Here is a 72,089-nt window from a genome sequence, read left to right as displayed (position 1 = left end):
TGCGGCTTGATTTTAGAAGCCAGGGAAAATTTATTTCGGGATTTTTGGAGTCCATTTAGTATTCCTTTTATTTGTTTTTCTGTGCGGAATAAAAAAAACGCGACCGACCTACGTGCCGTGTCCGACCCGGACACTAGGCCCGGCCAGGCTTTATAAGCCGGGGAGCCCAGCCCGGGGCCTCCAAACCCTAGCGCCCCGACCGCCGCCGCCCCAGCATCGCCGCCGCCGCCGCTGCCCCCGACCCCCGCGCCGCCGCCGACCGCCGCCGCCGGAGTTGCCTGGGTAGTTTTTTTTAGTCGCCGGTTTTTTCCCGAAAAACCGTTCGGTTTTCCGACGGTTTTGTTTGTTTTTTTTGTTTCGGTTTTTTTAAATAGATCGGTTTTTCCGATTTATTTAAATAGCGAGCGTTCGTTTGTTCGTTCTAGCGAACGTTCGTCGTTTTTCTTTTCTCGGATTAAATCCGCGATTTTTCTAATCGCGATTCCTGATCCGATTTTTGTTTTAGTATAACTTTTCTCTCGTTTATCAGAATCAGGCGATTCAAGAGCCTGGAGTTTCGTCTTGAAACCCTCTATCCATTTAACCAACTTAAACAAGTTTTTGCCACTGTAAAAATTGCCCTAGATCCAGAATAGTAAACGAAGCCTATTTCTTTTGTCGTTTGACTTACGTTGCTTCGTTTGATTTGATTCTTTTTGCAAACCGGAGTTCTTAAGTTGAACTTTCTGGTTAGATCTCTTATTTGAGTTTTACCTATGCATTAGATGAATATTATTGTATGCTTGTTTGTTTGTCTCCGATAGAATACCCGGAGTGCGCCGCCTGTTACTTCGAATCTCTAGGTTTCGCGGATCATCAGCAAGGCAAGTAACACTTTGATCATACCTCCTACTACCCAGTTTTATTACATTAGATCAATCCTCAAACATTGCATGATTAGGATCTAATTAAATTGTGGGATGGGAAGTAGTTGAGGTAGTACCTATTACCTGTTGTATTATCAAACCTTTGGGAGTTACTTCTACGTTTTCCTATTATGCCATGCTATGCTAGTAGACGTGGATTGGGTGAGTGATATCCATGACAGATGTGAGTTTGTTAATTAATGGTTTATCTAAGGTGGCAACTTAAACACACATCTGGGTGGATTGAGGTACCTGGGTATTCCAGGATTGCCTGTTTTTCTTTATGGACCGCCACCCAGGCCCAAAGGGATCATGAGATTTTTCATACTAGAAACTTCCATGTGCAGCCACAAGCTATTATGGGCTCTAGCATAGTTGATTAAGTCGTGCGAACTCTTACAGGGTAGACTAGCAGATGTAGGGGAAAGTAGGTGTAACGGTCTATCCATCGTAAGGTGCTAGCGCTTCTGAAAGACTATGTCTTGGTCATCCGTTTCTCAAACACCGTGTAGTGCGAGAAACCAAACGGAGGCAATCGAGTCTTGTGGGGAAAAGTGTGCAAACCTCTGCAGAGTGTATAAACTAATCATGGTTAGCCGTGTCCCCGGTTATGGACATCTTGATTATCTAGTACTTGGATTATCATGTGAATCTCAACATGTTACTCTAAAATTTAATTTTGATGGGTTTTGTTTAATGATGATGCTTAATTGGGATTGACAATGCTGTCAACCATTCTCAATGTTTAACAACTACCATGATAGTTAAATAAAATTTATTCCTTTGTAGTAGGGAAAAATTAGCTTTACGCAAAACTGTAACCATAGAGCTTTCCACCAGCCAAATATGCATATAGTATAGCTGTTTCATTCCATTACTCTGTATGTGTTACTTTGCCAGCATATTTCTTCTTATCCGCCAAATACTTGGGGCAGTTCCGCTTCCAGTGACCAGTCTGCTTGCAGTAGAAGCACTCAGTTTCAGGCTTAGGTCCAGGTTTGGGTTTCTTCTCTTGAGTAGCAACTTGCTTGCTGTTCTTTTTGAAGTTCCCCTTCTTCTTCCCTTTGCCCTTTTTCTTGAAACAACTGGTCTTGTTGACCATCAACACTTGATGCTCCTTCTTGATTTCTACCTCCGCAGCTTTCAGCATTGCGAAGAGCTCGGGAATAGTCTTATTCATCGCTTGCATATTATAGTTCATCACGAAGCTCTTGTAGCTTGGTGGCAGTGATTGGAGAATTCTGTCAATGACGCAATCATCTAGAAGATTAACTCCCAATTGAATCAAGTGATTATTATACCCAGACATTTTGAGTATATGCTCACTGATAGAACTGTTCTCCTCCATCTTGCAGCTATAGAACTTATTGGACACTTCATATCTCTCAATCCGGGCATTTGCTTGAAATATTAACTTCAACTCCTGGAAGATCTCATATGCTCCATGACGTTCAAAACGTCATTGAAGTCCCGATTCTAAGTCGTAAAGCATGGCACACTGAACTATCGAGTGGTCATCAGCTTTGCTCTGCCAGACGTTCATAACATCTGGTGTTGCTCCAGCAGCAGGCCTGGCACCCAGCGGTGCTTCCAGGACGTAATTCTTCTGTGCAGCAATGAGGATAATCCTCAAGTTACGGACCCAGTCCGTGTAATTGCTACCATCATCTTTCAACTTTGCTTTCTCAAGGAACGCATTAAAATTCAACGGAACAACAGCACGGGCCATCTATCTACAATCAAGCATAAACAAGCAAGATACTATCAGGTACTAAGTTTCATGATAAATTTAGGTTCAATTAATCATATTACTTAAAGAACTCCCACTTAGATAGATATCCCTCTAATCCTCTAAGTGATTACGTGATCCAAATCAACTAAACCATGTCCGATCATCACGTGAGATGGAGTAGTTTCATTGGTGAACATCACTATGTTGATCATATCTACTATATGATTCACGCTCGACCTTTCGGTCTCCGTGTTCTGAGGCCATATCTGTATATGCTTGGCTTGTCAAGTATAACCTGAGTATTTCGCGTGTGCAACTGTTTTGTAGCCGTTGTATTTGAACGTAGAGCCTATCACACCCGATCATCACGTGGTGTCTCAGCACGAAGAACTTTCGCAACGGTGCATACTCAGGGAGAATACTTCTTGATAATTAGTGAGAGATCATCTTATAATGCTACCGTCAATCAAAGCAAGATAAGATGCATAAAAGATAAACATCACATGCAATCAATATAAGTGATATGATATGGCCATCATCATCTTGTGCTTGTGATCTCCATCTTCGAAGCACCGTCGTGATCACCATCGTCACCGGCGCGACACCTTGATCTCCACCGTAGCATCGTTGTCGTCTCGCCAATCTTATGCTTCCACGACTATCGCTACCGCTTAGTGATAAAGTAAAGCATTACAGCGCGATTGCATTGCATACAATAAAGCGACAACCATATGGCTCCTGCCAGTTGCCGATAACTCGGTTACAAAACATGATCATCTCATACAATAAAATTTAGCATCATGTCTTGACCATATCACATCACAACATGCCCTGCAAAAACAAGTTAGACGTCCTCTACTTTGTTGTTGCAAGTTTTACGTGGCTGCTACGGGCTTAAGCAAGAACCAATCTTACCTACGCATCAAAACCACAATGATAGTTTGTCAAGTTGGTGTTGTTTTAACCTTCGCAAGGACCGGGCGTAGCCACACTCGGTTCAACTAAAGTTGGAGAAACTGTCAGCCTGTAGGATCGAAAGTATGTCTAGAGGGGGGGTGATTAGACTACTTGACCAAATAAAAACTTAACCTTTTCCCAATTTTAGTTCTTGGCAGATTTTAGCTAATTTAGGACAAGTCAAGCAATCATCACATAATTCAAGCAAGCATGCAAAGAGTATATAGGCAGCGGAAAGTAAAGCATGCAACTTGCAAGAATGTAAAGGGAGAGGTTTGGAGAATTCAAACGCAATTGGAGACACGGATGTTTTTCCCATGGTTCAGATAGGTGGTGCTATCCTACATCCACGTTGATGGAGACTTCAACCCACGAAGGGTAACGGTTGCGCGAGTCCACACAGGGCTCCACCCAAGGGTAACGGTTGCGCGAGTCCACACAGGGCTCCACCCACGAAGGGTCCACGAAGAAGCAACCACCCACAAAGGGTCCACGAAGAAGCAACCTTGTCTATCCCACCATGGCCATCGCCCACACAGGACTTGCCTCACTAGCGGTAGATCTTCACGAAGTAGGCGATCTCCTTGCCCTTACAAACTCCTTGGTTCACTCCACAATCTTGTCGGAGGCTCCCAAGTGACACCTAGCCAATCTAGGAGACACCACTCTCCAAGAAGTAACAAATGGTGTGTAGGTAATGAACTCCTTGCTCTTGTGCTTCAAATGATAGTCTCCCCAACACTCAACTCTCTCACATAGGATTTGGATTTAGTGGAAAGAAGATTTGAGTGGAAAGCAACTTGGGAAGGCTAGAGATCAAGATTCATATGGTAGGAATGGAATATCTTGGTCTCAACACATGAGTAGGTGGTTCTCTCTCAGAACATATGAGTTGGAATGGTGTGTGTGTTCTGATGGCTCTCTCTATGAATGAAGAGGAGGTGGAGGGGTATATATAGCCTCCACACAAAATCCAACCGTTACACATAGTTTTCCAATCTCGGTGAGACCGAATCAATAAACTCGGTCGGACCGAAAATGTAAACCTAGTGACCGTTAGAGATTTTCGGTGGGAGTGACATGCAACTCGGTAGGACCGATATGGTTAGGGTTTGGTCATAACGTAATCTCGGTGAGACCGATTACACAAACTCGGTGAGACCGAATTTGGTAATTAGCTAACCAGAGAGTTGGTCAGGAAAACTCGGTGAGACCGATTTGCTCTTTCGTTGAGACCGAGTGGAACTCGGTGAGACCGAAAAGTTACAAAGGGGAAACACTGAGTTTACATTGCAATCTCGGTGGGACCGATTCGCTCTTTCGATGAGACCGAAAAGTTACGAAAGGGAAACAGAGAGTTTGCAATCCCATCTCGGTGAGACCGAGATCCTTATCGGTAGAACCGAATTGCTAGGGTTTGGCAGTGGCTAATGACAAGTGAAACTCGGTGGCGCCGGATAGGAAGAATCGGTAGGACCGAGTTTGGCTTAGGTTTTAGGTCATATGTGGATATGGGAAAGTAGTTGAGGGTTTTGGAGCATATCACTAAGCACATGAAGCAAGAGGCTCATTAAGCAACACCTCATCCCTCCTTGATAGTATTGGCTTTTCCTAAAGACTCAATGTGATCTTGGATCACTAAAATATAAAATGAAGAGTCTTGAGCTTTTGAGCTTGAGCCAATCCTTTTTCCTTAGCATTTTGAGGGTTCCACTTTCACATCCATGCCATGCCAATCATTGAGCTTTCCTGAAATAATCATCTTGGAATAGCATTAGATCAATGAGCTATATGTTGTTATGAATTACCAAAACCACCTAGGGATAGTTGCACTTCAATCTCCCCCTTTTTGGTAATTGATGACAACATATAGATCAAAGCTTCGACAAATGATAATAAGCATGAAATATATCGTCGCTTTAGAAGTATGTGATAAGTAAGAGCTCCCCCTAAATTTGTGCATATTTAAAATTTGCTTTGGACTGCAAATGCACAAGGAGTTAGAGTCATGGGTTACTCTTTCATGTCACATACATCTTGGTGGAGCGCTTAAAATGATAAGAATGAAATACATGCACTCATCACCAAGAAGTGAATGATCACATAAGATAGATAGGATAATAGCATTAAGCAAGCATTAAGTGTAGCTTATGATCAAACACATGATCATCAATGTCTCACAAAAAATGACGTAGTATCTCAAGCACTCAAAAGCAAACAAGTTTGAAAAACCACCAAATAAAGCAAGAGAGAAAAGCAACACTCTCTCTCTCTCTCGAATCCTATGATCTATACATCTTCTCCCCCTTTGGCAACAAGTTACCAAAAAGTTCCTAGAAAATGCATAGCACTAGATCGACGCTCAGGCTTGATCTTCAAGTGGTGGTGGAGTCCAGATCACTCCAAGGACGAAGGCTTCGGTAGATGCTGAAGTAGACGCTGGAGTTGGAGCTGAAGTAGATGCTGGAGCTGGTGGAACTGAGGCTGTGGCTAGTGCTGAAGTGGTGGCTCTGGTGTCAGCAACTGGCACGGCAGATGACCTCGGGCCTCGTGACACTCTGGCAAAGACATGAGTGGTAGTCCTGCCTCTCCTCTCCTGCATATCCTCCTGGAGCTGCTCCACTGCAGACTGAACTTCCGTTACTTTGACATCCAAGTCATAGAACTTTTGTTCCATGATTCTCTCTAGGCTCTGCTGATTCTGAGTGAGGGTGGCCAGACTTTGCTCAATCCTCAGCGTGGATACAATCAAGTAACCAAGCTGCTCTTGTTTAGTCTTCAAGAAGTATTCAGATGCCTCCTCTTGAGTTGGCATCTTGGCAGCTTTCTCCTTTCTTGCCTTCTCCTTCTTTGCGAATGCTTGGGTAGATGATGGCTCGTTCTCAGTCATGACAACTTGATTGTCCTCGAAATCTGGACGGATGGGCAGGTGTTCCTTGTCCAATAGATATATGCCCGTGCCCATCTTGGAGTTAATGAGCTCCTGAATCTGAGGGGCATATCCGCATCTCCTCTTCTGATCTGCTGCAGTCCTTTTGATAGTTTCCACTATGAGGCTCATCACTTTGAACTTCTGAGGCACATCAAACACATGTAGCAAGTTGATAGCATGGCCTCTTATCATCTTGTGATCTCCAGACTTGGGCAAGAGAGTGTGCCTCAATATCCAATTGATTGTTGGCAATCCTGACAGAAGATAGTGTACTGAGCCAAACTTGAAGGTATCAAGTGCTTCATTTGGGATCTCCTTGTACATATTTGACATTGAGTTGTGGTCCATCTTCTTCTTGGCATATATGTCCAAGTCATCATCATGCTCCTCTGGGGCATTAATCAACTTTGCCCATTCCTCAACAGTGGATTGGTACCTCGTACCCTCAGACATCCATGTGATCCTCCCATCTGGATAAAAGTGTGTCGTGGAGTAGAACTGCATGATAAGCTCCTCGTTCCACTTTGTGAGATTCTGCCCAACAAAGTCAGCTACTCCACAAGCTATGAAGTTGTCTTGCACTCCAGGATAGTGCTCCTCATTGTCCTTAATGTATTGCCAATCAACCCATCGCATATCACAGACAATGGGCTTCTTATCTAGCAGCACTGTCTCATAAAAATCCTGCTGCTCCTTGGTGTGAAATCTGTAGTCAACTGCTGTCCTTCTCCTTGAAGCATACGGGTCTGCTTCTCTCCATTTCCTCAGCCCTGAATCTCTCCTGAGCTTCATGTCCTCAGCCACAGGATGAGCATCGTTGTGGTCTGGGATCTTGGGCTTTAGCTTTCTCAGAATTTGCTCTTCATCCTCTTCTTCAGCAATAGTCTCACGCACTGGGGCCTTGTTCTTCTCAGCTGCAGGAATGCTTCTTGTGTTCCTCTTTGGCTTTGGCTTTGGAGCTGGCTTGGCCTTGGAAGCAGCTCCCCCTGATTTTATGGCATCTCCCATTAGCTTGGGTGCCTTGGGTGCTGGTGCAGCTACCTCTTCTTCTTCTTCCTCTTCCATGATGGAAGCTTTGCCAAGCACTCTAGCCACAGTCTTCTTCACCCTTTCCTTTCTTTTCTTGCCCTCAGCTGCAACTGGCTCTATGGGCTTCTCAGTTGACATTCTGGCCTTTGACATTGGCTGCCTGCCTGCTGGCCTTTTGATTTTCAAGCCTGGCTTAGTGCCTTGAGCTGGCTCAACTCTCTTGGAAGTGGCCTCTTCCTTTGCCACATAATCTTCATCTTCGGAATCAGAAGTCCTCTTCTTCCTCTGTCCCGTGGCAGCTTTTGGCAAGTTGCTAGGAGTGCTCCTGCTGCCTTCATCAGAAGAACTGGAGGGACTAGTGCCCTCACTCATCACCACTTGCTGCTCTGACAAGTTCTGGCTGTCACTCTGATCATACATGCTGCAAACTCTGACTGCTGACCCTGTGAACAGATTATAGATGAGGTAGAAAGGATGAGCATCACAAAATGCAGAGATTTTTGCAAAAAAATGATCCAAAAACTTAGTTTTAGTTTCCCACTGAAATTATCTCGGATCTACCGATTTTCAAACTCGGTGATACCGAAGCAGTTTTGGAACCTAAACTAGTGAACTCGGTAGGACCGAGTCACAGTTCGGTGGCACCGAGACTGCTAGGGTTTCACAGAGTTCCAAAATCGGTCACACCGATAAGTAATTCTCAGTCAGACCGAGTCTCACTTGTGCAATGGCATAAGCCAAATCGGTGGGACCGAGTTTTTCAACTCGGTGGGTCCGAGATGGTTTCGGCGGAAACCTAACCCTAAAATTTACGAATCAAAGCTAATCTACGGGCATTTTGACTGGATAGGAGTGTTTCAATCGTGGCAAGAATCATGAAGAACACAATGTGCTAGGAATCGGACGGGGAATAGCACTGTGATCGAGTCCATACCCTAGTTCGGTGGAGACTCGCTACGGCGGCAACGGCGGGGCAAAATTCCCGTTGACGGCGACGGAGACCAGCGACTGGAGGCGGCTGGCGGCGAGAAGACGATCCGAAGACCACGAGGGCAGAGCAGGCTATCACGCGGGCGAAGGGGTTCGGAGAAATTTCCAAAATTTTGCCCGTGACTATATATAGCCCGACCCTGTCGGTGTGACCGAGTGGAACAACTCGGTGGCACCGAGATTCATAACTGCAAGCAGTTACTGAAACTCGGTGTGACCGAAATGTTCAAATCGGTTGCACCGAGATCAAAAACCTAGATCAACTTAATGATCTCGGTAGGACCGAAAGTGGAGTATCAGTCAGACCGAGAATCATAAAGAGGTTTTGGAAGTTTAAGTCTATGACGAATCGGGGACTCCGAGCGCTCCTCACACAGAGTGGTTCGAATCTGACTTGATCAAATTTTGTGATGCAGCATGAATAGAGTTTGAGACGAGAAAAACATAGATAGCTAGAGGAGGTTCTTAGGCATTCTTGTCCATCCACTTGGCAAAAGAAGATAAAACCAAACAATCAAAACAACAAGTGGATGTCCTCGAATGAGTAAAATATGCAACCAGCATGCTCACACAATAAGATGGCAAATGAAATATGTGGCAAGGCATGCACAACCAATTCTAGCATCTATCAAGCAATTTGTGATGACTAGGTCATCTATATATGAGAATATTGACTTAGGAGTCAAGTGAGAACACTTGATCATAGGTCATACTCATCGTTTAAGCTCAAGTGGGGTTACCACTTTTACATAAAGCATTGTTGTGTTCACATCTTTAGAGTTGCTTTAGCTCAGGTCTTAGAGTAAAGCTCCCCCTAGATGTGATATCCCCCCTAAGAGGGATGAACTAACCTTGGGTTTTGTCGATGATGACTTCATGTAGATGTTGAAGATGTGGATGCTCAATGTTGATGTAGATCACTTGGAGCTATCCATTTGAGTGAATTGCACTTTCAATACCTACATGGGTTAGTCCCACAAGGAACAAACAAGGATATCCATAGACATAGAGTGATGCACACACAAGATGATGTCCATGAAAACTTTTAGGTTACCTTGTCCCTTGTCTTACCAACAAGAGGGTTTGTGACTCCTTGAACTAGTGCAAGATGTGGAAGTTGATTGCGCTTGTTCTTGCCAAAATGATAAGAGCGAAGTATGTTGGCGGAGTCACCCTCAAGAACTCTCTAGTTCTTCTTCTTTTGGATCCACATCATCTTGATGGGAATCCTTGGAGTTGTAGTCGTAATTGATGAAGTGGAACTTGAAGTAGTCTTGGGAATCCACTTGACTAAGGTCTTAGGAGCTTCTTCAAATGCATCAATTTCCTCTTGAAGCTTGTCCTTGCCTTTTTGCTTGTAGTCTTGTGGTGGAAGATCATCTTGAGCTTGTGTCCCCTCGAAAGAAGCATACTTCTCTTGTTGAGGAATAAACTTTGTCTTGGGGTATTGATGTTCTTCCCACTCAACTCCATTGGCATTGAACTTTCGTTCAAAACCAGCACCTTGATTCTTCCGGTGCATTCCTTGCTTGCGCACAATTTCCTCGAATTGCTTACTCCCGGCAAGGCTTTTGTACACTCCTTTCTCTATAATTCCCTTCAATAAACTATTTTCTTGCTCAAGTGTAACTTGGCTAAGAGAATCATTAGTGGAATCAAGAGAGCTACTAGAAGTAACAATATTGGATTTAGCATGATCATTGTTACTACTAGAGGAAGAATCTTTCTTGTTCTTGTTACTAGACTTGACTTGAGGCATGTAAGTGGATAAGAGTAAACACTTGGCAATGTAAGAAGAACTTTTCTTGCGGAGATCATCATTGATTGCTTTTAAGAACTCATGCTCTTGCTCAAGATTGAGCTTTTCAAAGCATAATTTCTCATGAGCTCTTAAAAGTTCTCGATGATCTTCGAAGATAGTTTCATGAGCTAACTTAAGAGTGTTTATTTCTTTAGTTAGAGCCTCAATCTTCTCCTTATCATTGTCATTCGTTTTATCTTGATTAGCATGTTTAATTGACATTTCATCATAGTATTCATCACTAGAGTTGTCAACAAGCAAATCATCACCTAACAAGTCATCTTCATCACTATTGAAATCAACATACTCGGGGTGTGTTACCTTAGGACCTTTGGCCATGAAGCATCTTCCAATTCCTTCATTTGGTGAGTCAAATATGTTGTAGGAGTTGGTTGACACAAGTGCTAGACCGGCAACACCTTCATCTTGAGTATCTTCGGAGTTGGAGTGATAACTTCTCTCGGAGTGGCTGTCAGAGTCGGAGCCGGATACCCATTCACCAACATGAGCTTGATGTCTTCGTCTTGTGTAGCTCCTTGATGATTTTTCCTTCTTTCCGAATCCTTGCTTCTCCGTGAGTATCTTCGTTCATAACGATCATCTCTACTCTTTCTCTCTCTTGGTGGTGATTCTTTGCTTCTTCTTCTTGGAGAATCTTCTCTTCTCTTGTAGGGAGCCGTACACTCATTGGAATAGTGTCCGGGTCTTCCACAATTGTAGCAGTTTCGCTCTCGACTAGAAGATCTTTTGTCATTGTAGGACCTTGACTTGAAGCTTCTATCTTTGCTTCTACTCTTGTAGAACTTGTTGAAGTTCTTCACCATTAAGCTCAATTCTTCATTGAAGTCTTGTTTCTCACTTGATGATGTAGGGGCTTCACATGAGGCTTTATAGGCACCACTTGTTTTGTTGTGAAGTTCCTCTTTATCCTTAAGTGACATCTCATGAGCAACAATTCTTCCAATCACCTCCCTTGGCTTGAGATCTTTGTAATTGGGCATCATTTGGATCAATGTGCACACAGTATCATATTTTCCATCCAAGGCTCTTAGAATCTTCTTGATGATGAATCTATCGGTCATCTCTTCACTTCCTAAGCCGGCAATCTCATTTGTGATGAGAGCAAGCCTAGAGTACATTTCAGCGACACCTTCACCATCCTTCATCTTGAACTTGTCAAGTTGGCTTTGAAGCACATCCAACTTGGATTCCTTGACGGAGTCGGTACCTTCGTGCATATCAATCCAAGTGTCCCAAATTTCCTTTGCATTCTCAAGACGGCTGATTTTGTTGAATTCTTCGGGGCACAATCCGTTGAAGAGAATATCACAAGCTTGAGCATTGTATTGCAACATCTTCAACTCATCCGCGGTAGCTTCACGGCTTGGTTCTCTCCCATCAAAGAAGTCACCTTGCAAACCAACACACACAATGGCCCAAACGGCGGGGTTATGTCCAAGAACATGCATTATCATTTTATGCTTGCAACTAGCAAAATTAGTACCATCAAAGTAAGGACCTCTACGGTGATAATTTCCCTTGCTAGACGCCATACTCTCCTAGGTTGTGAAACCAAGGCTATGACCACCAAAAGCTATGGAGATCAAAGCAAATGGAGACCAAGGCTCTGATACCACTTGTAGGATCGAAAGTATGTCTAGAGGGGGGTGATTAGACTACTTGACCAAATAAAAACTTAACCTTTTCCCAATTTTAGTTCTTGGCATATTTTAGCTAATTTAGGACAAGTCAAGCAATCATCACATAATTCAAGCAAGCATGCAAAGAGTATATAGGCAGCGGAAAGTAAAGCATGCAACTTGCAAGAATGTAAAGGGAGGGGTTTGGAGAATTCAAATGCAATTGGAGACACGGATGTTTTTCCCGTGGTTCGGATAGGTGGTGCTATCCTACATCCACGTTGATGGAGACTTCAACCCACGAAGGGTAACGGTTGCGCGAGTCCACACAGGGCTCCACCCAAGGGTAACGGTTGCGCGAGTCCACATAGGGCTCCACCCACGAAGGGTCCACGAAGAAGCAACCACCCACAAAGGGTCCACGAAGAAGCAACCTTGTCTATCCCACCATGGCCATCGCCCACACAGGACTTGCCTCACTAGCGGTAGATCTTCACGAAGTAGGCGATCTCCTTGCCCTTACAAACTCCTTGGTTCACTCCACAATCTTGTCGGAGGCTCCCAAGTGACACCTAGCCAATCTAGGAGACACCACTCTCCAAGAAGTAACAAATGGTGTGTAGGTAATGAACTCCTTGCTCTTGTGCTTCAAATGATAGTCTCCCCAACACTCAACTCTCTCACATAGGATTTGGATTTAGTGGAAAGAAGATTTGAGTGGAAAGCAACTTGGGAAGGCTAGAGATCAAGATTCATATGGTAGGAATGGAATATCTTGGTCTCAACACATGAGTAGGTGGTTCTCTCTCAGAACATATGAGTTGGAATGGTGTGTGTGTTCTGATGGCTCTCTCTATGAATGAAGAGGAGGTGGAGGGGTATATATAGCCTCCACACAAAATCCAACCGTTACACATAGTTTTCCAATCTCGGTGAGACCGAATCAATAAACTCGGTCGGACCGAAAATGTAAACCTAGTGACCGTTAGAGATTTTCGGTGGGAGTGACATGCAACTCGGTAGGACCGATATGGTTAGGGTTTGGTCATAACGTAAACTCGGTGAGACCGATTACACAAACTCGGTGAGACCGAATTTGGTAATTAGCTAACCAGAGAGTTGGTCAGGCAAACTCGGTGGGACCGATTTGCTCTTTCGGTGAGACCGAGTGGAACTCGGTGAGACCGAAAAGTTAAAAAGGGGAAACACTGAGTTTACATTGCAATCTCGGTGGGACCGATTCGCTCTTTCGGTGAGACCGAAAAGTTACGAAAGGGAAACAGAGAGTTTGCAATCCCATCTCGGTGAGACCGAGATCCTTATCGGTAGAACCGAATTGCTAGGGTTTGGCAGTGGCTAATGACAAGTGAAACTCGATGGCGCCGGATAGGAAGAATCGGTAGGACCGAGTTTGGCTTAGGTTTTAGGTCATATGTGGATATGGGAAAGTATTTGAGGGTTTTGGAGCATATCACTAAGCACATGAAGCAAGAGGCTCATTAAGCAACACCTCATCCCTCCTTGATAGTATTGGCTTTTCCTAAAGACTCAATGTGATCTTGGATCACTAAAATATAAAATGAAGAGTCTTGAGCTTTTGAGCTTGAGCCAATCCTTTTTCTTAGCATTTTGAGGGTTCCACTTTCACATCCATGCCATGCCAATCATTGAGCTTTCCTGAAATAATCATCTTGGAATAGCATTAGCTCAATGAGCTATATGTTGTTATGAATTACCAAAACCACCTAGGGATAGTTGCACTTTCACACCCGCTAGCCACCTTTGTGCAAAGCACGTCGGGAGAACCGGTCTCGTGTAAGCGTACGCGTAATGTCGGTCCGGGCCGCTTTGTCCAACAATACCGCCGAACCAAAGTATGACATGCTGGTAAGCAGTATGACTTATATCTCCCACAACTCACTTGTGTTCTACTCGTGCATATAACATCAACACATAAAACCTAGGCTCGGATGCCACTGTTGGGGAACGTAGTAATTTCAAAAAAATTCCTACGCACACGCAAGATCATGGTAATGCATAGCAACGAGAGGGGAGAGTGTGATCTATGTACCCTTGTAGACCGACAGCGGAAGCATTAGCACAACGCGGTTGATGTAGTCGTACGTCTTCACGGCCTGACCGATCAAGCACCGAAACTACGGCACCTCCGAGTTCTAGCACACGTTCAGCTCGGTGACGATCCCCGGACTCCGATCCAGCAAAGTGTTGGGGAAGAGTTCCGTCAGCACGACGGCGTGGTGACAATCTTGATGTACTACCGTCGCAGGGCTTCGCCTAAGCACCGCTACAATATTATCGAGGATTATGGTGGAAGGGGGCACCGCACACGGCTAAGAATATGATCACGTGGATCAACTTGTGTGTCTAGGGGTGCCCCCTGCCCCGTATATAAAGGAGCAGGGGAAGGTGCGGCCGGCCAGGGGGAGGGCACGCCAGGAGGAGTCCTACTCCCACCGGGAGTAGGATTCCCCCCCTTTCCTAGTTGGAATAGGATTCGGGAGGGGGAAAGAGTAGAGAGAGAAGGAAGGGGGGGCGCCGCCCCCCTCTCCTTGTCCTATTCGGACTAGGGGGGAGGGGCGCGCGGCCCAGCCCTGGCCACCTCTCCTCTCTTCCACTAAAGCCCACTAAGGCCCATATACCTCCCGGGGGGTTCCGGTAACCTCCCGGTACTCCGGTAAAATCCCGATTTCACCCGGAACACTTCCGATATCCAAATATAGGCTTCCAATATATCAATCTTTATGTCTCGACCATTTCGAGACTCCTCTTCATGTCCGTGATCACATCCGGGACTCCGAACAAACTTCGGTACATCAAAATGCAAAAACTCATAATATAACTGTCATCAAAACCTTAAGCGTGCGGACCCTACGGGTTCGAGAACAATGTAGACATGACCGAGACACGTCTCCGGTCAATAACCAATAGCGGAACCTGGATGCTCATATTGGCTTCCACATATTCTACGAAGTTCTTTATCGGTCAGACCGCATAACAACATATGTTGTTCCCTTTGTCATCGGTATGTTACTTGCCCGAGATTCGATCGTCGGTATCTCAATACCTAGTTCAATCTCGTTACCGGCAAGTCTCTTTACTCGTTTCATAATACATCATCTTGCAACTAACTCATTAGTTGTAATGCTTGCAAGGCTTATGTGATGTGCATTACCGAGAGGGCCCAGAGATACCTCTCCGACAATCGGAGTGACAAATCCTAATCTCGAAATACGCCAACCCAACATGTACCTTTGGAGACACCTGTAGAGCTCCTTTATAATCACCTAGTTACGTTGTGACGTATGGTAGCACACAAAGTGTTCCTCCGGCAAACGGGATTTGCATAATCTCATAGTCATAGGAACATGTATAAGTCATGAAGAAAGCAATAGCAACATACTAAACGATCGGGTGCTAAGCTAATGGAATGGGTCATGTCAATCACATCATTCTCCTAATGATGTGATCCCATTAATCAAATGACAACACATGTGTATGGTTAGGAAACATAACCATCTTCGATTAACGAGCTAGTCAAGTAGAGGCATACTAGTGACGTTTGGTTTGTCTATGTATTCACACAAGTATTATGTTTCCGGATAATACAATTCTAGCATGAATAATAAACATTTATCATGATATAAGTAAATAACATTATTATTGCCTCTAGGGCATATTTCCTTCAGTCTCCCACTTGCACTAGAGTCAATAATCTAGATTACACAGTAATGATTCTAACACCCATGGAGCTTTGGTGTTGATCATGTTTTGGTGTTGATCATGTTTTGCTCGTGGAAGAGGCTTAGTCAATGGGTCTGCTATATTCATATCCGTATGTATCTTGCAAATCTCTATGTCTCCCACCTGGACTAGATCCCGGATGGAATTGAAGCGTCTCTTGATGTGCTTGGTTCTCTTGTGAAATCTGGATTCCTTTGCCAAGGCAATTACACCAGTATTGTCACAAAAGATTTTCATTGGACCCGATGCACTAGGTATGAAACCTAGATCGGATATGAACTCCTTCATCCAGACTCCTTCGTTTGCTGCTTCCGAAGCAGCTATGTACTCCGCTTCACATGTAGATCCCGCCACAACGCTTTGTTTAGAACTGCACCAACTGACAGCTCCACCGTTTAATGTAAACACGTATCCGGTTTGCGATTTAGAATCGTCCGGATCAGTGTCAAAGCTTGCATCAACGTAACCATTTACGATGAGCTCTTTGTCACCTCCATATATGAGAAACATATCCTTAGTCCTTTTCAGGTATTTCAGGATGTTCTTGACCGCTGTCCAGTGATCCACTCCTGGATTACTTTGGTACCTCCCTGCTAGACTTATAGCAAGACACACATCAGGTCTGGTACACAGCATTGCATACATGATAGAGCCTATGGCTGAAGCATATGGAACATCTTTCATTTTCTCTCTATCTTCTGCATTGGTCGGGGATTGAGTCTTACTCAATTTCACACCTTGTAACACAGGCAAGAATCCTTTCTTTGCTTGATCCATTTTGAACTTCTTCAAAACTTTGTCAAGGTATGTGCTTTGTGAAAGTCCAATTAAGCGTCTTGATCTATCTCTATAGATCTTAATGCCCAATATGTAAGCAGCTTCACCGAGGTCTTTCATTGAAAAACTCTTATTCAAGTATCCTTTTATGCTATCCAGAAATTCTATATCATTTCCGATTAGCAATATGTCATCTACATATAATATCAGAAATGCTACAGAGCTCCCACTCACTTTCTTGTAAATACAGGCTTCTCCAAAAGTCTGTACAAAACCAAATGCTTTGATCACATTATCAAAGTGTTTATTCCAACTCCGAGAGGCTTGCACCAGTCCATAAATGGATCGCTGGAGCTTGCACACTTTGTTAGCTCCCTTTGGATCGACAAAACCTTCCGGCTGCATCATATACAACTCTTCTTGCAGAAATCCATTCAGGAATGCAGTTCTGACATCCATTTGCCAAATTTCATAATCATAAAATGCGGCAATTGCTAACATGATTCGGACAGACTTAAGCATCGCTACGGGTGAGAAGGTCTCATCGTAGTCAATCCCTTGAACTTGCTGAAAACCTTTTGCCACAAGTCGAGCTTTGTAGACAGTAATATTACCGTCAGCGTCAGTCTTCTTCTTGATGATCCATTTATTCTCAATTGCTTGCCGATCATTGGGCAAGTCAACCAAAGTCCATACTTTGTTCTCATACATGGATCCCATCTCAGATTTCATGGCTTCAAGCCATTTTGCGGAATCTGGGCTCACCATCGCTTCTTCATAGTTCGTAGGTTCATCATGATCTAGTAGCATGACTTCCAGAACAGGATTACCATACCACTCTGGCGCGGATCTTACTCTGGTTGATCTACGAGGTTCAGTAGTATCTTGTTCTGAAGTTTCATGATCATTATCATTAGCTTCCTCACTAATTGGTGTAGGTGTCACAGAAACTGGTTTCTGTGATGTGCTACTTTCCAATAAGGGAGCAGGTACATTTACCTTGTCAAGTTCTACTTTCCTCCCACTCACTTCTTTAGAGAGAAACTCCTTCTCTAGAAAGTTTCCGAATTTAGCAACAAAAGTCTTGCCTTCGGATCTGTGATAGAAGGTGTATCCAATAGTTTCCTTTGGATATCCTATGAAGACACATTTCTCCGATTTGGGTTCGAGCTTATCAGGTTGAAGTTTTTTCACTTAAGCATCGCAGCCCCAAACTTTCAGAAACGACAACTTTGGTTTCTTGCCAAACCACAGTTCATATGGCGTCGTCTCAACGGATTTTGATGGTGCCCTATTTAACATGAATGCGGCCGTCTCTAGAGCATATCCCCAAAACGATAGCGGTAAATCAGTAAGAGACATCATAGATCGCACCATATCTAGTAAAGTACGATTACGACGTTCGGACACACCATTATGCTGTGGTGTTCCGGGTGGCGTGAGTTGCGAAACTATTCCACATTGTTTGAAATGTATACCAAACTCGTAACTCAAATATTCTCCTCCACGATCAGATCGTAGGAATTTTATTTTCTTGTTACGATGATTTTCAACTTCACTCTGAAATTCTTTGAACTTTTCAAATGTTTCAGACTTATGTTTCATTAAGTAGATATACCCATATCTGCTTAAGTCATCTGTGAAGGTGAGAAAATAACGATATCCGCCACGAGCCTCAACATTCATCGGACCACATACATCTGTATGTATGATTTCCAATAAATCTGTTGCTCTCTCCATAGTACCGGAGAATGGTGTTTTTGTCATCTTACCCATAAGGCACGGTTCGCAAGTACCAAGTGATTCATAATCAAGTGGTTCCAAAAGCCCATCAGTATGGAGTTTCTTCATGCGCTTTATACCGATATGACCCAAACGGCAGTGCCACAAATAAGTTGCACTATCATTATCAACTCTGCATCTTTTGGTTTCAACACTATGAATATGTGTGTCACTACTATCGAGATTTAATAAGAATAGACCACTCTTTAAGGGTGCATGACCATAAAAGATATTACTCATGTAAATAGAACAACCATTATTCTCTGATTTAAATGAATAACCATCTTGCATCAAACAAGATCCAGATATAATGTTCATGCTTAACGCTGGCACCAAATAACAATTATTTAGGTCTAATACTAATCCCGAAGGTAGATGTAGAGGTAGCGTGCCGACCGCGATCACATCGACTTTGGAACCATTTCCCACGCGCATCGTCACCTCGTCCTTAGCCAATCTTCGCTTAATCCGTAGTCCCTGTTTTGAGTTGCAAATATTAGCAACAGAACCAGTATCAAATACCCAGGTGCTACTGCGAGCATTAGTAAGGTACACATCAATAACATGTATATCACATATACCTTTGTTCACCTTGCCATCCTTCTTATCCGCCAAATACTTGGGGCAGTTCCGCTTCCAGTGACCAGTCTGCTTGCAGTAGAAGCACTCAGTTTCAGGCTTAGGTCCAGGTTTGGGTTTCTTCTCTTGAGTAGCAACTTGCTTGCTGTTCTTTTTGAAGTTCCCCTTCTTCTTCCCTTTGCCCTTTTTCTTGAAACTAGTGGTCTTGTTGACCATCAACACTTGATGCTCCTTCTTGATTTCTACCTCCGCAGCTTTCAGCATTGCGAAGAGCTCAGGAATAGTCTTATTCATCCCTTGCATATTATAGTTCATCACGAAGCTCTTGTAGCTTGGTGGCAATGATTGGAGAATTTTGTCAATGACGCAATCATCTGGAAGATTAACTCCCAATTGAATCAAGTGATTATTATACCCAGACATTTTGAGTATATGCTCACTGACAAATCTGTTCTCCTCCATCTTGCAGCTATAGAACTTATTGGAGACTTCATATCTCTCAATCCAGGCATTTGCTTGAAATATTAACTTCAACTCCTAGAACATCTCGTATGTTCCATGACGTTCAAAACGTCGTTGAAGTCCCGATTCTAAGCCGTAAAGCATGGCACACTGAACTATCGAGTAGTCATCAGCTTTGCTCTGCCAGACGTTCATAACATCTGGTGTTGCTCCAGCAGCAGGCCTGGCACCCAGCGGTGCTTCCAGGACGTAATTCTTCTGTGCAACAATGAGGATAATCCTCAAGTTACGGACCCAGTCCGTGTAATTGCTACCATCATCTTTCAACTTTGCTTTCTCAAGGAACGCATTAAAATTCAACGGAACAACAACATGGGCCATCTATCTACAATCAAGCATAAACAAGCAAGATACTATCAGGTACTAAGTTTCATGATAAATTTAGGTTCAATTAATCATATTACTTAAAGAACTCCCACTTAGATAGATATCCCTCTAATCCTCTAAGTGATTACGTGATTCAAATCAACTAAACCATGTCCGATCATCACGTGAGATGGAGTAGTTTCATTGGTGAACATCACTATGTTGATCATATCTACTATATGATTCACGCTCGACCTTTCGGTCTCCGTGTTCAAGGGCCATATCTGTATATGCTTGGCTCGTCAAGTATAACCTGAGTATTCCGTGTGTGCAACTGTTTTGCAGCCGTTGTATTTGAACGTAGAGCCTATCACACCCGATCATCACGTGGTGTCTCAGCACGAAGAACTTTCACAACGGTGCATACTCAGGGAGAACACTTCTTGATAATTAGTGAGAGATCATCTTATAATGCTACCGTCAATCAAAGCAAGATAAGATGCATAAAAGATAAACATCACATGCAATCAATATAAGTGATATGATATGGCCATCATCATCTTGTGCTTGTGATCTCCATCTTCGAAGCACCATCGTGATCACCATTGTCACCGGCGCGACACCATGATCTCCATCGTAGCATCGTTGTCGTCTCGCCAATCTTATGCTTCCACGACTATCGCTACCGCTTAGTGATAAAGTAAAGCATTACAGCGCGATTGCATTGCATACAATAAAGCGACAACCATATGGCTCCTGCCAGTTGCCGATAACTCGGTTACAAAACATGATCATCTCATACAATAAAATTTAGCATCATGTCTTGACCATATCACATCACAACATGCCCTGCAAAAACAAGTTAGATGTCCTCTACTTTGTTGTTGCAAGTTTTACGTGGCTGCTACGGGCTTAAGCAAGAACCAATCTTACCTACGCATCAAAACCACAACGATAGTTCGTCAAGTTGGTGTTGTTTTAACCTTCGCAAGGACCGGGCGTAGCCACACTCGGTTCAACTAAAGTTGGAGAAACTGTCACCCGCTAGCCACCTTTGTGCAAAGCACGTCGGGAGAACCGGTCTCGCGTAAGCGTACGCGTAATGTCGGTCCGGGCCGCTTCGTCCAACAATACCGCCGAACCAAAGTATGACATGCTGGTAAGCAGTATGACTTATATGCCCACAACTCACTTGTGTTCTACTCGTGCATATAACATCAACACATAAAACCTAGGCTCGGATGCCACTGTTGGGGAACGTAGTAATTTCAAAAAAAATCCTACACACACGCAAGATCATGGTGATGCATAGCAATGAGAGGGGAGAGTGTGATTTATGTACCCTTGTAGACCGACAGCGGAAGCGTTAGCACAATGCGGTTGATGTAGTCATACGTCTTCACGGCCCGACCGATCAAGCACCGAAACTACGGCACCTCCGAGTTCTAGCACACGTTCAGCTCGATGACGATCCCCGGACTCCGATCCAGGAAAGTGTCGGGGAAGAGTTCTGTCAGCACGATGGCGTGGTGACGATCTTGATGTACTACCGTCGCAGGGCTTCGCCTAAGCACCGCTACAATATTATCGAGGATTATGGTGGAAGGGGGCACCGCACATGGCTAAGAATATGATCACGTGGATCAACTTGTGTGTCTAGGGGTGCCCCCTGCCCCCGTATATAAAGGAGCAGGGGAAGGTGCGGCCGGCCAGGAGGAGGGGCCGCCAGGAGGAGTCCTACTCCCACCGGGAGTAGGATTCCCCCCTTTCCTAGTTGGAATAGGATTCGGGAGGGGGAAAGAGGAAAGAGAGAAGGAAGGGGGGCGCCGCCCCCCTCTCCTTGTCCTATTCGGACTAGGGGGGAGGGGGGCGCGGCCCAGCCCTGGCCACCTCTCGTCTCTTCCACTAAAGCCCACTAAGGCCCATATACCTCCCGGGGGGTTCCGGTAACCTCCCGGTACTCCGGTAAAATCCTGATTTCACCCGGAACACTTCCGATATCCAAATATAGGCTTCCAATATATCAATCTTTATGTCTCGACCATTTCGAGACTCCTCGTCATGTCCGTGATCACATCCGGGACTCCGAACAAACTTCGGTACATCAAAATGCATAAACTCATAATATAACTGTCATCAAAACCTTAAGCGTGCGGACCCTACAGGTTCAAGAACAATGTAGACATGACCGGGACACGTCTCCGGTCAATAACCAATAGCGGAACCTGGATGCTCATATTGGCTCCCACATATTCTACGAAGATCTTTATCGGTCAGACCGCATAACAACATACGTTGTTCCCTTTGTCATCGGTATGTTACTTGCCCGAGATTAGATCGTCAGTATCTCAATATCTAGTTCAATCTCGTTACCGGCAAGTCTCTTTACTCGTTTCGTAATACATAATCTTGCAACTAACTCATTAGTTTTAATGCTTGCAAGGCTTATGTGATGTGCATTACCGAGAGGGCCCAGAGATACCTCTCCGACAATCGGAGTGACAAATCCTAATCTCGAAATATGCCAACCCAACATGTACCTTTGGAGACACCTGTAGAGCTCCTTTATAATCACCCAGTTACGTTGTGACGTTTGGTAGCACACAAAGTGTTCCTCCGGCAAACGGGAGTTGCATAATCTCATAGTCATAGGAACATGTATAAGTCATGAAGAAAGCAATAGCAACATACTAAATGATCGGGTGCTAAGCTAATGGAATGGGTCATGTCAATCACATCATTCTCCTAATGATGTGATCCCATTAATCAAATGACAACACATGTCTATGGTTTGGAAACATGACCATCTTCGATTAACGAGCTAGTAAAGTAGAGGCATACTAGTGACGTTTGGTTTGTCTATGTATTCACACAAGTATTATGTTTCCGGATAATACAATTCTAGCATGAATAATAAACATTTATCATGATATAAGGAAATACCATTATTATTGCCTCTAGGGCATATTTCCTTCAGCGTATATGGTGATAAGTGGTGGGAGCGTGTGTGAAGAAGTACACCCCTGCAGGGTTATCATTATCTATTTGAATAGCCGGATTCCTCGGATATGGAAACTTGGACCCCTTGCAATGTTCATAGACAAGTGAAAGTGGATACTCTAAAACTCACAAGATAAGCGTGAGTGCTATGGATGGCCTTCTCCTAGGGAGACGGGAGCGGATCCATAGTGGTGTTTTGATATGGTGAATATGTGGACTCGTGTGCGCCACCTCAAAAGAGTTGCTTGCAGTCATAGTTTAGGTTAGCTACTGAGTCAAAGCTGGCTTGCTGCAGTTAAACCCCACCATCCCTTTGTTGATGCCGATGCATATGTAGCTAGTTCTGATGTAAGTCTTGCTGAGTACTTTTATACTCACGTTTGCTTAATTTATGTTTTGCAGAGAGACTTTGGTCTCGCTAGTAGTTCCGCGTGGGCTTCGACGTTTAGCTTGATACCTCAGCTACGATCTTGTGTCCTCGGCAGGATCTGGTAGATAGTCAGGCTTCTTAGCCTTTTTCATTTGTAGATGTCTGTACTCAGACATGTTAAGCTTCTGCATGTGCTTTGATTTGTATGCTATGATTGTTGGGTCATGACACCCATGTTTGTAATATCTCGCTCCTCGGAGCCTAATGAATAAATGTTTGAGTCGTAGAGTTATGTTGTGATGCCATGTTGTATTTACACATATCGAGCATATTGTGTATATGATTGAAATGCTTGGTATGTGTGGGATCCAACAATCTAGTTGTTTATCCTTGGCAGCCTCTCTTATGGGGAAATGTAGTCTAGTGCTTCCATGAGCCATAGTAGTCCGCTACAGCCCGGTTCACCGGAGTCTTGCTAGCCCAGCACTACTGCTCAGAACACTTGACTGTCCGGCATGTGTTTCACTTCGTTCCTGTGTCTGTCCCTTGGGGGAAATGTCACGCGGTGACATCCGGAGTCCTGCCTAGCCTGCTACAGCCCGAGTTCCCGGAGTCCTGTTAGCCAGTGCTACAGCCCGGATTCACACGCTGCTGACCGACATGCTCGATGTGATTCATGTATGCCTGTTCCCATAGGTTAGTGCCGCTTTGGGTTCACGACTAGCCATGTCGGTCCGGGTTCTCTGTCATATGGATGCTAGCGACACTATCATATACGTGAGCCAAAAGGCGCAAACGGTCCCGGGCTATGGTAAGGCGACACCCGTGGGAATACCGTGCGTGAGGCCGCAAAGTGATATGAGGTGTTACCGGCTAGATCGATGTGACTTGGAATCGGGGTCTTGACAGCTTTGGTATCAGAGCCTGACTGCCTGTAGGATTACCAAGCCAAACCGGTCGAAGTTGTGTCTAGAAATGCTTTAGTTATGTAGGGGAATTGATTGTGGAAGGGAACGTAAGGCTCTTTTTACTCCTTTACCTTATGGCCTTCTGATCTGAGTCATCGTCTTCTCTTCTACGGGGTTTAAGAACTAGGCCTTCTAATCTATCTATCAGGATGACGTGTTACTAATCCATAGACTTATAGGATTGATGGATTCAATTCTTAGTTCAGTTCCTACTATTTCTGTGTGTTAACAATTGATCTCGGAACCTTGATATTGTGTTGTTGAGTGGTTATGCCACCATTTTGCAGGATGTCTCAAATCTTTTGAGCATTTACAGCCGTTATGCTGTCCGAGTCATCCCAGGTTTCTAGATAATCTGATGCATTTGCAATTCCTTCTTTCCGTTCCCGATGTCCTTTATGGTCAGAATAAGCACACTAACCGGTGCGTTGAGGTAATTTATTGTCTCGACATATATGTTGGAGCTATTATTATGACTGTAGGTGTTTTAGGGAGTCACCTAGTAATCTAGCAATGCTTTGTATCCCCAGTGTGATGATTCTGGCCACCATTCTCGAAAGCATTTCGCGATGCCATTTAGTAGTAGGTATTCTACTCCTGGGTTCTTGACCCAAGATCCACTCTACTTACCTCGTGTTGATAGTGTTGCTTGTACCTTTAGGATATTCGTAATCTTTGTGATTGTCTTCGAGGTCCGTGGTATATCATTCTTCCAAATACCATGAATCATCCTTGGCAAAAATTCGTTTGAATCAAAAGATCACAACCAGAGTGCTCTTAATGAGTTCTCCATTCTACATTGTGAATCTACGAGTTCTACATTTTTGCATGGGTTATCCGGGAGAAATGTTGAGCTTTGCTCAACATACTAACCTATGTATCCACAACTCAGAAAGATATATATTCCCTTGAGTTGTCCCTCTTCATTTGTATTCCAACCATCATCTATCAATTGATAGTCAGGAGTAATTGTGCATCCGTGTTATCGATGCTTATTATTCCTGTGGTCCGTCAAGCCATTCTAGTTCAGAATGACTAGCAGAAACAAACTCCAGTACCTCATCCATTTCTAGGATTGGGTCAAAGCAGTTGTATTCCGCAGATCAAATGCAATCAAGCTTTGATTCTGTTCTACCCTGAAGTATTACCCACTTTTATGTCAGGAACATCATGAGAATTGCACCTTCTCTTATGAATTTTTGATGCAGCGATACTCTCGCCATCATCGTTCATTCCTCGGTCCCGTGTTGCCATAACCGGATGCCGACAAGTGAACTGTGATGTCTGAAATCGGTACTCCTAGCAACCTCGTTGCTTGGTAGTTAATGGACAATATTCTCATTCTTAGCGTGTTGGTTATTGAATCATCATTCTAAGATTGATCATGCTACCTAGTCCATTTTCCTCGTGCACTCTTCGATCAAGAGTTGGGACTGTGTCTATCCTTGCTTAGTTGATCATATCGTCTTGCCCTGAAAAGCAAGATTGTTCTCGAGCTTAGTAACATATCGATGGTTCGTGATTTTCCGAAGATCTTCTCGGAAGTATTACCTGGTTGTCACCTGACCGGTATGTTGAGTTCGTGATTAAATGGGTTTTCTTATAAATCACCCCTTCTCCAAGAATCTATGTTGGATATCCCTGAGCTAGTTGGTTGAGCTAAACAACAACTTGGAGAGTTGGAAGATAAAGCCTGTCTGACTTAGTTCATGTTAAGGGATATCTTTTTGTGTGTGTGTGTGTGATGAAGAAAGATGATCTCCATCGATTGGTCCTCGTGATCAGTTGTTGGATCTATTGCCTTGTCAAAACCTTGACTTGAGTATGGGCTATCGTCAAGTCAAATCAGAACCAATGATGTTCGTAATGTTGTCTTACTCGTGGTTGATCCCACGAGCATACACCATTACATCTTTGGTCTCACCAATGCTATCACCGTGTTCACATGATGGTGGAAGTCCAGTGATATGGAAATTCCGATGAGTTGTTGTTGAGTCCATCAGCAGCATTTTGTCTCCTCCATGATTCGTGTTGAACATCCAGCTAGCATTGGAAACTTGTGTAAGCATTTTTTTTCATGCCCCATTCATGAAGTATCTGTCTGGATGAAAGAAGTGACTTCCTTTGGTTCACGTGCAATCGATGCAAGTTGCCGCCGTGAATTCGAGAAAGTTTATTTTGCCTCCTCTGGAATCATCCCAAGTTAGTCACGCATGTGCGAAGTGCCCTATGGTTTGATAGGTTGGCCGCCTCCATTCTATAAGTGTTCCTAGCACACCAAGCCACTGATTGACTTGCTCAAGGATAAGAAGTTCATCGATAAGTGCACAAGGACTTTGATATCCTCAATGATGGTTCCCAACCTGAACTCGGTAGTGTTTTATTATAAGACTACTGTGTGGTCATGCTTGTCTGGGACAGCGTGTTCACATGTTGTAGCAAAACCTGCTCATGTTTTGGAGCTTTCTATCGTAGTTCATTCCCTGAGAATGTTGCAACGTCATCTCGTCGATTTGTGTTGCAACCCTTCTTTCCAGGCATGTTGTCTGAAATATCATGTTATCAACCAGATCTGAATCTCAGGCAGATATGATGGTTGGAACATTTCCAACATTAGCATTTTGTTTCCAGCTTGCATGTCCATTGTGCCAGTTTCCCATGGGCTGCCATTCTCAATTGCTGAAGAAGGATCATCTTCAGAAGTGGACTTACCATGAGTCCCATCCATTTCCGATGATAAGCAAAAATCATTCGTTGCGTTGTCTTCAACAAGGTAGTCCACATCACCCATTCGAGTCCGGGTATGCCATTCCTTTGAACACTGCCAAATGTCTGTTGGTGATTTGTCTTAGGCTGGTGTAGAGAGTTTCAATGATCTCTGTATCGAAAGTAATTCTTTTTGCCACTTAAGGGGATAGATCTATGAGTCACCTTCCTCAAGGTGCCCCGTTGTGGAATCATGGCAGTTAACTCCTTGCTACGTCGTGATCGAGCGTGGATTTGTTGCCTACTTAGTGGACCTTCGTCATCTGTTACACCCCATCCCCCCGAATGTATGTTTCGTGTCTCAGCTCAAGAGGAGTTTTATATCTCACCCTAAGAGTTGATCTTGAGTTGCCCGCTCTTCGAGAAGATCGATTCCGGTAGAGTTCCTGTCCGTCGTCATCATGTTGGATGAAGATCTTGAAAGGAAGGACGCCAAGATCGATCTGAAGCAATGGATCATGAAGATCATGTTAGTTTGTACCCCCTCTATCTTTGTACCTCACGTCTTGAATCTCGGGACGAGATTCTTGTTTAGTGGGGGTGAGTTGTCACAACCCTAGAATTGTTTGGAGATAGTTGCATCAGTGAGCATCATGCATCCTCTTAATTTCAAGAAACTTGAAATGAGGAAAGTGAAAGCCTCGGAAATCAATTTAAAAGAAGGGCAAGAACCCTTTAAATTGCATTCATTGTTTCCAAAATGCCTTCATAAATGTTTCTTAATTTTTGGCAAGGCTTTGAGACCAAACCAAAAATAGGGAACATTTTTGTGGAATATTTTGGGCATTGAATTTAAATTACTGTCCTATTTGAATTTGGAAATATACCCAAATATATATAGGATATATCTCCAAATACCTTTGATATATTTTATGTGCATTTGGAAAAGTCCATTTTGCAACATGAAATTATTAGAGGATAATTGACACTGTTTTTGAAACTGTTTTGAACTTTAAAAGCAGTGGCAAAGATAAAATAAAAACAAACAGAAAAAAAAAACAGAAACAGAGAGAGAGAGAGAGTTACCTAGACTTACCTCGGCCCACCTACCTGTTGCCGGCCCAGCCCACCACCGCAGCCCCCTCTGTTGTCTTCCTCCCCGTGCCAGTAGACAGGGCGCGTGCTCGTCGCGCGCGCGCCAGCTCCTGCTTCCACCGCGATACCCCGGCTCTTCTGAACGCGCCACGGAGACGCCCTCGACCCCCTGCGTCTCTCCCCTCTCGCTCTGGACCCCCTCCCCTCCTCTGCTCTCTCTCACACGCACGGCCGAGCGAGACCGTCGCTGCCGCTTGCCGTCACCGCGTCCACCGTGTTCCCCGAGCTGCCCCGAGCTATCCCCGAGCTTCGCCACCTCGTTCCCTACCTCCTCACCGAGCCAAGCTACCGGAAGGGCCCCGAAGCGCCACCCCCGCCGCTTTTCCCCTCCTCGGCCGCCGGACATTCTCCTCGCCGCCCCGCTCAGCTCCGGCCTTCCCCGAGCCCGCTTTGACGCCTGCTGCAACCTCCGTGAGCTGCTGCTCCTCCTCCCCCTCTCCATTTTCTCGGTTGCACGCCGTAGTCGTCGTTTCGCCGATGACCGAACTCCACTGCCGCCTGCGCTCGCCGCTGCCGACGCTCCGGTGACCATTTGGTCCCGGGCGCGTGTCCACCGAGCTCGCTGCACCACGTAGAGCATCTCCAGTGCTTCGCCCCGCCCGTTTACACGGCGCAGCCACGCTCCCGCGCACACCCGAACGCCGGCCGCCGCGGCCGAGCTCCTCGTCGTCGTCTCTGGCCGCCCCAGCCCCTGCAACCACCACCGTTGGATGCGCCGCATCGCAGCCGTTCCAACGAGACCAGCCCCGCTTGCTCCCGTCGCCGGAGTTGGCCGGACGGGCAACGCCGCCTCGTCCTGGTTACACCGGCGATTAGCCGCCGGTGATAGCCACTGTTTGGGGATTAAACACCCCGCTAACTAAGCCTCTAAGCCACTGACAGTCGGGCCCCACCGCCTAACTAACCGGCTAACTAAAATAGATTAAGGTTAAGCTAATTGCAGTGGCCCCACGTGCAGTTTTGACTATGCTGACGTGTCCATTGACCGGGCCCCACCTGTCTGTGACCCTAGGCAGCACTGGGTCACTGACCAGTGGGTCCCACTGGTCAGGTTTGACCTGGACTGCATCTGTTGACCAGATGACGTCAGCATGATGCAAGGCTGACGCAGTAAATGCTTTTCTGTATTTTTAAATAAATCTAAATGATTTATTTAATTCCAGAAAATAGCCAAAACTTCTAAAATTCATAGAAAATTATCTATAACTCAGAATGAAATAAATTATATATGAAAAATTATCAGAAAAATTCAAGGAATCGGTTTATGGCATTTACATGCATGTTTGAACAACCTAGGGTTGCTGTAGAGGGCAATTTGCATAATTGACATTTAAATAAGCACATATGGAGTTTGAATTTAAACCCTTGGTTCAAACCAACTTCATTTAATATGATTGCTAGTTGCATTAGGCCAATCAACAGCATATTGCCATGTCACATTCATGCATCATATTGTTGCATTGCATTGATTGTGTCCTCTGTCTGCCGGTAACCGTCCCCTCTCAGACGATGATGTTTCCGACGATGTGATCGATGACACCGATGAAGAACTATATTATCTTCAGAAGTGCCAGGCAAGCAAAAACCCCTTGTTCATTCCGATACAATCCCGCTCTCTCGCTCCTGCTCTCTTTTACTGCATTAGGACAACAACGATTCAACTGTTACATGCTGCGGTAGTTGAACCCTTTTCCTCTTCATGACCTGTCATTGCCACAGTAAATAGATGAAACCCACTAGCATGAGTAGGAGTTGTTTGAGCCCTGATGTGCCTACTCATTCAAGCTTGTTTGTCATGCCTACTATTGCATAGAGTTGTGTCAGGTCTGATTCATCGGGGATGAATCGGAGGAGTGTGAACATGTCCTACTGTGTGTGAGCTAAGTGTGTGAACACGATTTGGTAAAGGTAGTGGTGAGAGGCCATGTAGGAGTACATGGTGGGTTGTCTCATTGAAACTGTCCTCAGGAACTGAGTTCTGTGTCTGTGATCCATGAATAGCTACTACCACTCATTGGGATCCTTAATTGACCCTCTCAGCTTCTTAATCACCCTAGTACTCTGTCCAGGAGTTGCAACTAGTTTCTGGTGTTTGTAGGTTATGTGTTGGCGGCCGTGCATAGCGCTGACCCTAGGGGTGGGCTACGATGCGGTAGATACACTGTGGCACGGTGTACCGGGTGCCCGTTTGGTGTCTCGGGAACCCTGTTCACATCGTTCGGGGCCGTATGTGGAAACCTCGGCCGGACTCCCTGTGGATGGAACCTAGATAGGCGATAAACCTGGACTAGAGACTTGAGTGTTTAGGTAGGCCATGGCTGACACCCTCGCCAGGCTTCCGCTTGAAGGTTGCCGAGATACATGACGTGTATATGGTGATAAGTGGTGGGAGCGTGTGTGAAGAAGTACACCCCTGCAGGGTTATCATTATCTATTCGAATAGCCGGATTCCTCGGATATGGAAACTTGGACCCCTTGCATAGTTCATAGACAAGTGAAAGTGGATACTCTAAAACTCGCAAGATAAGCGTGAGTGTTATGGATGGCCTTCTCGTAGGGAGACGGGAGCGGATCCGTAGTGGTGTATTGATATGGTGAATATATGGACTCGTGTGCGCCACCTCAAAAGAGTTGCTTGAAGTCGTAGTTTAGGTTAGCTATTGAGTCAAAGCTGGGTTGCTGCAGTTAAACCCCACCATCCCTTTGTTGATGCCGATGCATATGTAGCTAGTTCTGATGTAAGTCTTGCTGAGTACTTTTGTACTCATGTTTGCTTAATTTATATTTTGCAGAGAGACTTCAGTCTCGCTAGTAGTTCCGTATGGGCTTCGACGTTTAGCTCGATACCTCAGCTACGATCTTGTGTCCTCGGTAGGATCTGGTAGATAGTCAGGCTTCTTAGCCTTTTTCATTTGTAGATGTCTGTACTCAGACATGTTAAGCTTTTGCATGTGCTTTGATTTGTATGCTATGATTGTTGGGTCATGACACCCATGTTTGTAATATCTCGCTCCTCGGAGCCTAATGAATAAATGTTTGAGTCGTAGAGTTATGTTGTGATGCCGTGTTGTATTTACACATATCGAGCATATTGTGTATATGATTGAAATGCTTGGTATATGATTGAAAGGCAAGTAACACTTTGATCATACCTCCTACTACCCAGTTTTATTGCATTAGATCAATCCTCAAACATTGCATGATTAGGATATAATTAAATTGTGTGATGGGAAGTAGTTGTGGTAGTACCTATTACCTGCTGTATTATCAAACCTTTGGGAGTTACTTCTACGTTTACCTATTATGCCATGCTATGCTAGTAGACGTGGATTGGGTGAGTGATATCCATGACAGATGTGAGTTTGTTAATTAATGGTTTATCTAAGATGGCAACTTAAACACACATATGGGTGGATTGGGGTACATGGGTATTCTAGGATTGCCTGTTTTTCTTTATGGACCGCCACCCAGGCCCAAAGGGATCATGAGATTTTTCATACTAGAAACTTCCGTGTGCAGCCACAAGCTATTATGGGCTCTAGCATAGTTGATTAAGTCATGTGAACTCTTACAGGGTAGACTAGCAGATGTAGGGGAAAGTAGGTGTAACGGTCTATCCATCGTAAGGTGCTAGCGCTTCTGAAAGACTATGTCTCGGTCATCCATTTCTCAAACACCGTGTAGTGCGAGAAACCAAACGGAGGCGATCGAGTCTTGTGGGGAAAAGTGCGCAAATCTCTGCAGAGTGTATAAACTAATCATGGTTAGCCGTGTCCCCGGTTATGGACATCTTGAGTATCTAGTACTTGGATTATCATATGAATCTCAACATGTTACTCTAAAATTTAATTTTGATGGGTTTTGTTTAATGATGATGCTTAATTGGGATTGAGAATCCTGTCAACCATTCTCAATGTTTAACAACTACCATGATAGTTAAATAAAATTTATTCCTTTGAAGTAGGGGAAAATTAGCTTTACGCAAAACTGTAACCATAGAGCTTTCCACCAGCCAAATATGCATATAGTATAGCTGTTTCATTCCATTACTCTCTATGTGTTACTTTGCCAGCATATTCCATGTGCTGACCCGTTTCGGGCTGCAACGTTAATGTTGCAGACTTTTCAGACGACGATTAAGGAGTTTTAGGTCGTGGTTCTATACTCAGTGATGCCGTTGGAGTTGATGGACTCACTATCTTCTAAGCCTTCCGCTGTTATCGTTATTAGATGGCCTTAAGCCATATTTATTGTAATAAGTTCTCTATTGAGACACTCGATGTAATAAGTGTGTGATTGCTACTCTGTTATAAATCCTTCAAGTACTGTGTGGTGTCAGCATTACTGATCCAGGGATGACACCTGAGCATAGAGATTGGACCGTTTGAGGTCTGGTCACTACAAAGATGGTATCAGAGCACACGCTGACTGTAGGACACGACCACTAAGCTAAAGACCTAGATCACTATTCACTCTCTTCTCTTCTGACCTCTCATCTTTTCTACTCTTTAGGATGGCGGATGCAAGGAACAAGTTCACGCAACCAGATGAAGATACACCCTTTGGACGTCACCTGAAGGAAGTCACCAGATACCTGAACATAGGAGTTCCAAGCTTCATCGGAACCTACAACGCCACCTTACCTGAAGAAGAGCGTTGGATGATCCAAGTTCAAGTTCTAGGAAGGACGTTCATGCCAGTCACTGAGCCCATAGAGTTTTCTTTTGATGCACCAACTTGGAGTCTAGGAAAGAGCATGGCAGCTCACATCGCCATGGGACGCATTGGAGAAGTCTACCGCAATGATCTCAAGGATACTATCTACCAGATTTGTGGGCGCCGAGATGAGCACTAGGAGATGATCAGCACCAGAAAGGATAGATCAATTGCAGCTTTTATCCAGGAATTAAACCAGCACATTCAACGTCAGGAGAACCAGATGTGCGCCGACATGATAGACCTGAAGAAGGCAAGGACAAGAATCAAGGAACTGGAGGAAGAACTCAAGGCTACACGTGAAGATTATGAAGAAGAAATTGAAGTATTAGTGGATAAGAATGCCGACATAACAATGAAGATCGGGATATTTATGGGAGGCCCTACACTAGTAGATGAAGACGAAGAACCCAAGGAGATTCGCCCGGAAGACTACATCATCATCGACGACACCGACTCGGACCCAGATGATAGCGATGATGACTATGTTGATGAAGCCGGAGAAGATATCATGGAGTCTGCAACCGAAGAATATTTCTAGTAGACCACCTCATCAGTAGTAGTAGTCCGAGCACTTTTGCGATAGTTAGATCGATTGTATGCCCTTGTTTGATTGAATGAAGTGAATTGTTTGCTTTTGCCTCATGTGCATATGGGTAGTGTTTTCTCTTTAGACCCCCTCTATTCTTAAATCTCATCTTTTCTAAACCCTCAGATGCCTCCGAGATGTGACCCCAGATTTACCTTCCCACCGGAGCTCACCCAGTTGATCCAGCAGCAGAACACATTGATGTGGTTGCTAGTCCAGAATCAGGGGAACAACAACCCACCACCACCACCACCACCACCTGTTGATCACTTAGCCCGTTTTCTTAGGCTGAATCCGCCGGTGTTTTCCAGTAGCACCAAGCCGATAGTAGCAGATGATTGGCTCCGCAAGACAGCTAGAGAGTTGACCACAGCAGGATGCACAGATGCGGAGAAGGTGAAGTTTGCCGCACATCAGCTTGAAGGACCCGCACCATCATGGTGGGAGAATTTCACAGCCACTTTCCCTGTCGACACTGTCACATGGGACCAGTTTCAGCAGGCTTTTCGAACTGCCCATGTTTCAGCAAGAGCTATGGCCTTGAAGAAGCGAGAATTTCGCAACTTGCGCCAAGGAGGACGGACAGTTGGCCAGTATGTGGAGGACTTTAGTAAATTAGCATGTTATGCCCCAGATGACATTGCTACGGATGCAGCTAAGCAGGAGAAGTTTCTGGAAGAACTGAATGATGAGTTGAGCATGCAGTTGATGGTAGCAACCTTCAACAACTACCAGGAGTTGGTAGATCGTGCTCTTATGATTGAAGGGAAGCAGCAGCAAATTGAAAATCGCAAGAGGAAGTATGCACAAGGAAAGTATAATTCAAGAGCTCAGCAGAAGCCGCGATTTACCCCTAGATCGGGAGGGCATTTTTAGCATACTCATGGAGGAGGTACCTCGCACAATCACAATGGCACCAAGAATGGTAATGGTAATGGAGGACGCAACAGCCAGAACCGTACCAACCCATCAACCCCATCCAAGAAAGACCTGAGCCAAGTCACTTGCTTTAAGTGTCAGAAGACCGGACATTATGCCAATGAATGTCCTGAAGGCCAGAGTGGCAATGGAAGCTCTGGGAAGAAGTCGAACCCTTTCAACAGGGGACGGGTGAACCACGTTAATGTGGAGGAGGTTGAAGAGCAGCCGGATGCAGTAATCGGTAAGTTTTTGGTTAAGTCATTTACTGCACTCGTTCTTTTTGATACTGGTGCATCGCATTCATACATATCAAGGGGATTTGTGGATAAGTATAACTTGCCCACTAAGGTTCTTAGAACACCTATGCTAGTAAGCTCACTAGGAGCGGAGTATATGGCCAGTCAAGGATGTTTCCAAGTGCCATTAAGTATAGGAAGGCATATTTTCCCAACGGATTTAATTATTCTGGAATCCCAAGGTTTGGATGTAATTCTCGGTATGGATTGGCTGTTGATGTATGGGGGAAACATCGATTGCGCCAGTAAGACAATTGTGCTTACGACGCCAGAAGGAAGAAGGATCAAGTATGTATCCCGGCATGCGCCAAATAGGACACAAGTAAATTCTTTATCAGGAGTTGTGCAGGAGGAAGTACCAGTGGTAAGGGATTTCCCTGACGTATTTACTGAAGAGTTGCCAGGCATGCCACCGGATAGAGATATTGAGTTTTTGATTGAGCTATTGCCAGGCACAGGGCCAATATCAAAGAGACCATACAGGATGCCCGCAAAGGATTTGGTGGAGATTAAGAAGCAGATTAAGGAGTTACTGGATAAAGGTTACATTCGCCCAAGTTCGTCGCCTTGGGGATCACCAGTACTTCTAGTGGAGAAAAAGGATGGATCGTTAAGGATGGTTGTTGACTATCGTGGGTTGAATGAAGTAACGATCAAGAACAAGTACCCACTACCAATGATCAATGATCTGTTTGATCGATTGCAAGGAGCTAAGGTATTTTCCAAGATCGATCTGCGATCAGGATACCACCAGTTGAAGATTCGAGAACAGGATATACCTAAGACAGCTTTTACCACCAGGTATGGGCTGTACGAGTATACCATTATGTCATTTGGTCTGACTAACGCACCTGCCTATTTTATGAACATGATGAACAAAGTGTTTATGGAGTTCTTGGATAAGTTTGTCGTGGTGTTCATTGATGATATTCTGGTTTACTCGAAGAATGAAGAGGAGCATAAGAAACATTTGCGTTTGGTTCTTGGAAAGCTCAGGGAACATCAACTATATGCCAAGTTTAGCAAATGTGAGTTTTGGTTGAAGGAAGTAGGATTCCTCGGACACGTTATATCCGGAGAAGGAATAGCAGCTGATCCCACTAAAGTTGATACCGTGACCAAGTGGGAGGCACCAACAACAGTTGGAGAGATCCGGAGTTTCCTTGGACTCGTAGGATACTACCGGAGATTTATTGAGAATTTCTCCAAAATTGCAAAACCTATGACGGAGTTGTTAAAGAAGGATACCAAGTTCATATGGACTGAGGAGTGTGAGGCTAGTTTCCAGGAGTTGAAGAAACACTTGCTTACTTCACCAGTGTTGATTTTGCCAGACCAGACCAAGGGTTATGAGGTGTATTGCGACGCTTCACGACAAGGACTTGGAGCAGTGCTTATGCAGGAAGGGAGAGTTGTTTCATATGCCTCACGACAACTGAAACCCCACGAATTGAATTATGCCACGCATGATTTGGAGTTAGCAGTCGTAGTGCATGCATTGAAAACATGGAGACATTTCCTCATTGGAAATCATTGCGAGGTGTACACGGATCACAAGAGTTTGAAATACATTTTCACGCAGAAGGAGTTAAACCTCAGACAAAGGAGATGGTTGGAGCTCATCAAGGATTATGATATGAGATTGCATTACCATCCCGGAAAGGCTAATGTAGTAGCTAACGCATTGAGCCGTAAGAGCCATGTCAATACACTAATGACGGGAGAAATACCAAAAGTGTTAGCCGAGGATCTTCGTGAGTTATGTTTGGAAATAGTTCCGAGAGGCTATGTAGCAGCATTGGAGATTCAGTCAACTTTGATGGATAGCATCAGAGAAGCTCAGAAGACTGACAAGGAAATTGCCTCTATAAAGGAGAAAATGAGCGAAGGAAAGGCTAAAGGATTTCGTGAGGATGAGCACGACACCCTATGGTTTGAAGACCGTGTTTATGTGCCCAATGACCCGGAGATCAGGAAGTTGATTCTGCAAGAGGCACACGATTCACCATATTCGATTCACCCAGGAAATACCAAGATGTATTTGGATTTGAAGGATACTTTATGGTGGACCGGAATGAAGAAAGATATTGCGGAGTATGTAGCGGTTTGTGACGTATGTCAGAGAGTAAAGGCAAAGCATCAGAAGCCAGCAGGATTGCTACAGCCATTGCTGATACCCGAATGGAAGTGGGATAAGTTAGGCATGGATTTTATCACGGGATTACCCAGGACTCGTTCAGGCTATGACTCGATTTGGGTTGTAGTTGATCAGTTGACGTAAGTAGCTCATTTCATCCCGGTAAAGACCACTTACACCAGTGCTAAGTTGGCAAAGATATACATGACCAGGATTGTATGCTTACATGGAGTTCCGAGGAGTATAGTATCAGATAGAGGAACCCAGTTTACCTCAAAGTTCTGGAATCAGTTGCATGAAACTTTGGGTACCAGGCTAGAGTTCAGCACAGCTTTTCATCCACAGATAGATGGACAGACTGAGAGAGTCAATTAGATTTTGGAGGACATGCTGAGAGCTTGTGCGCTAGATTATGGATCTAGTTGGGACAACAATTTGCCATATGCAGAATTCTCTTACAACAACAGCTATCAATCCAGTTTAAAGATGGCCCCTTTCGAAGCCTTGTACAGAAGGAGGTGCAGGACACCGTTGTCGTGGGATGAAGTTGGAGAACGCCAGTTGTTTGGGCCTGATTTGATTAAAGAGTCTGAACAGAAGGTGAAATTGATTCGCGATAGGCTCAAGGTAGCTCAATCTAGGCAGAAGAGTTATGCAGATTCAAAACGCAAGGAGACAGTTTACGAAGTCGGAGACAGAGTTTATCTTCGAGTATCCCCACTTCGGGGAATAAAGCGCTTTGGTGTTAAGGGAAAGTTAGCGCCACGATTTGTAGGACCATACCGACTATTGGAACGTATGGGAGAAGTGGCCTACAAGTTGGAATTGCCCGAAGGATTGTCAGGAGTTCATGATGTGTTCCACGTTTCTTAGTTGAAGAAGTGCCACGCGGAGATGGCTGACATACCCTTGAGAGACACAGTGCCATTGGAAGCAATTCAGTTGGATAACAATTTGACCTATGAGGAGAAACCAGTTAAGATTCTCGAGTTTGCCAGCCGAGTCACCCGCGGCAAGGTTATCAAGTTTTGTAAGGTTCAGTGGAGCCACCACACGGAGGATGAAGCCACCTGGGAGCGAGAGGAAGATTTGCTCAAGGACCACCCTCACCTATTTTCTAGCCAACCCGAATCTCGAGGGGCTTTTGGTTTTGATCCTAGAAATTCTACGCAACTCAAGGACCCACGGAGAGAGTTGGGGATTTCGTTATTTTCATATTTGAGTTTTCTCAAATTTTGAGAATAGGATCATTTGATTTTAATTATTTTATCATCAATTATTTCTATTACAAAAATATGAGAGAGGGAATAAAATGACTTTCCCAAAATAAAGAAATATTGAGGATTTAATAATAAAATCAAATAAGATTTTATTTCGGAGTTTTTCGATATTTTATTTGAATTTAGGAAAAATGTGCGTTTTTCAAAATTGCATTTAGGCCCCAAATAAATGTTCACCTTGTGCGGCTTGATTTTAGAAGCCGGGGAAAATTTATTTTGCGATTTTTGGAGTCCGTTTAGTATTCCTTTTATTTGTTTTTCTGCGCGGAATAAAAAAAACGCAACCGACCTATGGGCCGTGTCCGATCCGGACACTAGGCCCGTCCAGGCTTTATAAGCCGGTGAGCCCAGCCCGGGGCCTCCAAACCCTAGCGCCCCGACCGCCGCCGCCCCAGCACCGCCGCCGCCGCCGCTGCCGCCGACCCCCGCGCCGCCGCCAACCACCGCCGCCGCCGGAGTTGCCGGGGTAGTTTTTTTTAGTCGCCGGTTTTTTTCCTGAAAAACCGTTCGGTTTTCCGACGGTTTTGTTCATTTTTTTAGTTTCAGTTTTTTTAAATAGATCGGTTTTTCCGATTTATTTAAATAGCGAGCGTTCGTTCGTTCGTTCTAGCGAACGTCCGTCGTTTTTCTTTTCTCGGATTAAATCCGCGATTTTTCTGATCGCGATTCCTGATCCGATTTTCATTTTAGTATAACTTTTCGCTCGTTTATCGGAATCAGGCGATTCAAGTGCCTGGAGTTTTGTCTCGAAACCCTCTATCCGTTTAACCAACTTAAACAAGTTTTTGCCACTGTAAAAATTGCCCTAGATCCAGAATAGTAAATGAAGCCTGTTTCTTTTGTCGTTTGACTTACGTTGCTTCGTTTGATTTGATTCATTTTGCAAACCGGAGTTCTTAAGTTGAACTTTCTGGTTAGATCTCTTATTTGAGTTTTACCTGTGCATTAGATGAATACTTATTGTATGCTTGTTTGTTTGTCTCCGATAGAATACCCGGAGTGTGCCGCCTGTTACTTCGAATCTCTAGGTTTCGCGGATCATCAGCAAGGCAAGTAACACTTTGATCATACCTCCTACTACCCAGTTTTATTGCATTAGATCAATCCTCAAACATTGCATGATTAGGATCTAATTAAATTGTGGGATGGGAAGTAGTTGAGGTAGTACCTATTACCTGTTGTATTATCAAACATTTGGGAGTTACTTCTACGTTTGCCTATTATGCCATGCTATGCTAGTAGACGTGGATTGGGTGAGTGATATCCATGACAGATGTGAGTTTGTTAATTAATGGTTTATCTAAGGTGGAACTTAAACACACATCTGGGTGGATTGAGGTACCTGGGTATTCTAGGATTGCCTGTTTTTCTTTATGGACCGCCACCCAGGCCCAAAGGGATCATGAGATTTTTCATACTAGAAACTTCCGTGTGCAGCCACAAGCTATTATGGGCTCTAGCATAGTTGATTAAGTTGTGCGAACTCTTACAGGGTAGACTAGCAGATGTAGGGGAAAGTAGCTGTAACGGTCTATCCATCGTAAGGTGCTAGCGCTTCTGAAAGACTATGTCTCGGTCATCCGTTCCTCAAACACCGTGTAGTGCGAGAAACCAAACGGAGGCGATCGAGTCTTGTGGGGAAAAGTGCGCAAACCTCTGCAGAGTGTATAAACTAATCATGGTTAGCCGTGTCCCCGGTTATGGACATCTTGAGTATCTAGTACTTGGATTATCATGTGAATCTCAACATGTTACTCTAAAATTTAATTTTGATGGGTTTTGTTTAATGATGATGCTTAATTGGGATTGAGAATGCTGTCAACCATTCTCAATGTTTAAAAACTACCATGATAGTTAAATAAAATTTATTCCTTTGCAGTAGGGAAAAATTAGCTTTACGCAAAACTGTAACCATAGAGCTTTCCACCAGCCAAATATGCATACAGTATAGCTGTTTCATTCCATTACTCTTTATGTGTTACTTTGCCAGCATATTCCATGTGCTGACCCGTTTCGGGCTGCAACGTTAATGTTGCAGACTTTTCAGACGACGATTAAGGAGTTTTAGGTCGTGGTTCTATACTTAGTGATGCCGTTGGAGTTGATGGACTCGCTATCTTCTAAGCCTTCCGCTGTTATCGTTATTAGATGGCCTTAAGCCATATTTATTGTAATAAGTTCTCTATTGAGACACTCGATGTAATAAGTGTGTGATTGTTACTCTGTTATAAATCCTTCAAGTACTGTGTGGAGTCAGCATTACTGATCCAGGGATGACACCTGAGCACAGAGATTGGACCGTTTGAGGTCTGGTCGCTACAACTTCATTCCTGTGTCTGTCCCTTCGGGGAAATGTCACGCGGTGACATCCGGAGTCCTGCCTAGCCTACTACAGCCCGGGTTCCCGGAGTCCTGTTAGCCAATGCTACAGCCCGGATTCACACGCTGCTGACCGACATGCTCGATGTGATTCATGTATGCCTGTTCCCATAGGTTAGTGCCGCTTTGGGTTCACGACTAGCCATGTCGGCCCGGGTTCTCTGTTATATGGATGCTAGCGACACTATCATATACGTGAGCCAAAAGGCGCAAACGGTCCCGGGTAATGGTAAGGCGACACCCGTGGGAATACCGTGCGTGAGGCCGCAAAGTGATATGAGGTGTTACCGGCTAGATCGATGTGACTTGGAATCGGGGTCCTGACAAGAGAAGATTCACATATAAATATACTATCCTAGAAATCTTTTGTGATTGTGAGCCCCCATCAAAATATTGTATGCCAGAATTGTTGACGTTGGACAAGGAAGACAACTTAATGATTTATGTTTGTTCATATTCACATAGAAGTCATATTGTCATGGATCCTTTAACATGTGGTGCTTGCCTCCTATCTTTGCTAGCCAAAAATTCCGCACTAAGTAGAGATACTACTTGTGCATCCAAAAACCCTTAAACCCAAATCTTATTTTCAAGTGTCTACCATACCTACCTAAGGATTGAGTCAGATCCTTCAAGTAAGTTGTCATCGGTGCAATAAGGCAATAAAAATTGCTTCTAAAAGTGTGAGATCATTTAGTGTATGAGAAAATTGAGCGTTGTATGAACTTGTGATGGTGAAGAATAAAAGCGACAGACTGCATAATAAAGGTTGCCATCACAAGGGGCAATACAACGTGACATTCTTTTGCACTAAGGGGTTGAGCATATGAACAAATAAGCGCATGTCAACCTCTCCTTCCCTCCGTGAAGGGCCCATCTTTTACTTTTATGTATTTACTTTTATGCAAAGATTCAAAGTTTTCTCTCTATTCCTTTTTATTTTTCTCCTTTGGCAAGCATCATGTGATGAGGGAAGATCTAGGCACACATATGTCCAGTTGAATATGGGTAGCATGAGTTATTATTGTTGACATCACCCTTGAGGTGAATTCGTTGGGAGGCGAAACTATAAGCCCCTATCTTTCTATGTGTCCGGTTGAAATGTTTTGCTCATGTGTATGCGATGAGTGTTAGCAATCATAGAATACTAAATGATGGTTGAGTATGTGGACTTGCCTAAAGGCTACGATATGTGACCCTTCCTGAAAAGGTGATGAATTGTAGTTGCAAAGTTGATTGAGAACATAGTTTGTTTGTCTCTAATAGAGTTTATGCTTCATACTTCGATAGTGTGACAGCCTGGGTTTCGATCTTGACTATGAATAAAAGTCTTATGTTTAAGTTTGTTGCTATTATAATAATCAACATGATGTTTCTATGTCCGTATTTTGTTTTTATTGACACCTCTCTCTCTAAGCATGTGAACATGTTTTTCGATTTCGGTTTTTGCTTGAGGACAAGCAAGGTCTAATCTTGGGGGAGTTGATACGTCCATTTTGCATCATGTTTTCTTACTATTATTTATGATGTTTTTGTGCATAATAATGCTTTTTGAGTAATTATAATGCCTTTTCTCTCATAATTTGCAAGGTACACACAAAGAGGGAGAATTTTGGCAGATGGAAATCTGGACCTAGAAAAGCTACGTCAGGCTACCTATTCTGCACAACTCCAAACAAGCTGAAACTTTACGGAGAATTTTATGGAATATATGAAGAATATTGGAGCAAATAAGTACCAGAGGAGGCCCACTAGGTGGGCACAACCCACTTGGGCGCGCCAGGGAGCCCAGGCGCGCCCTGGTGGGTTGTTCTCACCCAGGCCCACCTCCGGTGCCCATCTTCTGGTATATAAGTCATTTTGACCTAGAAAAAATAGGGGAGGACTTTCAGGATGGAGCGCCACCGTCTCGAGGTGGAACTTGGGCAGGGGCACTTTTGCCCTCCGGCGGAGCGATTCCGCCGAGGGAACTTCCCTCCTGGAGGGGGAAATCATCGTCATCATCATCACCAATAACTCTCCCATATTGGGGAGGGCAATCTCCATCAACATCTTCAACCGCACCATCTCATCTCAAACCCTAGTTCACCTCTTGTGTTCAATCTTGTTACCGGAACTATAGATTGGTGCTCGTGGGTGACTAGTAGTGTTGATTACATCTTGTAGTTGATTACTATATGGTTTATTTGGTGGAAGATTATATGTTCAGATCCATTATGCTATTTAATACCCCTCTGATCTTGAGCATGTTTATAACTTGTGAGTAGTTACTTTTGTTCTTGAGGTCACAGGAGAAATCATGTTGCAAGTAATCATGTGAACTTGATATGTGTTCGATATTTTGATAGTATGTATGTTGTGATTCCCTTAGTGGTGTCATGTGAACGCCGACTACATGACAATTCACCATATTTGGGCCTAAGGGAATGCATTGTGGAGTAGTTATTAGATGATGGGTTGTGAGAGTGACAGAAGCTTAAACCCTAGTTTATGCGCTATTCCGTAAGGGACCGATTGGATCCAAAAGTTTAATGCTATGGTTAGGATTTATCCTTAATACTTTTCTCGTAGTTGCGGATGCTTGCGAGGGGGTTAATAATAAGTAGGAGGTTTGTTCAAGTAAGAACAACACCTCAGCACCGGTCCACCCACATATTAAATTATCAAAGTAGCGAACACGAATCGAATCAACATGATGAAAGTGACTAGATGAAATTCCCGTGTACCCTCAAGAACGCTTTGCTTATTATAAGAGACCGTTTTGGCATGTCCTTTGCCTCAAAAGGATTGGGCTACCTTGCTGCACTTTTGTTACTATTATCATTACTTGCTCGTTACAAAATATCTTGCTATCAAACTACTCTGTTACTTACAATTCCAGCACTTGCAGACATTACCTTGCTAGAAACAACTTGTCATTTCCTTCTGCTCCGTGTTGGGTTCGACACTCTTACTTATCGAAAAGAGCTACAATTGATACCCTATACTTGTGGGTCATTCATCAAGGGTGGACAAGGCCATCGTAGAGGCGAGCAGGTGCGTCGGTGCTGGTTGCAGACGTCCAGCAATGCCTCTGTAGTGGCAAAGAGGTGTACAACTGTGGCAGCGGAGGTGGAGGGCGAGGATGCAAAGCAAGGGAAAGAAAGGGCGGCGTGGAAGGAAATGGGACCGAAAGGGGGGATTGGGTGAGCCGGGGATGTCACGGTCCTACGTATCTGCTGTCTGGACTACCAAAAAGCTTCCCCCACTTTGTCTAATTTACAAGATAAAGTGCGTTCGGATTGCGCGGTGGACCGATACAAGCCCGTGTTGGATGGCTTCCGTTGTTCGGACGGATGCAGACCCTTAGACAGGAATTAACCCCAATCAACCATATTCTCAAAAGTGATATTTCCAACGTCACGTCATCATGTGAGAGTGGTCCTTCTACGGTGGATGCCACAAAAAAGGGGGCCCGTGAGGTTGATGAACTCCGGTGTTCTCCACCACTTGCCGGAACTGGGCTTCAGGGAATTCCCTAGAGCCGGGCTTCGGCTATTCGAATAGTTTTACTCTCTATAAAAGTTTTATACTTTACCCACAAGATTTGATATGCTCATCATGCCAGTTATGTCTTTCCATATAAGGTGTATGCAATTTGAAAACTTGAACAAGAATTTTCTCAAGATTGATGCTAGTATAGAGTCCACCCGGTGATATATAGTCCCTTATGACCAATACTTTAAAGTTTAAGTAATTTCCTCACCGAGGGTTGTGCAGAATTCCTCGTTGGAGCTTGCTCAGGTGGCAGCGATTTGGAGCTCCGATGTGACGGACTGGCGGCGAGAAGGCGTGCGTAAGCTAAGGAATTGGGAGAGCGCAACCGATGGGGCTCAGGCGCGACTTGGGAGGTGGTTGTGAGGTTGTGCGCTGTGTGCACATCAGAAGGATAGGGAGACCCCCAACAAGTGGGGTCGGCATGTCATAGGGAGAGAAGCGAGATGTTTGGGGTGAGGCTGGGCCGGTTTCGGCTGGCTGCGTTGCGCGCACACTCGCTTGATGGGCGTGAGACAAGAGTTGGGCTAGTGGGCCGCTGGGTTGGGTTGGATAAGTTTAGGTTTTTTGTTTTACTTTTCTCTCTTTTCATTTTGAATTGGGATTTGATTCAAATATCAAATTTACTCCAGGCATTTTGGAAAAACTTCATAGATGCCCATTCAATATTTGGTGCTTAAGGGAAATTATTCCCATCCCAATAATAAAATAAAATGCCACAGAATTTTTATAAGCTCCATGTTGGCATTATAAAATAAACTCTAAAAATGATTTTAGGGTTTCAAATAATTCCATAAATTTTTTGAGGCCCAAATGTCACTCAAAACCTAGTCAAATCTATTTAGGCTCAAGCAATAGCAAGCAAAATGCAAGAAAAAACCTAAATTAATAGTTCACATTCCAAAAATTGAAATTCTTTTGGGATGTGACACTAGCACTCATAGTACATGATGAAATATCAAGAATATCATATGTAATAAGTACTAAATCGCAGATCCAGAATATGATTTATTACAGTCTGCTAACCCGAAGGCTAGCTCAAAATAAAACACAACGGAAAGCATAAAAGGTAACTATGGTGTCCCATTAACGCCTCTGGCAAGTTAAGTGTAGACTTGTGACCCTACTGTGCACCTCTTACTCGTTGTCAGATAACTCTACAACATACTCCCTCTCTCCGTTCCTTTATGTAAGGTGTATTTTGTTTTTCCGAAAGTCAAACGAGTACATGTTCTTTAGAAAAATATATCAAACTACATAATACAAAATACAAAATTTATATCATTTGATCCATCATGAAAAGTAGTTTCATATTTTATTTATTAGGTATTGCAGATGTTGTCATTTTGTTCTATAATCTTGGTCAAACATTTAAATGATTGACTTGCACAAAATCAATACACCTTATATTGTGGAATAGAGAGAGTAAAATGTAACAATTATATATGTCAATATTTTGAATGTATTGGCAAGTTACAGACAAGGAGTCGTAACAAACCTGACATTTATATGCGTGGATATGACAATGGAAATGGCTTGTGATTTTGTTTTGCAGAAAGCTGGTTTTCACCTATTTCTACTCGCTAGTCAACATCTCGCTCAAAGATCGTCAGCTGGGCCAAAACTGCCACGCCGCGACTGCACAGCCATACCCTTTGCCTCAAGTCGTCATTCATAAATTGCATCTCACCGCCGAAGGCTGCGTTAGCGGAGACCTCCCCACCGCCACCTTCATCAACCAATGTCGGGGCTTAGCCCTACCACTAGTCTCTAGCAGCGGCAAGGTGGAGGAAGGACAACAGTGGTGGAGCTTGATGCCCAACTCTGGGCGGGCCAAAATGAAAAAAATAGCATGTGGGCTGGTGTTCTAAGGCTCAACAGTAAAAAAAAAGTGTATAAATTTCAAAATGTTGGGCAGGGCATGGCCCATCCGGCCTTATTGTAGCCCCGCCATTGGATGACAGAGAGGTAGGTGGCAGCGGCGGCGGCATCTAGGAAGTGAAATCGAGGTGGAGGCGGCGGTTGTTCATTTGGGATGAGAGAGTGGCGTGCAAGCTAAGGATTAATCCCTCACACCAGAAATTTTCGCTCTAAATATGATTTTTGGAGATCTGCTACAGAAGCCCTTAGGCAGGAATTAACCCCAATCAACCATATTCTCAAAAGTGATATTTCTGACGTCACATCAGCTTGTGAGAGTGGTCCTGCTACGGTCGATGCCACAAAAAAGGGGGGCCGTGAGGTTGATGAACTCCGGTGTTCTCCACCACTTGCCGGAACCGGGCTTCGGGAATTCCCTGGAGCCGGGGGTCTTCGCGTCTACAGCCACTCGTGGCGACGACGCTGGGAGGCAACGGGGCCAAGGGCCGGGATAAGGTGCACCCGCCGCGACTGGCTCACCTGTGACCACCCTCGCGCCACATGTCGCGGACGGTATATTCCACAGCCGCCGGATTCACCCGTTCGTCTCCCCTTTCTCCGTGCGATCTCGCCTCGATCACACGCGCTGCCGCCCATACGTACTGACACACACAAACATACACAGATACATCTACCCCGGCCCTCCACGCCCACGATCCCGTGGTTCTCCCGCGGTCCCGCATCGTTGGAGCTCCACCGCGCTCCCGCTAGCTCAGCTCAGCTCCGCTCCGGTCAGGTACGTACGCCGGCTGGTGCTCCACCGCCCTGTTTCGATTCTGCTCCGGTGACCGATCACGCGGTGAAGTAGCTGGCGTATGGATGAATCGGTGCAGGTGAGGCGGGAAGGATGCCGTCGGTTTCGAGAGCCGTGTGCGTGCAGAGGCCGACCACGAGCGGCGGCGGGAGGAGCAGGGAGGCGGCCCGATCGGTGGCGGCGCCGAGAGCCCGGCAAGCGAAATCGAAGGCGGTGACCCACCCGGCGCGGGGCCGGCATTGCTCGCCTCCCAACGCAGTCGCGGCGCCGATGCCCGCCACAAAGAAGGTAAACAGTTCGCGACTCGTGTGCGCCACTGGAGTGTTATCGTTTCCGGTTGACTTGTGCGGGCTTTTTCCTGATTCAAATGGCATCCGTGCGATCACGCAAAGCACCGCGTCAGTTTAGTCAGTCTCAACTAAACAATACTCTCTCCGTTTTAAAATAAATTTCTCAACTTTGTACTAACTCTAGTAGTACAAAATTATGTCAAGATTGAGACATTTATTTTAAGACGGATGTAGTACATATATGCTGAAGTACTACAGAAGATCATTTATTTTTCTCATTTCTTTAAAGCACAATACAAACGCAGACGCTTGTCTAATTACTAGTTTACTAGGTACTACGTGTTTGAGGTAGATCCACAATATGAGCACTCGATTTACACATGACTAAGTATCTTCAAAATTACAATACGATGGAATGCATTCTCTTGTTCATGGGTTCTTGGCAACTAAAATGATCTACATTTTTCTTAACAGAAGTGCTCGGCATTTTCTCATCTATATTGTCTCAAATTGAAGTATAAGTCGCATAGGGGGTTGTATGATTCACATTCCGTGAGGCCAAAGCTATATACTCCCTCCATCCGCGAATAATTGCACTTCTATCTTTTGTCCTAAGTCAAAGTGTTAAAATTTTGACTAATTTTATAGAAAAAGAAGTAACATATATGACATTAAATTGGTACATTATAAAAGTACATTTCAAGACGGATCCAGTGATGCTAATTTAGTGTCATAAATGCTGCTATTTTTCCCAATAAATTTGGTCAAAGCTTTTAAAACTCTGGCTTAGAACAAAAGCTAGAAGTACACTTATTCGCGAACGGGGGAGTATGCTAGATCCACATACTTATTACACTCAAAGTTCCTTTTTTCCAATACGTCATTGTACATATAGCTAGGTTCATTGGTGACCAATGACAACATAACTTCACCATAGTTTGTCAATCTTTTTTCTTTCTTGATTGAAACAAAGGGGGTGGGGCACTTGAATAGTAGATCTCATTTCAAAACACACAAAAAGAGGAATGATCCAATTGTAAGTCAATGTTTGCCATTGTACACGTTGACAGTCGAGTTGTCTTTACATATTTTGACATTCAGCTATGTAATCTCGGTATAGAAAACCATGTATGGCTAACTAAAAAAATAGAAGAGGTCTTCATTTGTAGTGTGTTGTTCAATAATTTTTTTGTGATTTGATATTTGGTTAAACTAAAACAAGCGTGTACGGTTTTACTTAATTCAACTCTGGCAAACATGACAACATAGTTTTCTTTGGTGGGTTTCCCGTATCATCTTACAACAAGTTCACTGTAGAACGGTTGTAGAACGGTTTGGCAAGCGTAACTAAATTTAGATGTTTAGAGACTTTTCTAATAAACTATCCAAAATCAAGGTAGAGATGATTACCCCCACAAAACAAAAGGCAGAGATGATTAGGATTCAACTTCTCTGTTAACAGGTGAGATATAAAAATGACCAGATAGAGCTTAGCGGAGGCGTTGTTTCTTTTTAGTCTATGATGTAAGAAGCTCAGTAGCGAATGTCGCAGTGGATATGCTTAGTTTGATCCAAAGCTTCCCATGCTAAATGTTTAGCTAGCCAAAATATTGCTCAATGTTTTGCTTACTTATGAGTTGATCAAAGTTGGCAACCAAAACAAACTAGAGTTAGCAAAAAAAATTGGTCTTCCAAATAATTTGTAACCATCCGTGGATTGAAATGTATGGTCATGAAAATAGTTTAGTACGCTGTATTTCGTCTGACATTCAAATATACTCGCAGTGAACTAGACCTTCCAATGGGTTGAACATCATCTTTAAAATAAGTATGTCATATCTGGGCTGAGTATGCCACCTAGAGGATCCACCCTTCTTTCTCAGAACCCGCGGCATGGCTAAATCTCGCTTATTGTGAAGTATAGAGCTTTTGTCTATAGGGTTCCCGCGAGTGGGTTGACCCAATAGCCGCTGAGACTGGTTTTGAGAACCTTTCGCCGGTTTTGGGAAAATTCAACCCGTTTTTTTTTTACTTTCTTCTTTTCCATGTCTTTTGTTACAATTTTGCAATTTTTCTTTTTTTTCTCATTTCTTTAATTTTTCTTTCATGAACTTTTTATATATGCTTCGTTTACTCTAAGAAATTTTGTCTACATGTCAGGAATATTTCAGAAAAATTACGCAATTTTTTTTTACATTTTAAATATGTATGAACTTTTTTAAGTGTTGTGGAATTTTTTTAAAATGGTAAAAATATTTTTCTATTTGTCATGAACATTTTTTTATAGTCGCATGAACATTTTTTTAATATTTCATGAACATCTAGAACATATTAAAATTGTATTAATGCGTGAAGGTTTGCTAGAGTGTATAAATTGTACTGTAACATGTCTTGTAACATAAGATTTTTGTGAATGTTTTTAAAATTCCATGACTTTTTTTTGAATAGTTGACACTTTTTTTACAAATTACATGAATAAATTCTATATTTTCATGAACATTATTAAGAAAGCATAAATAATTTTTAAACGTGTGAACATTTTTGAAACAACACGAATATTTTTTAGTGGTATGATTTTTTTAAAATTGTGCAATCAAATGTTTACATTCCATGAACATTCATCTAAAATGTTCACCATCTATTTGTTAGGACAATTAAAAATAAGAAAAATAACAGGAAAAAGGAACTAGCATACATTCTTGCGTGCATAGTGTATTTTTCATGTGTATTTCGTGCTTATGTGCTCATGAGCGTGGCCCATTTAGCGGGCGCTAAGGTAATGCCACGTTCAGTCTTGCAATATTAAGTGATACCGAGACATTACCCTCAGAACTTCTCAAAAAGAAAGACATTACCCTCGGAACCGGCCTCTATGGTCTATGGACCGAATGATCAGTCTTTTCTCTATTTGACGGTTGTTGTTGCCAGTTTAACAATCAAGGAGTTTGTTTCTCTATACCTATTTTTATTTAAATGGAAAAGATATTCTATCCACCACTCGTCCTTCGTCTAGCTTTACATACAATTGCCCCTACCTCTCCTTGTTTTAATTGTTTTCCCCCGATTCTTTGATTTTTTTGATCAGTTTTCTTTGAAAACCGGCTCAACACCCCAACTTTTATTGACTTCCATTTTTTTTTGTTTTCTAGCCAATAAATGCTTACCAGATAAGTGTTTACCAAATAAAATATAATAATATATTTTAGGCACAATCACATTAATACAGGCAGGCAAATCACTACTATAATGTTTATGTCCTTGCTGCAATGCGCGCGCAATTACCTAGTCTACACTACTTAAAAAGAGAGATAAGGCTCCCTATTTCGCTCTCCAAAATTTCGCCTTTCTTTCATTGTCCAAATGTGTTTCCCCCTTCCTGTTCCTATTTTTTTTCATTTCTATTTTTTTTCCATCTGTTCCCTTAAAAACTACTCCCTCCGTTCGGAATTGCTTGTCGCGGAAACGGATGTATCTAGATGTATTTTAGTTCTAGATACATCCATATCCGAGACAAGTAATTCCGAACGGAGGGAGTAGCTCAGTTAGTCCACCACTTATTGACTTACCAAATAAAATTATTTTTTTCTTTGATAAGACAATAAACATTACCAAGTACTCTCTCTGCAACACATGACCAAATGATCTTATATTTCTTTACGGAGGGAGTAAGTGCTTACCAAATAAAATCCTACTTTCTCACACAATCACATTAATATGTACGGTAAATTATGAGCTAACGTAATACAATATTTATACCCTGCTGCCACACATGACCAATTATCTCTAGTAACAGAACAAAATGTAGGAAATTTTGTTCAATAGCAGGTACAAAAATGACCATTTAAGAAAAAGGTTAAAACTGCAGAACCAATCCATCGTTTGGAGTGTCCGAAATCAGATAAAGTTATGCGTAACTCAGATCTGTGAGGCTGCCATCTACTAAGTACAGACATTTTCCAATTTTCTTGCGCTGCATAGATGCATGTATGGCTAGGCAGAACTCTGCTATTCGGATTGCAACTCAAGCCCCTGGTTTCACCAAACCAGAAAAACAGGCACAACTTGGCCTAGGCAAAGAGCTAATTTCCTTCCATGTTCCAGTACATGGAGAATGTGAAAGGAATCAGGCTTGGAATCCATGGTAAGGCATGGACAAACGCATTTTGGCAATCTAGCAATTTGATTAAGTCCATAAACATGACCATCAAGCAAGTGGCCAAGGCTGTGATCACGCAGGTTAAAACAAGAACCAGATTACTTTTGATATGTATGGAGTACAATCGCACAAGAAATCACGGGGGTTTTGACAGCAGCAGCCAAGTAGCACCAGGGTAGATCAGTCCATGCATGCACGAATGGCATTTGTCTATGTCGCGGAGGTTCATTTCACTTGGCACCATCACGAGAAAACCACGTCCTACCTAGGTTGTATATACGGCGCACATGTTTTCAGCATCGATCTGTTCAATGTGTGTTTATTTACTGGCAAATTGCAACAGGAGTGGATTGCAAAAAAAAAAAATGCAACGGGAGCAGCAGCATAACGCTTCTTCAAAGTATTTTGATTCAAACTTTTGAAGCTGTGTATTTACCTTGGAAATTCTTAAAAAAGAAGAAGACCGTGCTCCAAGCCTCTGCACCGATTAATGCACACAACTCTTAGCTAATTATCGCAATGTTTACAAGGTCTCATCTAGTCTAAAAACCCACTCATTACGGTTGAAGAGAATCCCTCGAGGATAATAATAGTACTAAACGTTATAAGTCGATGTAGAACAAATTTAACTTAGTAACTTATTTATTATTGCCATTTTCTTGTTTTGGAGACCTCGTTATTTTTACAAACTAAGAGATGAAACTTTGCATCCATAACTAGGCACACGTGCCACCTAGGTTGCACGTACACAAAATACTCGTGCAAAGTATTGTCTTTCGTACTTAATGCATATCTATTCAAAATATGCTAGAATATGTCGGTTCCAAGTGAGCACGCGCAATGTATACGCTTGCTTGCCTGCACTACATTGTGATTTGGCATATGTTGCATGTTATTTTTTAAATATGGTTGTGGAAAACCACCGTCATGCTTAGAAAACCAGAGGCTGAATTACCCACGGGTTCGGGTTCATGTACTAAACCGTCAACCAATTCTACTGTATGACAACGACTTTGCTTAGCAACGTTAGCGATTGATACACATGTAGATAATGGGAGGTGTCAGTGCATAGGTTTCTGCATGTAGCTTGTGTAGTATTTCAAAGCTAGTACAGGTGATTGTAACCCTATTTTTATTTGGAATAAAACTCAGGCATTCCTAGCAATTTATTTCTATGTCAAACGAGTTTGTCACGTGGGCTGGTAATTTTTGATCTTTTAAAATTATTTTTACTCAAGAGATCATGGTGCATGAGATCCATAAATCTCTGTGCATCAAGTTCATCCTTAACGTGAATAAACACACGGATTAAAATGTGAAATGCTCAGAATATCCAACTTATGAATGGCTGATCTAAGCTGCTACCACTCCATAACAGTAGTAATTTATACCGTAAAATGTCTAAAAAAACATGAATATGAGTTCACCCGTAGGCTTGGTAGATTTTATGTTTTCTGAAGTCGCAACAAAATTGTTTTGGCGGCTGCTGATTTGGCAAAAAAAATTTCGAAACAGAGGCAAAAGGATTGCCTCATCGATTAATTAAGAAGAAGAGAATTGCCCAGTTAATTTAGGAAAGCGGGCGAAAACCGATACAAACACTACAAAAGTGACACTCCAGAAGCGACTCACTCTCACGACCATGTAGACGGTCCACCAAATGCTCCCAACACACTACAACCACAACCACTTTTACGACTCAAAAGACCAAAGCCACGTGGACACCAGGAAACACTGAGCACTACCCATCATGAAATTGCACCTTCCTTTCCTTTACTGTGATGAGTTTTCAGCCGCCCAGTTATCTGTAAGCTTTCAACACATTTTGCACATAAATCTCTCGATGAGATTTTGACAAGATCTGATGCGCGTCATTTTCAATAAATTTTAGACTTTCTTGCTGGCACTAATTTATGAGTTCACTTTAGTTTATTGAGTCGTATGATCCTTTTGTCCCTTTTTTGGGTGTTAGCTATCCCGATGTATAGGTCCGAAATTAAAACTCGAAGCCCATGAGCTAAACAATTAGCTCGTGGTTTGGCTCAGCTCGACTCGAACTCGTTGACTAACGGGTCGAGCCAAGTTTTAAATCTAAGATCATTAACAAAACAAGTCTAACCCTCGCAAAAAAAACAAGTCTAATGGACTGATCTAAAGGTTGAACTCATTAAACTTGCCAATCATAAGGGGCGCGAGATTAGTGCCAATATTATTGTTGATATTTTTATTTGGGGAGGGGGGTGGTATTATTGATTGTTATCTTCTACGGAGTGTGCCGAGTGACATCTTAGTGTAAATGGTAGATTGTTATTATTTTTGGAGAAAAACATGTGCCTGTAAATGTACTTTTATAGATTATTGCACACATAACACATATACCTAGCTCCTGAGTTACATGAGTTGAGCCAAGTTTAGATATGAGTTCGTTATATTAACACAAGCTTAGCTGAGCTAACTCCATATCTTTTGAGGTGAAGCTTTTTTTAGGGGTTTTGAGGTGAAGCTAACTCTGTATCTTAACCTTAACGAGCTCTAATGGGCCGAGCTGGTCGGCCCAGTCTTGACTTCCAGCCCTACCCGTGGAGCGTGACAGAGAAACCGAGCACAGTTCTTTAAAAAAAAACGGAGCACAGATCACGTACCGCTCGATAGCGTGACGTTTTTAATTTTAATTTCAGCATGGCACCCCTCGCACCTCCGCGGTACACGGCTTTCCGATGTAGGGTGCCTGGGACTCGCACCCCGCGGGTCGTTTTGCCCGTTCATATCGGACCCGGCTGGGCCCGGGTAGCTTTGTGCTGCTGCTGCAACCGCTCGGAGCCGCGGACCGATGGTGGTTGCGTGACAGCACGGAACCGTGTACGGTGTACGTGCCGATACTATCCGCTCCGGCCACGGCGGGAGAAGCAATCCAAAACCACCACACTTTTTTTTTTTTTGGAACAAAACCACCACAAATGCGTGCGCAAGTGATTTGATCGGAGCCACCGTTCAAACGCGAAACACTCTGCTCCAGCTCTGTCGTGTCGTTCCCTGCCTTATCTTCGTTTGACCCGCGGTAGACGATCTTCGATTCGATCCTTTAGAGAAGAGGCCGCCACGCAGACTCGTTTTTAAACGAAATGTCTTCGCCCGGTACCACACGCCGCCGTGCAGGTCGTCAATGAACACCGATCAAGCACGTTCTTCAGGTTGAATTGTTTTTCTTTAAATTTTGTTCTTCAAAGAGAGCATGGTGAGTTAGCCTGTCACGCACACCATTTCCTCCTAGTTTCTACCCGCTGGCTACACGATTCCTCTGCAGTTTTCCGGGTTCCTACCAACAATGCATTTTATATACACGATTGATTGAATTTTCGCATGAACATCATATGCCTGATGTCCTTTCCCAAGAAGGTTTAGCCTGGCAAGTGATGTCGTAGTCGCGAAATGGTCATTGACGGCATGCAAACTCCTCAGAAAAAAGGGATCGTATCCCTGCAGAGATTAGGGGGGAGCGTGCGTGCGTGTTGCCGAGCCTGAGCCGCGGCGCGAATCCGTCCGGCGCGCACCAACCACTTTACGCGGGCCCAACCCATTTCCCCCATCCGGCATGCCACGACGGACGCCGCTATCCTTTTCGTTCCGTTCCGTTCCTCAACCGCGTGGCGCGGGCACTGAGCTGGTGTCACTTTGGCTCGCCGGTTCGTACAGCTTCACGCACCGCACCTTGAGCTGCCCAGCTGGGTGCCAACGGACGACGTGCACCTTAAACTGGGGATACGATGGCGGCCTCTGATCTTTTCCATTTGCATCGAAGATAAACTTACGTACGTACATCAGCGGCGCAAAAAAAATACGTCGAGCTAACGGAACTCACGTAATAACCAACAACAACCATACTTCGTGGTGGCAAATAGAAAAGGGTAGAGTATAGCTACATATACATGGCACCCTAAGAGTTGGTTTTCACACATTAGGGCAATCTCCAACGCCGACCAGTATATTTCCTCCCGCATTCATCCACGGACACGGATGCGGGAGGCCGTCATCCAACTCTGCCCGCAGATATTCAAACATTTTTTTTAACAAATCGAATGAAATTCATGCGAACACAGCGGACTTCATATAGGCCGAACGAAATTCATTACATTTTGGACATATTTTAACTAAAACTATGTGCACGTCCGAAAGGCAGAGCTCCATTCCCGCGACATGGATACACTAAAGTAGTCTACAGCCGACCACGACGGATCCCTTTGTCTTCCTCAAGTCCGGCAGTCCGCTCGTCGGACTGCCGTGAGCCCCGGAGGCATATGCTTCAGCGCAAAGGGCAACTCGCTTCTCCATGTTTGGCAACGCCGATCATCGAGGTGGAACCGCCGCGATGTGCTTTAGCTGGATGGGAAGGGGAAGACGATAAATTGCGACTGGGCAAGACCCCGGCTGTGTACGCCGGCGTCGCCTCGGCGGTGTCCTTCATGGGACCCAAGTGGCGACATCCTCCCATGTTTTACTTCTCCTTGACGGTGGCGACGGATGCGGACGTGCTGGATGCCGCGTCACTGACCTCCATCGGCAGGGCGCGGTCACAGACACGTTGACGGCAGATGGTGCGGTCGCATGCACAGGAGGAGTGGTGCAACACGCCGTCGTCCACGGCAGCCACAATGCTTGTGTCGCCGTGGTCCACCGCGTGCCGGCCTGGAGCAACACACCACTTCTCGGCGAGCTGGCTTGAAGCGGCGAGTTGCTAAGCGACGCGCTGGCTTGGAGCTTCTGCCTCCCTGAGCTGGCCTGCAGCCGCCTGGATCGTCGACGCATGCAGAGTAGAGAGTTGACTCACTCGTATCCGGCGGGCTCGACGGGCCACCCAACCAGCTTTTATGCCGGAGAACTCGGCTTCCTGCTCGCGCGGATGCCATGGAGCTTGTGAAGAAAATGGTGTGCAAGGAGAAGATGAGAACGGAGTGTGGTGTGATTTTTACCCGGCGTCTAATATCGTTTAAATAGCAGGGGGACAACCGGCGTTGTGTTTAATGATGTGCAGCTCGCGAACAGACGTGTGGCCGGAGTAGGTTTCTTAGCACACACGCGTGTTTTAATGAAGAAAGACGGACAATATATGGTCGTTCGAATGCGACGAGAAGGCGCGTTCAGCCGGGCAAGCAAGGGTGGCGCTCTCTTGGCCGACGCTCTGCTTCAATGTCAGCAGTGAGAGGTCACGTCCTCTGCACCACCCTCTTGTTCGGTCAAATCGCGGGCATCAATATTGACTGCTGTATGCTTTGGGCCGACATGAATACAGTGCATCGTATGAAAAGCGCGGGAGGGATGGGTGGCGGGTTCAGATGGTCAGGGCGGTTAGACGCGGGCGTGACAGTGATCCGGACGCTCATAAGGCCTTCATGTTTATCTTCGATTTACGGGAGAAAGATGCGTCCACTGTCCTACGGACCTATACAGGCCTGCATTGGATGACTTAGACCGTTTGAGAATCGACGTTGGAGATACATGACACTTGGCACCGAGCTCACCGGACGAGCACGCGCCCACCCGGCCCCTCCCCCGGGCTGGTCCGTCCCCCGTATGCGACGACCGTGCGGTGACGTCCCACGGTGGGTCTCACCGGGGTGCCACGCCATTTCTACGTGGCCAAGGCCTCCGCGCCCTCCCCTTGCTATAAATAGAACCCGGCTCTCACTCCATGAGCATCCAACGAGCTCATTCATCAGCAGCTATCGAGTTGTACTACTACTGTTCGTCGTCACTGGCCGGTGTGGCCTGTAGCATTGCGTCGCACTAATGGCTCCTGCTCAATGCGCGCGCGTGCAGAGGGTGTTCCACTTCGGCAAGGGCAAGAGCGAGGGCAACAAGGCCATGAAGGACCTGGTACGTACTAATCGTTAGATCCATCACTCTCAGTTGATGTATTTTCAATAATAATTCACCATATATGCTGACTATGATGACTGGATCGTGGATGCATGGTGTGTGCAGCTGGGCGGGAAGGGCGCCAACTTGGCGGAGATGGCGAGCATCGGGCTGTCGGTGCCGCCGGGGTTCACGGTGTCGACGGAGGCGTGCGAGCAGTACCAGGCGGCGGGGAGGGCGCTGCCGCCGGGGCTGTGGGAGGAGACCCTGGAGGGCCTGCGCTGGGTGGAGGAGTACATGGGCGCGCGCCTCGGCGACCCGGCGCGGCCGCTGCTCCTCTCCGTCCGCTCCGGCGCCGCGGTGTCCATGCCCGGGATGATGGACACGGTGCTCAATCTGGGGCTCAACGACGAGGTGGCCGCCGGGCTGGCGGCCAAGAGCGGCGACCGCTTCGCCTACGACTCGTACCGCCGCTTCCTCGACATGTTCGGCAACGTCGTGAGTATACCACAATACACCTGGCTCTGACTAAGCTAAGCCTAGCTCCATGCATGCATGTGCGCCGCTAGCTACCTGGTCGCTCCATCGCTTGCTTGGACGAGTAGAGTTAATTTGCGTGCGTCGAGCAGCCGTTGCTTTGGGAGGGAGGGAGCGACGTGCGTCTGACGCGGGTTGCGTCGCCGAGACGTTTGGCTGCTGCTGCTGCTGCATTATGACGAAGGTGACAAGGATTACGTGGGGGTTCTTGTATGCTTGCTTTTTAACCGTCGAAAATTATTGTTTTTTATTCAAGTATATAAGTACGTTTGGCTAGCGAGTAGGAGTAATTTACAAGAGAACAAAACAGCTTAATAAAAATATGAAACAAATAAATGAATTGGGTTGCTTTATAAAGAGGAGTTTTTGTTTCATCAGATGAAGAAAGCTGAACCGCAAACACTTTCAGAAGCATTCTTTTTCTGTTACTGTCAGCACAGTTAATCAGATTCCCAAGGACAGTTTGCACGGCAACACTGCCGTATTTTGACCGCAACTGTTTCTCTCCGAGAAAGGAATGACTGATGAAGGTGACCTCTGTCTTACGGTTTGACACTATTATTTCACCCCACTCTGAAAATAAGATAAACAAAAAAGGAGGCAAACTTTGACACCGTTACTTCTGAAATAGTAAGACAAAAAGCAACGAGACAAACTTTGATAATACAATAAGACAAGCATTCTACCGTAGCACAACCTGTCTGTTTTCATGAAAAAATTTGTCTTGTTCTTAGAAAGCAAAACAATTAAGACAGTCAGTTTGGGGTGACGAAAAACATGACAAAAAATTTCAGCTCCGACTTCATTGAGCCATGACATCTGCAATATTAATTCATATACAGTAGTAGGTTTAGACAAACCTGCCAAGTTGGTGTTGTCTTCTAGTAGCTCTAGAGTGAAACTGCAGTCCAATGATATTACCAAGTTTTATTTACTAGTACTCCCTCTGTTCTACGTAAAAGAAAAGAAAAGAAAAAAAAATACTCCACTTCACCAGTCCAATGCCCACCAACGACCCCACTTCACCAGCAAATCAAAAAAAAGAAAAGAAAAAAAGACTCCACTTCACCGGTTCACTTGCGAGCGCGGCAGGACGGCGGCGGCGGCGGAGCCCGCGCGGTTGGAGGCCGGACCGCCCGGCCGCCGCTGTGCCCCTCATGGAGGCCGGACCGCCCGGCCGCCGCTGTGCCCCTCATGGAGGCTGTGCCTCGGCGGCTAGATCGGCTCCGACTGGGGCGCCCTGGTAAAAGAGGAAACACCGAGTCATTACTCGTTTGGATCGAACAGATTTTGTTTTAGCACAAGAAGGCTGTGGGTCGAACGCCTGAGCTAATCAAATTCCTCTTACTCGTTTGCTTGGTAGTATATTGTTCCACAAAAGGAGGAACGTCAGCTGGATCCAGCTCAGTTAATCTGGCAACTGGATTTCCAATACTGCATTTTGGGATGTGCGTTCCTCACTGAATAGCAGTTTCTTTTGTACCGAAAAGTTGGCTCGACGTTTTGTTTACAGTAATTCCTACTAGCAACTAGCAGTAGTAGCAGGATCCTTGTTCCTTAGCAGGATATTTCCTCTTGCCAGGTCATGGACATTCCCCATGCGCTTTTCGAAGAGAAGCTGGAAGCCATGAAAGCAACCAAGGGGGTGGACAACGACACCGACCTCACTGCCAATGACCTCAGGGAGCTAGTGGGTCAGTACAAGAACGTCTACGTTGAAGCCAAAGGAGAACAATTTCCCTCAGGTTGAATTCATGAACTTCACCTTTTTATTTATATATTTTGAAACTGACATTGTGTTTTTGGCACCCAGTTGATATGTGTATATGTTTGTTGTTTCTTGCCTTGGCATAGACCCCAAGAGGCAACTGCAGTTAGCGGTGTTGGCCGTGTTCGACTCGTGGGACAGTCCGAGAGCGAACAAGTATAGAAGCATTAATCAGATCACCGGACTTAGGGGCACCGCCGTGAACGTGCAGTGCATGGTGTTTGGCAACATGGGGAACACCTCCGGCACTGGTGTCCTCTTCACTAGGAACCCTAGCACCGGGGAGAAGAAGCTTTATGGCGAGTTCCTAGTCAATGCTCAGGTATGGCTCGGTTCTGATTGCTCCTGGTTGCTTCTAAGTTCTAGCTGCCATGCTCTGCATATGTGCGCACAGCAAAAGAGCAGTATGTTGCCCACTTTTATTAAAATAGATTATGCAATCAAGATAATACAGTCTGTGGATATTGCATATTCATTGAATGGCTGTGCATAATTTAACTGTTTCCCTGAACCTGTGATTCTTCTGTAATCTGAAAACTCAACTCTTGCATCCCCCCTGTGCTTTGGGGTTTTTCCTGCTGCTATGCAGCTATGAGAAAACATTGAAAAAAAAATTAACTGTTTTTTTGCCTTATGCAGGGTGAGGATGTGGTTGCTGGAATCAGAACCCCGGAGGATCTTGATGCCATGAGGGATCACATGCCGGAGGCCTATGCAGAGCTTGTTGAAAACTGTGACATACTGGAGAGCCACTATAAGGAAATGATGGTATGTTAGTTTACCAACTGTTTGCAGGAAGCTCTGCTGAGGGGCCTGTCAGTGTTGCTGTTTTATGAAACAAGGCGTTTGGCCCATAGCGTGATATAAAACTTATTCTGAAACATCGTGAAGAACTTGGCTATCTAATTAGTTTATGTGATCATTTTCAAGCACCATTACAGTGCTCTCTACAATTGCCCACATGACATGAATGCTCTTTGGTCATGATCCTGCCTTAATATGTCAAAAGATTAACCTGAACCCCTACTATTTCCAATGGGGAATAACTTGCATTTTTCATGTTTAATTCAGGATATTGAATTTACAGTTCAAGAAAATAGGCTCTGGATGCTACAATGCAGATCCGGAAAGCGTACTGGCACAGGAGCTGTGAAGATTGCTGTAGACATGGTTAATGAGGCTCTTGTTGATCGCAATACAGCGATTAAGATGGTAGAACCAGGCCACTTGGACCAGCTTCTTCATCCACAGGTATAAGATAATCAAATATGCCCAAATGGTCTATAAAACTGATACATATAAATACATGCATGCAATTTGTTACTGCCTCTGTTATCCCAATAAATTATCTGCTCTTTCAGGATATATTTGCATTACCTAATGATTTTACACAAGAACCACATCGTTTGCATGCTGAGAATGCATTCATATTTAATGAAGATAGTATACTCATTCAATAGGCCTATGATTCTGACATAGTACTAAAATCTGATGTATATAGATAGTTGCTTGCTTTCTTACTTTACAAGTTCAAATTTAATCAGATGTATTGGTTTCTGAAACCTTATTTTAACCCTTATATTGACATCCCTCGTTTGAATTTTATTTGCAACTGGATATTGGCAATATATTGACTCAGTTTTATTACCCTTATGTTATGACAACCAGTTTGCGAACCCCGAGGCTGCTTCATACAAAGGCAAAGTTATTACTACAGGCTTACCAGCATCACCTGGGGCTGCTGTGGGTCAAATTGTATTTACTGCCGAGGATGCTGAAGCATGGCATGCCCAAGGGAAATCTGCTATTCTGGTCTGTACATGTCCTTATCATCCTCCTTTTTTTTATAGCAGGATGTCTCCTTCATTTTCCTATGTCCTTTTGGGTTGGACTTGTCCTATTCTTGAGTTATCCTGATACTTTTTGAACTTTCTGAATGTAAAGGTGAGGACAGAGACCAGCCCAGAAGATGTTGGTGGCATGCATGCAGCCGCTGGAATTCTTACAGCAAGAGGTGGTATGACTTCTCATGCTGCCGTTGTAGCACGTGGCTGGGGAAAATGCTGTGTGTCAGGGTGCTCAAGCATCCGTGTAAATGAAATTGAAAAGGTGATTCAACTTATTGCTGCAGATGTCTAGGAAATACATTGTTAGACGCAACACTTCATTCCAGCCTTAAAATTCATAATGGGAGTATGATAAATCTGTGTTCATCATTTTGTACTATAGAGGTGCTTACTTTGGTATATGGTCTATACGCATAGGTGGTAGCTATTGAAGACAAGATGCTCTATGAAGGTGACTGGATATCACTCAATGGATCAACTGGTGAAGTGATCCTTGGCAAGCAGCCACTTTCCCCACCAGCCCTTAGTGCTGACTTGGAAACTTTCATGTCCTGGGTTGATGAAGTTAGGCAGCTCAAGGTAAACTTGCTAGGAATAAAAACAAGAACAGAAACTGCCTCAATTTGACTTTAACTAAAATTTACATCAGTCTTGTTAACTGCGTTAGGCCTAAGCATTACACAAGCTTCAACAAAAAATCCTTATTATGCATATCTTGCGTGTTCTAGGTTATGGCTAATGCAGACACCCCCGGGGATGCATTGGCAGCAAGGAAAAATGGGGCAGAAGGAATTGGACTCTGTCGGACAGAACACATGGTTGGTGTTAATTTCTTTACTGTTTGCTTTTTTGAGGATTTATTTTGTTATGATAGTTATTTTCTGCAGTTCAACTTTCGAAGTGAACTTTATGGACACAAGTCTGCTCTTCTAGGCAATTAAAAAAAGGCTAATGTTCTCCTTTGTATACTTTGTAGTTCTTTGCTTCTGATGAGAGGATTAAGGCTGTGAGGCAGATGATAATGGCTCCAACTGTCGAACTGAGGCAGAAAGCACTAGATCGTCTTCTGCCTTACCAGAGGTCTGACTTTGAAGGCATTTTCCGTGCCATGGATGGTATGTGGAAAATCTCTATGTATTCATATACTCCCTCCGTCTGGAATTAGATGACTCTCAAACAGATGTATCTAGACGTATTTCAGTGCTAGATACATCCGTTTGAGCGTCAACTAATTTCGGATGAAGGAAGTACTCCCTCCATTCCGTTTTATAGTGCGCCTAAGATTTTTGTGAAAATTCCGGAATGTAGTGCGTGTTTGCTACTCCCTCCATTCCGTTTTATAGTGCGCCTAAGATTTTTATGAAAATTCCGGAATGTAGTGCGTGTTTGCTACTTTGCCCCATTCTTGACGAAAATATCCCTTATCCTATTCCTGTAGCGCACCTCCTCCCTCGGCTATCCCCTGCTCCCGCAAGCATCGTCTTCGTGTCCCCGTGTCCATGGCCGGCGGCGCAGAGCAGGTTCCGCATCCTGAGAGGGAATCGACTGGTGGCGGCAGGATTTGACTAGCGGCAAGGAAGGTGCCGTCGGGCGGAGCGGCTCAGTCAAGAAGGCGGCATAGGGGTTGTTGGCGGTGGACGCGGGCAGCGGGATCTGGCTGTCAGCTTGGCCGTCAAGCGGACCTTCCTAGCGCCATGGTGCTCGCCGAGGAGATGGGGCGGCTGCACAAGGCATGCAGGTGTGCGCGGGACCCTGGCCGCCAGCTTCATGAGGGTGGACGACGAGGTCGTCATGGGCGCCGCCGCGGGCGTGGACGCCAATGTCGATGAAGGGCGCTCCTGGACTGTGGGATCCACCGCCGTGGGCCGCCACATCATCGTCTCCCATTCCCCTCCCTCTGCTCGCGTGCCTGCTATGGGATCCACCGCCGTGGTGGCCGTCACGGGGCGTCGGTCAGGTCGCACCATCGTTCGCCTGCGAGTGAGCCACTCCGAGGACGCCGCCGTTCACCATGCAGCTCCTACAGGTGCCAACCAACTTCCTCATCTGCTTCACCCCTGTGACGAGGATGGGAGTTCTTGCACATGGTGGCAGCACGCCGGCGTCGGCTTCTTGTGCGGCAGCGGCAGCGGCTCACAGGAGCAAGAAGCACCATTCGTGTCCAGCGTCCATGGCAGGCATCGCCGCGTCCTTGGCCAGCATTCCGCTTCCCTGGCCGGTTGCTTGCTGGCCGTAGATGCTCGCTGGGACAGACGGAAGCCAGCATACCAGCGAACTAGTACTCTCGGACAAACCAAGGGCTTTCTCGTCCAAAAATAAACGCCAGCACACACATTGGCACCTGGGCTGGAATCTATGCGCACTAGATTGAGGAACGGAGGGAGTAGTATATTGTCCTTTCTCACTAGATGAGGTGCACTAGAGTTCAAATATCCCGAGCTGGTTTATACTTTCTTAAATAAGCGAATATTGACTATTGGGTGTTAACTGTGAACACACAAAGTAGATAAACTTGCAAGATTACAGGATCTTATAAGAATTGTGCTTCTAACCTTGAGGTATTTTTTTGGCATTCATCATGTAGTTTAGAGTATAGAATTCTGCCAGGGCTTGTAATAACATGTCCCATGGAAACTGATATCAAATAAACACTTTCTATTGATGGCATACAACATTAGTTATAGACTGCACTTTTTGCAAGGGAATCCAAACTACATTTTGTCACACAGAACCACCTGAACATCAATATTTGCATTTCAGGGCTCCCGGTGACTATTCGGCTGTTGGACCCTCCACTTCATGAGTTCCTTCCAGAAGGGCATGTGGAGGATATTGTGCGTGAACTATGTGCTGAAACCGGAGCCGCTGAGGATGATGTCCTTGCAAGAATGGAGAAACTTTCAGAAGTAAACCCAATGCTTGGTTTCCGTGGTTGCAGGTTGGTGTTGTTTATTTGTTTAGCTATGCTGGAGATTGAACTATATCCATTTGATCAACAGAATAAAGTGTAAATCTTTTTCATATTTTTAATGCAACCACTGTTGGATCAAGTTTTCCTTTCCCATTCATTTACTTGCCTGTTCTCATTTGCAATTCTGTTTTCTTTCCTTTACTAATGCTTTTGATGCTAATATTTCAGGCTTGGTATTTCGTATCCTGAATTAACAGAAATGCAAGCCCGGGCCATCTTTGAAGCTGCTATATCCATGACCAACCAGGGTATTCAAGTATTTCCAGAGATAATGGTTCCTCTTGTTGGAACACCTCAGGTATGTCTTTCTTCACATGTATCTTCTTTGGCTGGTATAGAGGTGTACCTTCACTTCATAGTTGGTGCAGTTGAAAAATGACATAATCCATTTGATGGGATACAACTATACACCACCTATTTATGGAAACCTGACCTTTTCATTTCTCTTCAAACCGCACTTGATTTTATTATTGCAAGTTTGATTCAGCAGTTGATTTTTCCTTGTGACAATTGACATTTGGTTTTGCCAGGAATTGGGACATCAGGTGGCTCTTATCCGCCAAATTGCTAACAATGTTTTCACCAATATGGGGAAAACCATTGATTACAAAGTTGGGACTATGATTGAAATTCCCAGGGCTGCTCTAGTGGCAGATGAGGTAAAAAGCTTGTGATAGCTCTGTTCTTTCTGTAAAACCATAAATGTTGGCCATTGACGTTCAGCATGTAAACTGAATAATACACGCATTAGTTAGCAGAACTCTTGGTCGATAGGAGTTCTCCAAATACAAAGAATTAGTTTATCAGATATATCAAGGGAAAATACGCATGTAGCTGACATCGTTGTGCTGGTTGCACATCCATTGACAGATAGCAGAGCAGGCTGAGTTCTTCTCTTTCGGAACAAACGACCTCACGCAGATGACATTTGGTTACAGTAGGGATGATGTGGGGAAGTTCCTCCCCATCTATCTGGCTCAGGGTATCCTCCAGCATGACCCATTTGAGGTAAATTTGTTATGACTGGGACCGTACCACTTCAAGTTTGTTTGTAGTACCACCCATATTATCATCCTTCACATACGTGAGCACCTCACATATCTAGGCATTTGGCATGTTCTTCTCTTGATTTTTTTTGTATAGCCATAACCTTATCATATTGTACTTGGCAACTTACCTGTCAATGAATATGCCAGGTGCTTGATCAGAGAGGAGTGGGGGAGCTAGTAAAGATTGCTACAGAGAGGGGTCGCAAAGCGAGGCCTAACTTGAAGGTAAGTATTCCACCGAGGACACTGTTGTGCAGAATTCATTCTTAGTTCATTTGACTGATCGATTTCGTGTTTCCAAACAGGTGGGCATCTGCGGTGAACATGGTGGAGAGCCATCTTCAGTTGCTTTTTTCGCAAAGGCTGGGCTGGATTATGTTTCATGCTCCCCGTTCAGGTTGGCTGAAATATTGAAATTTGGAGGATTAGCACTACCTTGACGCTATTTATAGCCGTTAACATCTTGATATGGAACCTTTTTGCAGGGTCCCGATTGCTAGGCTAGCTGCAGCCCAGGTCCTTGTCTGAGGACGCTGCCCCGTCAACCGGATAGCCTGCTGTTGGTGCATCTGGTGAAGATAAATAAGACATAGCCATGGACTTGTGGAAACTCTGCCGCCTAACAAAGGCCGTTTCATATATGTAGTCTATGATGCGTATGCGCGTGTAAGCCTGAAATGGCTGCTTCTCTGCATTTCCCCTGAACTACCATGGTAATGTACCAAACAGCGATGATGACGAAGATAAATCGAATAAAAGGTGGCGATTATCTGTGCTATCAATTTAAGTGATTCCATTTCTTCCTTTGTTCAGTGGCTGCTACGAGTTGCTTGTGAAAGTGAAGCATGTGATCCCATCCCAATTGCGTAAATCAAATATCTTTTCACTTGATTTTAGTTGGAAGTTCAGACTCTGTCATCTGTCCGAGTCCAACTTCTAGAGCAATCTAACTCAGGAAACAAAATTGATGCCTGTACACAAAAACTCAGCAAACAAATGGAGCAATTATAAAATGATGTTTCCCCTACAAACTTTGAGCACATATTGTAGTTTCCTTAGAATGCCTGCCTAATCGAACAAAAGTTAAACATGACATGTTTTCAAATGTAAAGCATGTCCAGCTAAACCACATAAATAACTACTGCTGTGAATTGTCCAAATCCTGTCAAAGGAAATTAATAGTACCAGATATGTACACTTATTGATGCCAACAGATCTGTTAGATAATGAGCAACTAGTATTCACTGAGGGCCAAAGGCCATTACATATACATGTGAGGTAAAGTGCAAAAAACCCCTTATACAAATGGGAATATACCGAAAAAGGACTATACACATCTAACACCCCCCTTAAACTCATGGTGGATCAACAACACTGAGTTTGGAGAGAAGAAAACCATGCTGCGCTCGAGTCTGTGCCTTCGTGAAGAAGTCCGCCAACTGTAACTCAGAGGGCACATAGTGGAGAGCGAGAGTCTGATCCTGCACAGCAGCACGCACAAAGTGGACATCCACACCGATGTGCTTGGTGAGCTCATGGTTCACCGGGTCACGCGCAATGCTGATAGCACCGGTACTGTCTGACAGTAAGGGAGTCGAGGTAGTAGCAGACACACCAAAATCCTCAAGTAACCACCGTAACTAGATCACCTCAGCTGTCAACATAGCCATGGCTTGCAACTCAGCCTCTGTACTCGAGCGAGAAACTGCAGTAAGCAGACAACGAGCGTCGATCAGAGGGATCACTAGCCCAGGTAGCATTAGAGTAGGCCTGGAGCTCAAGAGAGCTGGAGAGGGGAAAGAAGAGGCGCTGAGAGATAGTGCCATGAAGATATCGTAGAACACAAAGGAGGTGATTATAGTGGACAAAGGTGGGGGCTGAAACAAACTGACTCAGGATGTGGACAGGATAGGAGATGTCAGGACGCGTAACAGCAAGATAGACAAGACTGCCAACAAGGTGACGATAGCGAGTGGGATTAGGAAGAGGGTCACCATCAGAGGCATGAAGCTGAACATTAAGCTCCATAGGAGTCACAATTGTGCGCTCATCACCGAGAGAAGCGCGAGCAAGAAGACCCTGAATATATTTTTCTTGAGAGATGTAGAAGCCATCAGGGGTCGAGGAGATCTCAATCCCAAGAAAATAGCGAAGTGGATCAAGATCAGTCATGAGGAACTGGTCGCGAAGGCGAGCCTTAACAAAGGCAATGTAGTCAGAGTCGTCACCAGTAATGATCATGTCATCAACATAGAGAAGGAGAAGAGTCCGATCACGAGGAGACGTGTGAACAAACAACGCGGGATCATGATCACTGGGAAAGAAACCAGCGGCAGTCACCACAGAGGCGAAACGCTCAAACCAGGTGCGAGGGGCCTATTTAAGACCATAGAGGGAGCGGCGAAGCCTACATACCATACCATCAGGAGCATAGTACCCCGGTGGTGGCTGCATATAAACCTCCTCACACAACTCGCCATTGAGAAAGGCGTTCTGGACATCAAGTTGAGAGATAGACCAATGACGAACAGAAGCCACAGCAAGGAGAGTGCGGGAAGTGGTCATGTGGGCGAAAGGAGCGAATGTCTCATCATAATCGCGTCCCTGCTCCTGCTGAAAACCACGTGCCAGAAGACGAGCTTTGTAGCGCTCAAGAGAACCATCGAAGAGAGTCTTAATCTTGTAGACCCACTTGCAGATGATAGGACGAACACCGGAAGGGAGGGAAACCAGATCCCATGTGCCATAGCGCTCAAGGGCAGCAAGTTCTTCGGCCATCGCAAGCTGCCATTCAGGCTGAGTCATGGCAGTCCGATAGGAAGTGGGCTCAGCAATATCTGAGAGACTATACTGATCAGGAGAATAGCGATCAGGCGGAGGGCGAGGCCGAGCACGGAGGTTAAGAACCGGGGGAGGCGTGAACGGAGGTGCATCAGAGGTGGAAGGTGCGTCTGGCGAATCAGGGGAAGCATCATCAATATGAGGACGACGAGTGTACTCGAGAGGAAACAGTGAGAGAGGGGAATGGACTGGAGATGACGGTGGAGAGGTGGAGGAGGAGGATGGAGAAGAGGGGGTCGGTGGTGAGGGAGAAGGAATAAGAGGGGCCGGTGGAATAAGTGAAACATGAGGCACATAGCAGGATGTATCGGGAAGAAGAAGAAAGGAAATATCATCCACAGAGAAGCTCGAGGAAGAAGGACGTGGGTAGTAAGAACGAGACTCGTCAAAGGTCACATCACGCGAGATGCGTAAGCGACGACCAACAGAATCCCAACAGCGATAGCCCTTGTGCTCATCACTGTAGCCAAGAAAAACACACTCAACTGACTAAGCAGTCAGTTTGGTGCGTTCTCGCGGGGCCAGAAGGACATAGCACACAGTCCAAACATACGAAGAGCTGAGTAGTCAGGAGAACGACTAGTGAGACACTCCATAGGAATACTACCCAACAGAGCAGTCGATGGTTGACTGTTGATGAGATAGGTGGATGTAGAAACAGCCTGAGCCCAAAAGTGGGGTGGAAGAGAACCGGCAATCATCAGCGCACGAGCCGTCTCAAGCAGATGATGATGCTTTCGTTCAGCAACGCCATTCTGAGCATGAGCACCAGGACATGAGAACTGGGCAAGAGTACCCTGTTCCGCAAGAAAACCACACAACAACTGGGAGATATACTCTCCAACTGAGTCAATATGAAAAGTATGAACGGGCGTGGAAAACTAGGTGTGAACCATGGCAGCAAATCGTTTGTATATAGAGAACCTCGCTACGAGATTTCATGAAGTAGAGCCAAGTGTAGCGAGAGAAATCATCAATAAACAAAACATAGTAGCGATGATCACCTTTCAAATCAAAGGGAGTAGGAACCCAGACATCAGAATGAACTAAGTCAAAAGGACGCTGAGAGACCAACTCACTGGTAAGATAAGGTAACTGGATCTGTTTGCCAAGTCTACAACCATTACAATGTAAAGAAACATCTCCAGATGCAGACCCTGAGAGGCCCTGACGCACTAAAGATGACAAGCGAGAGCCACAGATGTGACCAAGGCGATGATGCCACTGCTGGAAGGACGCAGATGAAGAGGCAGCAAGAGCATGGAAGCTAGCAGAAGTGGTGGCAGCGGAAGGAACACAAATCCAGTCAACCTCCCAAAGGCCCTTTGACTCACGGCGCCGGGGGCCAGCACCAACCAAAGCCTTGGTGCGATGATCCCGAATGGAGCAAGAGTCGGTATCAAGAATGACACGACAACCAGAATCAGTAAGTTGGGTAGCGGAAAAAAGACTCATGGTAAGGCGAGGAACATGAGAAACACTAGGAACAGAAAAGGATGGAGTGGAAAGAAGACCACGACTAGCAACAGGAAGGGATGTGCCATCGGCAGTAAGAACATTAATAGGAGAATCAAGAGGGTGAAGAGGGGACAACACTGAAGAATCAGAGGACATATGAAAGGAAGCTCCAGAGTCCAGAACCCACGAGGATGTACCTGACGGTGTAGATGTCGGCGGTGATGAAGTGGAGACAGCAGTCATAGCAGCAGCAGAGCCCGTCGAGGAAGAACCGGAGGAAGCCAGAAGGCGCTTGAGGCGCACAATGTCCTGGTCAGTGAGTGACGGAGTCGATGATGACATAGGAGCCCCATTGGAAGAGGAGCACCTCTGGTTTTGCTACTTCTGGCGACAATCAGACTCTGGGTGACCTGGCCTGGAGCAGTAGTCATAGAAGGTGTCACGGCACGACCGACCCTTCTCAACATAAGGAAGGCGACCCACCCCTCGAAGGTGTGGGCAGGAGTGGGACGAGCAGACAACACAGGGGCTCGGGCAGCCAACACAGAAGAGACTGCAAGCAACCCAGCAGAACAAAGGCGGGTCTCCTTAGCACGAAGCTCAACAAGTACCTCCGAGATAGGAACACGACCATGAGCAATCAAGTGAGCACATCGAGGCTCAAACTCAGATCGGAGGTGAGATAAGAACTCATGGACACGCTGAAACTCCAAGTCAGACCGCATAGTATGACAACAACGGCAAGATCCACAGACAACAGTCCGAAGAGAGTCAAGCTGGCGCCAGATGGCAGAACTCTGTGTGTAGAACTCGTCAACAGATGAATCACCTTGCTGAAGATCATACTCCTGAGGCACCACAGATAAGTAAAGAGCATCACCAGAGGGCTGATAGCGCTGACAGAGGTAAGACCACATCGCTACAACAGTGCCAAGGCCCATGAACTCCGAAGCAAAGAGGGAGGACACTCACAGTAAGAACAGCAGCAACTCGAGCATCATCATTGCACCACTGAGTGTAAGCAGACCGATCATCACGGTAGACGGAAAGAGCATCTGAATAAGCTGATACCTGCTGATCATAAGCATCAACGCAGCATCATCATGCACCTTGGCTACATCCCGATCAGCCTGAGAAGCATCAACAGCAAGAACTGGCGGTACCGGTGGGGTAGGTGCAACGGGAGCAACAGGACATGGCGGACAGGGGACCTCGCCAGATAGAACACCCCACAGCAGAAGACCACGCATATGGATACGCATAAAACCCGCAAACTCAGCATAGTTGGTGCCATCGAAGATCACCGAGCACCGAGGAACAACGACAAAGCCTGAAGAAGACATGAGGAGCCCTTTTTTAAGTCAAGGGATCCAAAAACTGTATCAGGATTGGGCAACTCGCGCGCTCAAAGCATGGCCCCTGATACTGGATCGGGCAAGGGCACGCTCGCTCGAGCGGAAGCAGAGTCGCCGAGCGGAAGCAGCCAAGCCGGGGATCCTGGGATGGCAGCGCCTGGACGAGGCAGAGGCAGCGACAGTAGCCGAACAAGGGCGAGAAACAGGGGCGTCGCGGGAAACAGGAGTGGCGGCCGCTGGACGGGAGCGGCGGCCTTGGGTAGGTGCGGCCGCTGATATGTCTCCAACGTATCTATAATTTTTGATTGTTCCATGCTATTATATTATCTGTTTTGGATGTTAATGGGCTTTAATATGCTATTTTATATTATTTTTTGGGACTAACCTATTAACCGGAGGCCCAGTGCCAGTTGTTGTTTTTTTTGCCTATTTCAGTGTTTCGCAGAAAAGAAATATCAAATGGAATCCAAACAGAATAAAACCTTCGGGAGAGTTATTTTTGGAACAAACATGATCCAGGGGACTTGGAGTGGACATCAAGAAATCAACGAGGAGGCCACGAGGCAGGCGGGCGTGCCTACCCCCTGGGTGTGCCTTCCACCCTCGTGGGCCCCTCGTGGCTCCACCGACCTACTTCTTCCTCCTATATATTCATATACCCCCCAAACATCCAGGAGCACCACTAAAACCCTATTTCCACCGCCGCAACCTTATGTACCCAAGAGATCCCATCTTGGGGCCTTTTCCGGAGCTCCACCGGAGGGGGAATCAATCACTGAGGGCTTCTACATCAACACCATAGCCTCTCCGATGATGTGTGAGTAGTTTATCTCAGACCTTCGGGTCCATAGTTATTAGCTAGATGGCTTCTTCTCTCTCTTTGGATCTCAATACAATGTTCTCGTCGATCTTCTTGGATATCTATTTGATGTAACTCTTTTTGCGGTGTGTTTGTCGAGATCCGATGAATTGTGGGTTTATGATCAAGTTTATCTATGAACAATATTTGATTCTTCCCTGAAATCTTTTATGTATGATTAGTTATCTTTGCAACTCTCTTCGAATTATCAATTTGTTTTGACCTACTAGATTGATCTTTCTTGCAATGGGAGAAGTGTTTAGCTTTGGGTTCAATCTTGCGGTGTCCTTTTCCAGTGACAGCAGGGGCAGCAAGACACGTATTGTATTGTTGCCATTGAGGATAAAAAGATGGGGTTTATATCATATTACTTGAGTTTATCCCTCTACATCATGTCATCTTGCCTAATGCATTACTCTGTTCTTATGAACTTAATACTCTAGATGCATGCTGGATAGCGGTCGATGTGTGGAGTAATAGTAGTAGATGCAGAATCGTTTTGGTCTACTTGTCGCGGACGTGATGCCTATATACATGATCATGCCTAGATATTCTCATAATTATTCACTTTTCTATCAATTGCTCGACAGTAATTTGTTCACCCACCGTAATACTTATGCTATCTTGAGAGAAGCCACTAGTGAAACCTATGGCCCCCGGGTCTAT

The 72,089-nt window shown here is 44.8% G+C and overlaps 1 protein-coding gene across 2 annotated transcripts; it reads left to right on the top strand.

The window, feature by feature from the left end:
• The first annotated feature begins 46,237 nt into the window (after positions 1–46,237).
• Positions 46,238–65,717, top strand: LOC119278811 (pyruvate, phosphate dikinase 2-like). 2 transcript variants are annotated; one of them, XM_037560154.1, is made up of 20 exons: positions 46,238–46,421; positions 46,519–46,727; positions 56,700–56,756; positions 56,865–57,236; positions 58,858–59,020; positions 59,130–59,365; positions 59,683–59,811; positions 60,115–60,294; positions 60,712–60,855; positions 60,988–61,152; positions 61,308–61,469; positions 61,619–61,708; positions 61,867–62,005; positions 63,651–63,828; positions 64,030–64,159; positions 64,392–64,520; positions 64,732–64,869; positions 65,058–65,135; positions 65,216–65,307; positions 65,396–65,717. In XM_037560154.1, exons 2-20 carry the CDS (start codon positions 46,533–46,535, stop codon positions 65,436–65,438), a joined length of 2,820 nt encoding a protein of 939 aa, XP_037416051.1. In that variant the 5' UTR covers positions 46,238–46,421; positions 46,519–46,532; the 3' UTR covers positions 65,439–65,717. The 2 variants fall into 2 exon arrangements, with proteins under 2 accessions (XP_037416051.1, XP_037416058.1); XM_037560161.1 differs by lacking the exons at positions 56,700–56,756; positions 56,865–57,236 and having other exon boundaries at positions 46,244–46,421.
• The last annotated feature ends 6,372 nt before the right edge of the window (positions 65,718–72,089 follow it).

This window comes from Triticum dicoccoides, chromosome 1A (assembly GCF_002162155.2).
Source record: "Triticum dicoccoides isolate Atlit2015 ecotype Zavitan chromosome 1A, WEW_v2.0, whole genome shotgun sequence".
NCBI lineage: Eukaryota > Viridiplantae > Streptophyta > Magnoliopsida > Poales > Poaceae > Triticum > Triticum dicoccoides.
This window is presented reverse-complemented; position numbering and strand designations above follow the sequence as displayed.

Excerpts from the sequence above, each read along its gene's own strand:
- LOC119278811 (XM_037560154.1), top strand. The coding sequence starts at position 46,533 with ATGCCGTCGGTTTCGAGAGCCGTGTGCGTGCAGAGGCCGACCACGAGC. Across the intron at positions 59,021-59,129 it reads AGGAGAACAATTTCCCTCAG|ACCCCAAGAGGCAACTGCAG; the intron begins GTTGAATTCATG and ends GCCTTGGCATAG. Across the intron at positions 65,136-65,215 it reads AAGCGAGGCCTAACTTGAAG|GTGGGCATCTGCGGTGAACA; the intron begins GTAAGTATTCCA and ends GTTTCCAAACAG.